Source organism: Thunnus maccoyii, chromosome 2 (genome assembly GCF_910596095.1).
Source record: "Thunnus maccoyii chromosome 2, fThuMac1.1, whole genome shotgun sequence".
Taxonomy (NCBI): domain Eukaryota; kingdom Metazoa; phylum Chordata; class Actinopteri; order Scombriformes; family Scombridae; genus Thunnus; species Thunnus maccoyii.
In genome coordinates, this window is record NC_056534.1 from 8477789 (window position 1) to 8549877 (window position 72089).

General features: G+C 39.2%; 1 protein-coding gene and 1 long non-coding RNA gene across 2 annotated transcripts; both read left to right on the forward strand.

The window, feature by feature from the left end:
* The first annotated feature begins 23900 nt into the window (after window positions 1–23900).
* On the forward strand, window positions 23901–30904 carry LOC121912182 (dnaJ homolog subfamily A member 3, mitochondrial-like). The gene is made up of 12 exons (XM_042434316.1): window positions 23901–24138; window positions 25905–26023; window positions 26278–26361; window positions 27246–27455; window positions 27678–27830; window positions 27973–28120; window positions 28361–28425; window positions 28550–28678; window positions 28970–29085; window positions 29573–29667; window positions 29802–29931; window positions 30487–30904. The coding sequence occupies exons 1-11, from the start codon at window positions 23934–23936 to the stop codon at window positions 29915–29917; spliced, it is 1440 nt and encodes a 479-aa protein (XP_042290250.1). The 5' UTR covers window positions 23901–23933; the 3' UTR covers window positions 29918–29931; window positions 30487–30904.
* An 11481-nt stretch (window positions 30905–42385) lies between these two features.
* Window positions 42386–44396, forward strand: LOC121885488. The gene is made up of 3 exons (XR_006092568.1): window positions 42386–42729; window positions 42887–43027; window positions 43352–44396. It is a non-coding gene; the product is annotated as an uncharacterized LOC121885488 (long non-coding RNA).
* The last annotated feature ends 27693 nt before the right edge of the window (window positions 44397–72089 follow it).

The following is a 72089-nucleotide window of genomic DNA, read 5'->3' on the forward strand; positions in this document are numbered from 1 at the left end:
ACTGAGAAAATAAAATAGACAAGCACACACCTCAAATCAACCAATCCTGACGTACATTTAGGTGGTGTATTGCATCACTTTCAGCTGTATTTAAAACTGCATGATTATAACTTTGAGTTTGTTCCCACATGAAACACGAAGCAAGCACTGAAACTGCATCACACTGTTCCCTCGGGGGAAACAGCTGCTGATCACTATCAAATATTCCTGGAAACACCCTCCACCACTCAACCACACATCTCCTGCTCTGCTATTCACTATTTGTTAGCTTTTAAAAGTCATAAGCCTCTTCCACACACAAAACACAACAAAAAAAAAAAAGCCGTCCTGCTGTCAGCCACTTCAAATCACTCGACAAAGTGACCCCCTCCTCTATCGTCGTCGGCGTCTCCATCTCCTGCAGCCTCGCCATTGTCTTTGGCCGGGCTGAGCAAAAGGCCTGCTGCTGCCACTGAGTGTTTGTAGAGACACAAAGAGAAAAGCTGCAGTGTGAAAACAGACGGGAATGAGCTTGGAAGGGGGGTTAAGTGCTTTTCGATGGACTCACTGGAGGAAGGAGTTGGATTGTTAAAGGATAAAGGTGTGTGTGTGTGTTTGAGTGCGTACACAGTAAACCCAAGCTGATTTAAACACTGTAATATGACACAACATTAAGTCACATAACATAAAACATCTTTGGCTCCCAAACAAACCTTCCAGAGCTGTGACTTTCCACTAACCTATTTTGCAGGAGTGCGGCTGTGCGTGGAGATTAAGCCCGATGTCACATGTAGCGGTAAGCAAAGTCTGTCTATCGTAGTTATTTTTATGTCAGTCTAGCATGTTCTCTCTCTTTAATCCCTCTGTGGTTGCGTTCTCATTTACCACAAAGCCATTAAGAGCCATTGTGATGCCAAAGGAGAGCAACAGCATCCATGGAGCATAATATTTAGATCCTTTGGAATATTTTGTGGATGAATACTGTACATGTGAGACTCTGAGCTCTCTTTATCCCTTTCATATGCAATACATTTATACAGGCTGCATATTTAGCCGTTACTGTGGGCACTCCATTAAGAAGGCCATAGCATTTTTTCTTTTAATTCCCGTGACCTTTGCAATGTATTAGCATAGTATTTGTCTAATTAAGGTTTATTTTTGCACTTTTATTTAGGGAAAAGGATCATTAAGTCAAAGGTTTTCCCCTCTCATCTAAACATTTATGTTCACTGCAGAACTAAGAGGTTTTATTAATCCCCACATTTATAGGAGAGCCAAACTTTGCAAGATTGACTCCCCCCCCCCCCCCGTGTTTGCTTGTGTATCCCGACTCCAAAGAGAGCTTTAATTTGCAGGAAATACTACTAATTAAGCAATTTACTGTATACTCTTTAATACAATTTGAAAAAAGAAAAAGAAAAAAAAAAAGAACCAGATGTAATCCATTCCCTGCTGAGGATTAGCTGGTGTTTGCATGCAGGAATGAGGTCAGTTTATGAACTCTGTGTGGCTCAAGAGATTATAATCTTGGGAATTATGGTGAGCCGAAGACACAAAGTTGACAGGAAGTTTAACGAATTAAAGCTGTTCCGCAGCAGGTGCCACGGTTACAGTTGATCAATCATCTCCGCACAAGGAATCTAGTGTTTATTTCTAAAAAAAATAAATCTAATTATTTTATTAACTAGATGCTAAATTATTCATCCTTAATATATTTGAGGTTAAGTGTGAAAGTTTATTCTTAATACCACTTTTAATTTCCATACTTACTGAGCCTTTTCATGATGAATGAACAAACCTCTTTCAATGGAGTTCCCACGCACTAGGGATCATTACACTACGCTACACAGAACTACTCTCCAGAGACTGAAAACGTGATCGCTGGTAATGGTTTTTGGAACCATTTCTAAACAAACTACCATGACAGTAAACTATGTGGTGGAGGAAGATGTCACCCAGTGCAACGATGTGGCCCATTGACGTGTCTTTAATAGTTTTTGGACAACAGAGGAATAAGATATATCAGGCTTTGGATACACACACAATACGTGTAAGTAGGATCAGTTCATTGTTGGTTTGGATCTGCACATATAAGAATGAAGAAGACAATTAGAAAAATATTGAAAATCTCCAGCCTTATTCTTTAACCTGAGAACAATGAAATGATGAACAAAACAGAATAAGAAAAGTTGTAATAAATCAGTATTTTCCTCAGTTGTTAACAACTATCTATTATTGAGATAAAACTGTTGCGCTGTATGGTAAAACCTGTTTTTTTCACTTCACTTTCAATTGATCTCAATTGAATTATGGAGCTCCCGGAGTAGATACTAAAACTCATGTCAGCAGTGGAAAAATAGAGAAAGACATCAATAGGCTGAAAGAGGGAGAGGGGGGGAGAGGGGGGGCTCATGGAGAGGTGGATATAGAAGCGGGGTGGATGGGGGCCAGATAGTAAATCTGGTTTTATTACTGAATGGACATTTAGAGAGCAGGCACATGCTTCAGTGAATAGACCAGCGGGGTTTTTCAGAAGATTGAGCTTAAAATCATTCTGCAGTCTGACAGCTTGATGATTTGCCACACCACTAACAGGCAAGTTAATCATTTTTCTTTTTTTTTTTTTTTTTTTTTTTAGTCCCACTTAGATCAAGAATCTCATCTTCAAAGGAAACCAGGACAGCAGCAGGACTTTAGATCTCGCTCATGAATTCATTCACGTTTAAAATAAACACATATCAATATTTCAAGACAGCAAAGAACTCTCCAGCACAGGAGGAAGAGCGAGATCCTGCGACTACAGCGGCTTGTTTTTTGTTGACTCTGGAAGACATGCACCCGACATAAAAGAAATAGATGACCATCACATGGCCAAAGCCAGTAAATGTGCCTCATTCATGTCTGCATAAAGGGGGTCTGACTTCAGAGAAGAAGCCGCGCAGTGACTCATTAAAGGACTACAATGACTTCCCTTTTTATTACCCATAAACCATCCTTTTCAATCCTCTGAATGTGGGGACGGAAGAACTTTAACTACACTTGTAAAATCATCTGTCACTTATAATGTTTGTGTTTGCATCATGTGTTACTTTTCAACTTAGCATCTATACTGTAGTTCATTTTTGCTCATATGTTCATATATATTCTTTAAAAATGAGACAAGTTCTCACAGAAAAGAAACACTCAAGTTTGAAAAATGCTCCAAACATGTTTTTTAGAGTGAATCATAGGAGTTCTGACTCCTTCTTGCAAAATAAGATTTGGTTCCATGGAGAGGAAGGGGAAGTCAGAAAGTACTGCGTAACAGACAAGCAAAATGCTGGTTTTGGTCTTTTCATGGGATTTGTTGACTAAAAGAAAAACACTTCCTTTAAACCAACAACTTTCTACACTGATCTTTCACCATTTGGGCTCCAACACCAACCAACTGTCTCGCTTTTTTCAGGCCTGGTTTCCTTGCAGGACTTAAAAAAGTGACATTTGACGAATAGAAATAGAAAAAAAAAAATGAAACAGGAAACAAGAAAAAAGAAACAAGACAGCTTCTTTTGAAATCTTTTCTGTCTGCATAGTGGTTGAAGTTTCAGGAAACTTCACTTAGAGTGACGCTGAGAATACATGTATCTGTGGGAGGAATGGGTATTTGTAGCTGCATTGGGCAAGATTTCTCAGTAGTACATTTATACCATCAGTACAAATGACTAAGTATAACTTCCTGCTGAGATCACCACTCCCCTATGAGAATCTGTAGATTTCAGCTGAAGAGATATTTGTGTGTCAGTTAAGGATGTTTTTCTGGAAATGGGCAGTAGCAAATTTCTTGAGAAAGAGTTACATGACAAGACCGATTACACTGTTATGTCTGTCCGTTAAATATGAAGCTACAGGCAGCAGACGATGAGCCTAGCATAAAGGCTTGCTGTTTCTTTAGGGCGATGAGCTATTTTGGGTGCTCTTGGTTCCAAAAGTAAAATTCCCATTCATTTTTCCCACAGACAGTATTACATGACTCACAGTTGGAGCAATTTATGGCTTGGATCGGCATGAAATTCTCCCAGTTAAGTCATCGGTACGCAAATGATGAACAACTGTGTTAGAAAATATCTGGTTCTTTAAAAAGTTGAAGTCACAGTACAAGACTGTTTACATAAAAACTTTGAGGCAGGCGTTAACTCCCAACGTGCTTTTCAGCAAGATACATACAACGACCAAGCACATATTCTGACCCTTCACGGTATCCCCTTTACCAAACTTCTGAACCACAAATCCATTTTTCATTCATTCAACAGTCATCAGTCATTAATAAATAGGTGATGAATCCTTAATGAAGCTTTCAGAGAGCAGAGAGAGTACTCTTTACACTGTTTATGGAGAAAAAACATTCACAATCACACTATATTATGGTTCAATGAATATTATTGAATGTGAAGAATACAATAAATATTTTGGAAAGTTGATTCATGATTATTTTTTTTAAAAATAAATATGTCAAATTTAACCAGGAAAACCGACATATACTGAATATTTCAATTTTTGTATATTTGTTTAGGGTGGTTTTAGTGCTCTCAAATGTAAAAATGGGTCAAATTCAACCTGAACAGTATATTAGGGTCAAATTCTGTCATATTGGCTAACAGCAAGTGGAACTTTTTTTTTTTATTTTTATTTTGGGCGAACTGTGGATGACTTCAGCAACTATGCCGATGTATTTCCCTCACAGTCCTGACTGGCTTCCTCTCTATAGCAATTGCACCTGAGGCACATGGGTATTGTAGTATTTTTAGCCGTCTGATATGCCAAAATGATAGACAAAACTTAATTTCTCCGAAATTAAATTAAATTTAAAAATAATTGAAGCTAGTGTCCATGACATAAACCTATGGGATTGTTACATTAGTCAGATGAGTCTGTGTTTCTATGCTCAGTTAAATTGAGGATATCTTTAGAAGAAGAAATGGGAATACAGAGTAGAGAAAAACACTTCCAGAATCAGCAAGCAAATAAAAATATTTCCCAAAATGTCCAACTATTTTTTCAAGACTAAAAAACAAATAAAGGAAAGAAATATGGACTTTACTCTTTACTAGATTGTTTTAATCTTTATAGTTATAAAATATCCACCTGTTTCAGTAAATTTGAGTGCTGTGTGCAGACGTTATGGAGATCATTCAAAAAGTTTTGGTCAAGTCCTGCTTGTGATTTGTAGGCACTGATATGTGCAGCAGCTCACAATTTGAAAAACATATTGAATGGAGATAGATTTAAACTGACAACAAAGGAAAAAAATGTCCCAAACAGAGCGAGAGGAAAAATACAGAAAATGCAACATAAAACTGAATTCTCTCCACGGTGAAAGCCAAAGGCCGCTGCATCAATCAGCAAAATTTGTCCCACCAAAAAAGAAAGAAACAGCTGCTCTCTTGCCTCCCAAAAAGCTAGACAGTTAATCTGAGGTGATTCACCGGTCTTTCTTCTGCGTCCACATCGGGGCTCCTTCCCCGACCTTTGACTCGCAACCTCTTGACCTCGGCTTTGTCCAGCCATCAGGTGCCAGCTTGCTTTCCACAGGGATCGAGATTCCTTCAAGATGCTCACACCCGTGGGGGTCTGGTATTGTCTTTCCTGGACAAAGAAAGAAAAATCACACTCCCATGTCCATACCCTATGAAGAAAACTTCACACACAAAGATGCCGCACACACAATACTTTCTTTTCTCCCATCAGATTTCACATTTCTCTCCTGGCATGATGAGGTGATTTCCAGAGAATTTCAGATATGCTTCAGACAAAAACATCAAAACATTCTGAGGAAAATATGAAATATTTCCGCCTCCCTCTTCCCCTCCTCTTTGATTTGTAACATCTTGTGGGCATCTTGTCAGCCACTCCTGACTGAGATCAAAGTGGTACCTCTCTCATGCAGAGATATCATTCTTTATGAATATCTTGCAAGGTTCCACCACAAATCATGTTTGCCCACTGGCTTTGATATGACTGTCCTCCTCAACAGGAATTCATATCATACATCCCTCCTCCTCCTCCTCCTCCTCCCCTCCTTCTGTTCTTCATCCTTCTCTCAACGCGATACATAATAACAGCATCAAAACTTCAATCCAGGGATTGAGTTGAATCATCCCTGACTTCAAAAACAAAAGATATCCATCTTGGCAATGGTGAATTTACGTCTTGTTTTCATATTGGCAAAGTCGCAGCACACTTTCTCTCTCCTCTGCTTTGTTCTTTGTCCCCCTCCGCCTTGCATCTACTTCTTTCTCCACCTTGCTCTCTCACCCGGCCCTGCCCTTTTCTTCCCTGCTGTCCAGAAGAGCACAATATGTGGGATCAAACGGTGGGGAAGTAAGGAGCAAAGTGTCTCTCTGTCTCCTAAGCCGGGGAGGATTAAGGCCAGGAGACTTCTGAGGAACAGTCATAAAGTGTGTTCATGCCTGCAGGACATAAAGAGAGGAGGAGAGGGACGATCGGGACAGTGGTGAAGAAAAAAAGAAAAAGGGAGAAGAAGAAGGGCATCATCAGATTCAAGATTTAGAGTTGAGAAGTGCTTTAACAGCTCGTAGAACTGATGTGTCTTTAGAGCAGCATCTCAAAATAAAAACTCAACATCAGACTGAATGTGAAGCACATTTTCCAATTACATGCAGTTTATTTTTTGATTTTTTGATCCCAAACAGGAACTATATTGACTGTACAGACATTAGCTAGCTAGCAAAATGCTACACCGACCCAAGCAGCAATTATGACAGCTTGAGGCTGAAACCAGTGTGGAAGTACCTTAAAGTGCAATGTCACCGAAGGCCGCTATATGCTGGCTCCAATTTACTCCCATTCAAAAAGTGTCAACTTCTCTCTACATATACTAAGTAAATAATATTTTTCAATGAATCATTATGGTCTCACTTGCTAAATTTCGGCCCTCTAATAAGTGTGCGGGTGGTCATTTTGGAAATTATCACTACGTTAATAAGATTTGAAGACTTATAGTAGCTTTGATGACTGCTGTGTGGATGTTGATTGACAGTTTGCTCCGGGACTAACACTGAGTTGGACTATTGTCACAATATTTAAGTAAGTTTAATCTTACCTGATTATGATACCTGTTAGCACGTGTTTCCAGAGCGTGGAAGGCAACACCCCCTGGCACGTTTTTTGCCTCAATTTGTGCTGCCAGGAGTGAATTTGTGTGTATTTGTGTCTTTCCATTGACTTTGTATGCAACTGTGTGGCCCCTAAAATTGATTTTGCGTAAATTCTCAACACAGCTTAACAGTTGATTTAACACTAATATCTTGTAGCATTCACACCCTGCTGCTAAAAGTTTCAGATTACGTATGTCTGCAATAAAAATGTTTGATAAAACCCAAAAAGCTATTCTTTAATTATAATAATTATATTTTTATCATCATCAATAACTGATCTGACCTGCTGTAATGTATAGCATCTTATTCTAAAGTTTATCAGATGCATGAATGACAACAAGCATGAACATGAAACCACATTCACATTTCTTTTGTAGAAATATGTAGCGTGTGAAGTGGATTATTCCTGAAAATGATTGTGACAGAACATACAAAAGAAACACGTGATATAAATGAAGAAAAACAGATACCAGATAAATGAACATGGAGGGGGTTTAGCCAAATACATAGAAAGCAGATGATGTTATGTGAAGATGTCATTTTATGGAAGGCTTTGCAGGGATTTCCAGTGGTCTGTGTCAGTGAAAGATGATGATGCCGGGTTATGACTTGTCATGCATGCAGATGCTACCGTGCCTGGCACAGTAAGTCCTCAACAGATGTGAAGCTGGGATCTGAGCCATACTAAAGACTCCCTATCTGTACTTGACTACCCATTCTTCTTCTTTCTCTGCAGTGGCAGAATGGCCTACAGGTGCAGAGGTACACTGATAAGTGGAGGGTCACGGACAGGAAATTTTATTCCAGCTGTGAGTTGGAGGGTGGCTGGTGTTACATCTATCATGATCGCCAAAGTATCCAGCTGCAGGGGCCCGGTGGTGTGGGGAATCCTTTGCTCTGACCTTTTTGAAAAGAAGCATATGTGCAAGGTGCGTGCATGGCCTTATCTTAAGTAACTGTTTTGCTGTTGGATAAAAATGAGTCTCCAACAGGTTCCAACTTTTCATTCAGGAAAACGTTTTTTGGTTGCCTGGTGTGTGAATTTGTATCTTTATCAATCAGTGGACTAATACAGAAACATGTTATCATCCAGCTGAAAAAAAATCTTGACGTATACACTGACAATTCATATGTTGATGATTACAATCCTCTTTAGTCTTCATCTTCACCTCTCCATGATGTTACCTTTCTCACCCACTGATCTCCTCTCATCTCTGACATTCATTGAACTCTTGATCCTCACATCTTCCTCACCTCCTTCCACAATTACTCTTTATCTTTTTTATCATCACCACGATTCCTATCTCATCTCCGCTCTACCTCTCCACTTTCAAACATCTGTTGCCATTTTGGGGGTGCCTTGACAATTTGAATTTATTAAGGCTATATTTCTGTAAAGCATTTTAAATTAGAGGACAATTTCTACGTAATTCATCTTGTAAGCAGATTGAGGCCAGGGGCCCACAAGTTCAAATGCTATAGCCAAAGACGAGCATCATCACCTCACTTTACTTTCAAAATGTGAAAAAAACCTCTATAAATCTGCTTACAGTGTGTTACTAAAAAACCTTATGTTGTAACATCAAAAAACAATTCATACTCTTATACACAGTAAGTAATAACTAGTAGGGAGCACAGATCGTAAAGCAGAGGTCATAATTTCAGACTTAACACATTTCTCTTTCCAACGTTTGAGCCATGGTGTACTCTATCATGTACTCGTCTGCTTTGACTGCATTTGTACTTTATTTTAATCTCATCCTAAAAGAAAGTTACTTATAAACTAATATCTTCCTCTAATGTTGTATTTGGACAAAATGTGAAGCAAATTTTCCCCTTGCGTCATTTGCATGTATTTGACTGATGGAACGTTTGTGTTCATTTGCCCCGAACAGCCAAAATATAAACTGTACATTAGCTGTAAACTAGCTAGCAACGGACGTGCTGACCGCATCTGTGGGAGCGTGTCTGTAATTGAGTTCACTCATTGTGTTCTCTCTCCATTTTCCTCTCGTCTCTGTGTGTTTACAAAGCAGATTCCTAAAGCACCAGGATACACAAAAATGTTTTGCTCAAATTGAAACATTTTTAATTTCCACAGCCCCGAACGAATTTGTGTCTACTTGTGTTTCCATTGACTTTGTATTGGATCACATATGCAAATATGCAAAGAAAAAACTATTAAGGCACTGAGTCATAAATCTCTTAGAGGAATATAGAGCAAGCAGAGGACTTGATGACATTCACCCTCAAATGAGAGAGAAACTGTTTTAGATTTTTAACATCTTTAAGCTTATGTTTGATTTTACGACCAGAAACTTTAGTGTTTTGGTTAACGCTCACTGCTCTCAAATGTGTCATTTCCAGACCCATCTGGCAGTTGTTTTCAGTGTAAAAGCTCCAATAAATCAACTGTACACTACCTGCCATCACCAAACTACAGAAAAAAATTAGCAACTTAGCAAGAAAGTTAGCTAACATATTGAGCTAAAGGGCCAGGGATTTCCCAATATGGGGTGGAGACGAAAACTAAAAGAAGGATGAATATTTGAATTACATTCTCCAGGTGGCCAGAAATATGACCTCAAATGAATGTTCATGTTGCTCTGTGCTAGATGTGTAAAAAAAGGCAACTGTTTGCTAACATATTCAGCAATTTACTCTATGTCTTTGTCAATGCAGGTTTATAAACAGCAAAAAATTGTGCAATGCTTTGCTCTTGCAACTGATACCAAAGGGCTTCATTACCAAAGCAGAAGAGAAAGATGAATCTGCTACAACAGTTTCAAAATGGAACTTTTCTAAAAATGAAGAAGACTTTGTGAAATTGTGTTTCAGTGTGTTTTATTAAAAGCCTCCAGTTGCTCTGTGACTCTGGAAATGGAAATAAGTCTCTGTTTCTCATTTACACACTTGGCCAAACAGGAGGAATTAAGGGTATAACTTTTGTTTGACCCATGTCAGAAAAACAATTCAAATTGACAGGGGGGAAAGTGTTGTCACGTCAACACACAATCGGCTGGCTTGACAACCTCTTTTTCTTTTCTCTTTAAATTTCCGCTCCTCACAGTGGCTGTGGAGCAATGAGAAGACTTCAACAAGAGCCATACAAGTCAAGTGTGCAATTACATCTTCACCTGTTGACAAAACAGCTCAGAGAAAGTAACATCCTGCCAAGTTCTGTGTTTTCAGCCGTGTTTGCTCCCCCCAGCTTCCTCCCCTCAGCACACATCTTTCATCCCACTCAAACTCCCTCCCTAATGGAGCCTTGCTCGATTCGTATGAGACTTAAGTGAACTTGTCAAAGTCAGATGCCTTTCCCAGAGATAAAAAGAAGCCTTGGTGGTCCCTGTTGAGAGGTGAAGGGGGCAGAATAAAAGAAAGGGAAGAGAAGACACCACACTAATACCCTGAGAGCACTTGCATACGTGGACCCGGGATTTGTTGCAATTTGTCTCTTTGTTTTTAATTTTTTTCCTAAAACTTTTTTGCTCTGTTCTTTGTAATAAGGTATAACAAATCTGACATGACCTGAGTGAGGTCCTCCTCAACAATGAGGTGGTCATTGACCTATAGCCAGAGGCTGCACTCAGGTCGGCCACCGCCTGCATGGTTCAACTGTCACCTGAGGGAAGGGTAGGTCAGAAGCGATGGGCAGTGCGAGCTGATGAACAGCCACACAGCCCCCGGGCCTCTGCCAGGCCTTTGGTGTGAACAACTAGCAAGACTCTTTGTTAGAGAGCTGATCTGGCAGATAGAGACTGGAAATAGCTGGTTAGAAGTATGGGAGAGGTCTTCTTGAGCAAACAGTTGTACAAATTAGAGAGCGTGGTGGTAGTTGACTCTCAGATAACACTGATGGCTGCAGTGACTCAGAAGGAAGTGGGTCAAGCCAACACTGGGGCCTCATAAAGAAAACTATCGACAACCATGAAAGTCAGATTTAGGCTTTATGATATTTTTGTCTTTTGAAATGATCACTGTGTCAGATTAGGAAATCATAGAGTCATTAAACCTTGACATGACTCAGCTGAGAGATATTGGCAGATTACATGTTAGATGCTGACCAATCATAGCTCACCGTCTCTCTGCCAGGGACTGACTTCTCTACACTGGGAGCGTGTACACCAGTTTTATGAATTAAAGTGAACCTGGAACCATTCATTCAGTGCATTTACATGCACACTAGTATCCCAGTTTCGAACCTTATCCTGCTTTTACTCATATTTGGGATATGGCGTTTACATGGAACATGAGAAACCTGGTTATTCATCTTCCTGTATACATGATCCCAACAGCATCCAGGTTCCTGATCATCTGTGTGCAGTTGTATCTTGATTTCTTACCATCTCACTTGCTATATTTTGAACTAACAAAGAATATTCAGAAACCTGTTTAACCTGTTTACATGCAACAGTATCCTGGTTTCTATTGGAGTACTCCAGGTAGCATATCTAGGTTTCTCAAAACCGAGATAAGACTTTATCCAGGTTTCTGAAACTAGGACGTGGTGTTTAAATACATAAAAGATAACCAGAATACTAGTCCACATGTAAATGCACTCAATCACTAGACAGTTAGTCTTTTTTCTTTCCAGTCAGTAAGAAGGTGAGTGAAGTTGGTATAATGCTCCTGACCTGAAGGTGATGAAATAAAACATCATTCATCATCATCACAGAACATGTATTAGAAGTCTTCCACTATGGCACACTACACTGGAGACCCATGTCTGTGGGTTCAGGCCATTATTGAGCTGATTATCATGTAGATTGATCTCGGGATTGCGTTTCCTGAATGACCACAGAGGCGCACAGAAAAACCTCTGTTCTAAAATATGTTTGATGTTTCTTTGCTGATACTTTAATCATTTTATTATTATTTTTTTAACTGAATTCCTTGATTCTCCAGCTGTTTAATGACACTATTTGTTGCCAAAATTTCAGACAATTAAATAAAGTCTCTTGCAGCTCTTGCAAAATACATACTGCATTTTAAGCAGTCACAAGTCTATATTCCCTTTAAGTCTCCATCACAACCGGAGGCCAGGGGTAGGTTAGCAATGATCCTAGTAATTACTTTTATGTGAACAAAATAATAGATTCAATAAGAGCTTACCTTTCATTCCAAATGAAGGAAATGTACTTTGTTAGGGTTCATTTTGCAGGTAGAAATCTCAGTGAGGAAAGGAGAGACGAACAGCAACCACAAATGAGTTGAGTGACTGTTCTGTAGCTCCATGATGTGAAAATGTATGAATGTGAAGCTGAAAACAAACATGGTGCCAACATGATTTGATGAAGTCCATAACTAACTAGCATTGGGAGTTCTTAAAAAACAGCTTGAGAAAACACATTAATGTTCATTAGTGCAGGTACAGCATGTTCCCAGGATCAGGATGGAGTCTTCCAAATTGGCCGGGATAAGTCTGGCCTGGGTAGGAGTCCTGGGAACAGCCCAGTCCACAGTTTCTGAGTGGGTGGCCTCTTCCAAATCCGCACATGGTTTCATATGCCATGCATCTACTTTACACATGAACATACACTGGCAGGCAACACAGACAAAAAAAATACAGTGTGTTCCACGTATTGAGAGCTTTTATCAGTTAATATGAAAATGTTTTCCCTGTGGAAACCACCAATTGGCTAACCGCAAAAATTCTCCTCAAACTGGGAGCCCAACTGGCAAACGTTTTGAACAATCAACCATAAGACGTCACAGCGCCATTTAAAAGGCTTTAGAGCTGAGATTGAGAGAGGGATAAGGGTTGGTGGAGTGATAGAGGGATAAAAACAGAAACAAGAGTAAAGGGATTTTCAGCAGAAAGATAATGATTTAACAAAAATGTCACAAGGATTCTCATTTATTGTAGCTTTGAACTATTTTTATTTAGGATATTCAATGATCGTACAGTATTTCTCTATGAGAACAGCTGGAGCTGGTTTTCTAATCAGTCATGTTAGATGGTTACGGTTTCATTCTCTATCAGACGTACTGTATGATGTAATCAGGTATGACATATATTGGAGTTATATTGCCGTATTGGATGCAATTCTGACCTCACAGTGGAGTTTATTTTTAATCACTAATCTATCAATTTCACTCAAGAAATAAGCTGATGTCCAAAAGCGACATTGCACATAAGTTTCAGTCTCTTTCTCTCTCACACACAATACTGCCTCAGTATATTGGTGGCAATAATTTGCTCTGGGCCAAAACCTCAAAGTTCTACCAGTCGAGAGACCCTTTCATTTGGAGCAGAAGATAGCCATCAGACACACACACACACACACGCACACACACGCAGTCACCCTGGCCTGGGCTTGGGAAGAAGAGAATTAAAGGTAACCACAAAGACATTTACGAGCAGTCCCATGGCAGCCATCACCCCAACAGGGCCGCTGCCACAGAACCACAGGGACAGAGAAACCCTCCGTCTGTTGACTCTGCAGATTAGTGCCTTAATATAACCACACAAAGGCTGCCTTTCTCTCTTCTGCACTCAGGGAATATGCTGAAGAAGGAGCAGCACAGCAACCACAGTGGTTATATAATCTATTTTCTTTTACTCCCACTCTCACTGTAGTAGCTCCACTGCACAGTTTGTTCAACTTAAACAAAGGACATAAAAGAGTATAATGAAATAAATATGCAGAGCCCATTCAAAAGCAAGTGTGAAAATCAGTCCCTCATGATGACGTAATCTGAAAGAGATGCCAGATAGGACACGAGCCTGTTTTCACTGTTTTCCACATAGTAAAGTTGTGCTGCTATTATCCCAGTCTTCATCATACAGCCTGTTCAGATAATTAAGTGGCAAAACAGATTGTGGTGTAGAGCAAATCTGCCAAACTGTTGATGGCAGGGCTTTTAAGACACTTTGCAGCCTCAAGGCAAAGAGTTTCTTTATGTTGTCTTAAAATCACACACAAATTTTAAATTTGTTTTTTCTGAAAATGTATATATATAAACTACAATGTCTTTTCTCATAGCAGCGGCAGATAAACACATACAAGCTCAAACATCCATACAACTGGTAAAGGACAGCTCAGCACTTTTGAGACACCATAACTATCAATACATATGATATAAAATAAATGTGCCAGAAACATGCTCCATTCAAGTATGTGTACATGCACGCTTCGAGCTATGCAAGATCAATTTTACATGTCTTTGTGTGCTGGAGTGGGTCACCTGAAAATTCTTAATGCGATGTAAGCACGAGCTACAGTCTGAGCGGTGCAGCTGGTTGCTTTAGCATGAAATAACAATAGAAAACAGACCCCTTTTGTTTGGGTTCAGTTACGCTCAAAACAATCGTGCTGACCAGCTTGACGAAGCTGTAGCCGAACTTTGTCACCTCTTCATTCAGACAGTAATTCTCCGTCTTTCCTCTGTGAGCGATTTAAAGATCCCACATCAACATAAGACTCCATGTTTTTTTTTGTTTTTTTTTATGGCTGCATATAAAATGAAAATATTCTCTATGACGTGGATCATTTTATAGACGTTTTCCCCCAAAATTCAGCCTTTGATATTTTTGGAAACTTTGAGATCACATAGATTTTAAAATGTTGGTTTGAAAAATGTTTGGCTGAACAGCATGAGTTTGTAATGACTGGCCCGCAGGCAAGCTACTTCTTGTTTAGGTTAGTTCATTTGCTGTTATTAGTATTGTGTTTTAAAAACCTGCCCAAAATTCAGGGCATCCCTCTGCCTTGCTTCAGACAACATGCATACAAAGACCAGTTTCACTTCAGTGACACTGAATTACAAACTGCAGGTCTTGACCAGCTACTGGAAAAAACCAGTAGCTGGTTGAGACATCATAAAAGTAGTGGGAGCTTTGATTTTGTGTGAAGTAGGTATTGCTTGTATTGCAGTTTGATTTATTTTTGTGTCCAGCAACTATCCCACTGAGGTTTTGTAGCAAGACTACTCTGACTTATTCCACTGAATTACAAAACCATATAGACATGTCTTGATTAAATGTTTTAATCACATGTCTAACGTTTTTTTTTCAGTGTCAGAGTTACACTGTAATTTGACTTTAACTTGTCACTTATTATCTCATGTTTTCAGCCATATGTTGCAAGCAAAAATCCTTGACCAGACCATGGCTGACAACTGTTGCACCAAAAACAAATGGAACAACATTTGGAGCAACCATACTGGTGAAGGACAAAACATCAACCCCAAGCCATGTATATAAGCCCCAATTTTTCACAGTGTGTGCTTTCACATACTTGGGTTCAGCACATCCTGCAAGTTGATGTTATGATTCATCACATGAGGTCATCACTGTTTGATTGGCATTTTATTCTCGGCTTAGGCAGCTGGATGAAAATTAAGAGAAAGACAGAGGGCCAGAAAATGACAATTTAATGCAAGTATTCCTCAAGGGACCTGGACTTATATCGATGTAGTTATGAAGGAGTGGGCCACCCGCATGCAGCTGGGAGTTACAATATCTCATCCAACTGTCAGCATGTAACAGCTTTCAATCGGTCAGAGAAAAGTGTTGGCACATGATGAGACAGAAATCATGATTTTAGACTTTAAAGTAATATTCCACCCAATATCTGTATTTCAAGCGCCGAACACTCCCTCTGTAGATAGATAAGAAGGAGGAGGAGGAGGGAAAAGTTTGAACAGAATCACTTCAAGCTGCAGTCGTTAAAGCAACAGAACTTAGTTTTTCACAATTGTTAACACACTAAAACTGGATCCTGAAATGCAATAAATGAAACCTGAAACTCATGTACTAAATCCCTAAACCGAGTCTGCCAAATTGCAACACAATTTCTGCTTTAAATCACACTTTTTTGCACAGTTCTCTACATTACACACAACATTCAAATAAAAATCTCTCATGTTCCTTTGGTAATCGACGCCAACGCCAACGGCAACACCCACTCCTAACAGGTGAAAATGTTAGTTGCTCACATTAAAGGAATAGGTTGACATTTAGTGCTTATTTGCTTTCTTGCAGAGACGAGTAGATTTATGCTACTCTCATGTTTATCTGTTAAATATGTATTTGGAGCTAGCAGCCAGTTATTTTTAGCATAGCACATGATAGCCTAGCTTTGCCAGCACCTCTTACAGTAAACTCTCTACTACTTACTGTAACACATTATATGTTGAGTGTTAAATTCCTGCAAAAACTGTCAAAATATGCCTTTAGAAAATACAGTAGATGATGTTCCCATGCAGTAGTCTAGAAATTCTTTGCAGGAGTAAATGCTGCAGAGAGGGGTTACACAGAGTAGCAGATTGAAAGCTGAAATGAAAAGAAGTGTTTTAACCCTTGAGAGAAAGGGCAAAGTGCATCAGTGCAAAAAGACGAGGAGACAAGTGGAGAATTGTTGAAAAAAATCTGAACAATGTGTTACTGCATTGACCGGCAAAACTTCACAAAGGAAGACATTGAGCTTTCAAAAGTGAGTCTGTCACTGCTTTAAAGAGAAAAAGTTACAATGACCACAGTTAAACATAAGTTTTAAAAAATTCACACACAATCTCTGTTACGTCCATCTCTGTAGAGAAGGAGATAACAATTTGACTCATTTTTCTCACGTTCAATACTAAAACAGACACTGCTCTCTTACACACACACACACACACACACATATAGATGCTGTGACACCACTCAGTAGCACAGCTGTAACCATAACAGCCGCATCATCTCCACAACAGAGAGGAGTGTGGAGTGTCATCCTGGACATGGTTTGACTTCTGCTCTTCTCTCTCTCTCTTGCTGTTGATACGTGATCTGCCCTCAAGCGATATCAGCAGCTGTGTGTGTCTGAAAGATGAATGTGAAATGTTCGGTTTCCTCTGGCTGTGAGATCGCTTTGTTGTCACGATCTGGACACGCACGCCCTCGAGTAGCAGAGCATAAATTAATTATGTTCAAAAGGTTATGAAATCAACCTCTCCCTTTAAAAAAAAAAAAAAAAAAAAAAGAAAACCTCTCTTCCTGCTTCACTCTCTGATGTTTATTTGTGGCATGAGAATGTCACAGTGGCTGTGGGGGAGAGGATGAAACATCACTGGGGGGCAATCTCATGATTCCCACCTCTTTAGTCAAAACAACCAGTAGGAGGAAGAACGGGCGGAGGGTGGTAGAGGCAAAAAACTGCAGAGAACATTCTTGAATTTGTTACATGGACTTTAAATAAATTTAGTTAACAGGGTATATTTTTTGGTCCCAAGAAGAAAATTATTTACAGTGTATGCCCATTGAAAAAGATGACAATGATACCAAACAACACAATAACACACACGTATATGTATAGACATACTGCACTAGAGATATAGAAAAATAGAACCAATTTGAGGGTGCACAGATCCAGCTTCCTTTATCGTGAGATCCTGTGCATTAAATACACATAGGATCATAACAATGGCTGGCTCCCTGTTAAAGCTACTGGCAGGAAGAAAATCTTAATAGATTGCTCCAGGATGCAGGACTCACAAGATACAGATTTGGAAAAAAAAAAAAAAAAAGAATGGTCAAATCTTGTGTAGCAGAGGTTGAGATATGTTGACTTTTAGTCTATAGCAAGCTCCAAAAGTGCTGGATCCTGCATTTCCTATTACACAACATGACAGTTTCATTTGTTAGATCCTCCCTCTACCCATGTTATTAAATTCAACACACACAGTTCATAACACAGACTTTTTTGTCTGTTAGTTTTGTCAAAATTTTACTCTTGAAGCCTAAAGGCCCCTTTGTACTGTGCGATTTTGAGCTGCCTGTGATGAAAGTTGACAATCGAAAGAGAAATGTGTGGAAATCTCTGGTTGTCTGCTCAAAACGGTGGTCGTAGATCACACTGTGAGACACAACAACCAAAATGGAAAGCCTGAGGCAAAATTCTGACAGTGTCAGAAATTTAGGACTAAAGTCTCACAATGTGACTGCTGCTACGGCCCACATCTACGAATAAACCAATCAGAATACGAAATGAAATGACGCAGAATACACTGGCCGGCGTGACATTTCGTAAGTGTCGGTTGAATAAAGTTTAGGGGGAAAAACACGCTTGTCACATCCACCGCAGATGGAAAATGATAAAGATGAAACGTAAAGAAGTTTGTGCGACTTCGCTGCTTTTATGTATTTTATTCTATTTACATCGTAGTGCTACGATTTACCATGCATTCCAAATTGATATTGTGCAGTCTGACACAGACGGAGATTTTATTACAGGCGTCTCGCACATTGTGACATGCAATAAACTCACAAAAAAACTCGTCACTGCACAGTCTAAAGGCGCCTCAGCCCTGGTGACATCATCAGGGTTATTTTCTCGTTCTTGAACTGTTTGACCAAGACCAAAGTTATACGTCCAGTATCAGTGTCAGCATGTAAACTTCCATCAGCAGAGTGCATCAGATTTTAGGCCTCACTTTACTTTGTGGTGGTCAACATTTGCTCAAGATCTGGGTCAGTCCGTGTGTCTGTTTTGGCCTGAGGTATGAAGTATAGCTGTCCCGGTGTCAGACAGCGAGGCTGATATATGGAGCTCTATTACCATCATTCATAACCCCAACCCACTAATTACAACCACAGACTTGCAATGAGCACTTGGGAGTTCTTCTGTTGCTTTGAACTTTATAACAGCATGATGGGGTTTTGTGTGTGTGTGTGTGCGTGTGTGTGTGTGTATGTGTGTGTATAGAGGTGGAGGGGTAGGGGCGTATAGGAGTTGGGTGAAGATTGACACCCCTGCCGCACCTCCCACTGATCTGATGACTTGACCTCAGACCCTCCATCTCCATAGCTGGAGAAATTAAAAAGCAAAGAATGACCAGAGAATAAGCAGTAACGGCTCAGACAATTCAGTCACACGTGATGAGTCAAATAACCCCAAAATTTTGAACAAAATCCGATGATTTAGCATATTTGGCCTGTCAAGATTGCATGTACACACCAATATAGTCTATCTGGATATTAACCAGCTGAGATGCTGGGCGTCAGATAATCTTTATTGAGATAAGGATTGTTGCTCATAGGGATATTTACATTACTGAGTGGCAAATGTCAGCCTCCACTGGTAATACATTCCAAACAGACACACACAGCTGGGATGCTGTTTTGCAGGTCGCCTTGGAGACGGCGGGGAATGAGCGAGAGATGGCAGGGAAGAAGGAGGGGAAAGTGAAAGGGAGCGTGAGCGTCTCTTTCATCAGGTCACACACACTGACATCCATTCAACATGTCCTCCTCATAAAAACCCTGACATAACCCCAGACATGAAAGTCTTGATCTTCTCCTCGGCTTTTGTCTGCCTTGTTAAGTATATGAGGAATAGTTATGGGTTTCTAGTATTATATAGCTATATAACTTAAAGAAATTAAACTTCATGACTGTGTTGGGAAGCAAGACAGCATCTGTCTTCTGCATTTCTTACAAGAGCCACTGGAATCTGCATTTTGTATGATATTTTTATTTTACTCTATTGTGTTTATCATGGAAATTGTCATGTGACTTTTTGTTTGATGTGTAAGTGCTTAAAAATATAACTTTAATTGTAGAGAAAATGAATGAATGTGTAGGAGGTGATGATTTTTGCGGACAAAAAAGTTATATTTTGTCATTTTCTATGGTTAAGCTGTTCAAAATATGTGTGACCCGGTCTTGACATCTGACTGAAACAGAGGAACATTGTTCTCACCCCACCACCCCTTCAGTGACCTTTGAATCCTCACCCGGGGACTCAAAGGTCAATGTCCCATCTCAATCTTGAGATCATTAGATTAGAATCTGTTTGGCTGCTGCTGCGCCAGAGAACCAGTAACCCCTGGAATATGTCATTATTATTATTATTATTTTACAGATTAAAAAAAAACAAATACTACCATCATCTATTGTATAAGCACTTATGAATACAAGTAAATTGTAGAAGAATTAGATCTAGTTAGTACATTTAACTGCAGTGTGAGTCTGTCATTCACAGCTCAGGGACGCCATCTACTGTATGACATACGAGTAATGGTCTTTTAAAAAATAGTCTCTATAGCAGCAGTGGCATACAATTGTATTGTGGTCTATTAAATCAAATCAAATTTTTGTTCAAATAAATACAGATCAGATGTCATACAGATCAGAATCCATCTCATATTGCACAAATATGTCTGCAACTTATTTCTGTATCTACATTTTATGAAATGGTGAGAAACAACAATTTACTCTTTATAAGTAAAAGAAATATCCACTACTATGTTGTTCTGGTTAACCTCCATGGAGGAATGCCGAAGAGATTTTTATTGTGCTCGAGAGAAAGATGTGTTGCCTTGTTTTATTTAAAGTTAGTTATTACATCTTATACCCACAGTATATTTGTTTTGCACCATTAACCAGTGTTGAAAGAAGTATTCACATGCTTTACTAAAGTAAAAATAACAATGTCATGGTGTAAAAATACTCTGTTACAAGAAAAAGTCCTGTATTCAATATAGTAAGTGGTAGTAGTTTGTATTATCAGAAAAATGTACCTTAAATAAAAATTGAAATAGGTTTTTCATGCTGTAATCATTCCTCCTGTTCATACTGACCATTAGAAGATCCCTTCATAATGCACTTACAATGTAAGTGTAAGGCACAAAATCCACAGTCCTCTCTCTGTGCAAAAATGTATTTAAAAGTTTATCTGAAGCTAATATGAAGCTTCTGCTGTCCAGATTATTTAAATCAAGTAGATATCTTTCAATGTTACAGTGTTGTTACTATACTTCCACCACAGCTCAACAGGGAAACACTGTCCCAGGAAACACAAAGAGGGAATTTAATGCTAAAAAGACAAATAATTGTAAATGTGGCAGATATCCACTTGATATGACTAACTCAGACTGCTGAAGCCTCATATAAGCTTCAAATAAACTTAAATGTGGACATGAGATTTTGGCCCTGATCACTTGTAAGCACATTCGAAGGGGATCTTTTAATAGCCAGTATGAACAGGAGGAACGATTAAAGTGAGGAAACCCTCTTTATGTGTTCATTTGGGCACCTGACTTGTTTTAAGACAGACTTGAAAAAGTATGAACTTATCCTTTAAATATCAAAAGCAAAAGTACTTTTGATTTTGCAGATTGGACTCTGTCAGTGTTAATTTTTTTTTAGAAATATATATTATTGATTTGTTACAGCCAATGCATTAAAGTAACCAGCATTTGTCAAGGTTGGGATTATTCTGCTGCTGTTGGTTTTGTTGTACCTGTTAGGGCAGGACAACTTACACTTTTATCATTCTTATTAGCAGCCCACATACTGGCTGTGCTCAGCTGCAGCTGCAGCACATGAGGCCTTAGGTTGAATCTCTATCAGATGATAGAGGCCAGTGTATATAGGCCTAGGTAGTTTGCTTACATGCTGCACAGCTGTCAATTTAAGCTAACATTATGTCAAAGACTGTTTCCCATTCAAAGTATGTTTCCCCTTACCTTTACCTGAACCCAACTTATCTCCCCAACCACTCATCTTCTGTGATGTTTAACCTGACCCCAACCAAACCTTAAAACCAAACAGTTATCTCTATTACACCTAACCATAACTTACCTTAGTCCGAACCTCAGCCACGGAGATACAGTACTGTAGGTGCTACAGGAAACATAGTTTTAACGAGAGGGAAACACAAATAGGCATGTGCCCTTTTGGTGCAAATTCAAATGGAGTGGAAACTGCTCAAACTGCACAAACTGTACTGTGCTGGTTGGTTCTGGAATACATCTATAGAATTTGGTGACATCATGTAATTCCAAGCATAGCTCCACCCAATTTATACCTATAACTAGAGGTCTAATCAGTCAAATGAATTGAAAACACCTGTGCGGGTGTGCAAGGTACATATATTGTGTGTTAGCAAGTTATGTTATGTTATGTTATGTTATGTTATGTTATGTTATGTTATGTTATGTTATGTTATGTTATGTTATGAAATGTTGGACCCACAAGTCAAATCATTGACTTCCCTGTGGACTATAAACAAACAAAAATAAGCTGACTGACCTCAAGGGTGATTTAGATTAGTCTATGTTATTGGCTCTGAAAGTGGGGTCTGGAGAGTAATGTTACATAATTAACACATAATATATATCCCTTATTTTTAGAGTGCATGGAGAAACTAGGAATGCATTTCCTGCTGAAAATGCGTGTGAATGCTGACGGCTGAAATAACTTGCAAAGCATTGCTGCAAATACAACACATTTGTTCAGCATCTCCATCTGTACACCTTTGCAGAATTTGGTTAACATGATAGATTACATTTAGGAGATATGGCAGTTAATAAGTAGCATGGTGGTGTTTTCCTCATGACCACAGGTTGGGGCTATTGGTGCCATGATTCAGTATGTCTTGCAGATTCTCATGGAGAACTTATGTACGAAGTTTCATTTTATTAAAGACAACAGAATTGCAGAAATATCACATTTTAATGTTACTTTACTGTGTATAGAATGATATCAAATGTTACACATTTGTACAGTGTGGCTTTATGTACAACATTCCCAAATTTGGTTGCAACCAATTGCAGACAAAACCTATGTGATACCCAGAAATGAACTCATAAGTTTTGTCCGGGGTCATCTAAGATGAAATATGTGCCAACAGAAGCAAAAACTCCTAAATGGCGGAAAATTTTTCCAGGCACAAATGGGTGTGGCCTATATCAGTTGAATCAGCATTTTTGAAGAATGGTGTTCCTCAGCCTTGGCATTGATTCTACAGTCTCTGAACTCTACTGGAGGGATGAACACCATTGTTCCCAAAGATATTCCCTCATTTGGTGTTTTGATGATGGTGGTGGAGAGCACTAACACATCAGTCCAAAATCTCCCACAGCTCTTAAAGTGGGTTGAGATCTGGTGACTGTGAAGGCCATAGCATGTGATTCATTCATTTTCATACTCATCAAACCATTCAGTGACCCCTTGTGTCATGTGAATTGGGGCATTGTCATTCTGGAGGAGACCACTCCCATCAGGATAGAAATGTTTCATCATAGGATAAAGGTGATGACTCAGAACAACTTTGTATTGATTTTTAGTGACCCTTCCCACTAAGGAGACAAGTGGACCCAAATCATGCCAGTAAAATGCCCCCCTCAGCATAAGAGAGCCACCGGATCCCCTCACTGTAGGGGTCAAGCATTCAGACCTGTACCAGTTTTTCCTTTAATTTGTACCCATCTGTGTGTATCTTAAAAAATATAAAAGTTACAAAAATAAAAAGTAATAGCATATATGTCCTTAAAGAGCTGAACATATTGATATATGAATGGATTCTGTAAATGAAAGTAGTTAGAAAATGTATGGAAGAAAAAGAATAATAAAGATTTGAATAACAATACTTATATTGTTACTAATTGTTATTAATAGTTATATTGTTACTAAAAAATAATAAAAACTAAAAATATAAATTTTAAAAATTAAAAATTAAAAAAAGAATCATCTGGCAAAACTTCCCCCCCCCCCCCCCACTTGTTTCACAGTTGAAAAAAAAAAATAAGGAAAGATCCTGGCAAAACCTTTTTTTTTCACATGTTATTAAGTCATAAACGCGAGAGAAAACAATTTAAACACCAGATTTCTTTTCTCACTTGTAACTACTTTGTTTGACAGAGCAGTAAAAGTATATTTCCCTCTGAAAAGTAAGTATAAAGTAGCATGGGAATACTTAATTGCTAAATGTACACATTTTATCACTGCCGTTTACTACTTTTGATCTGGTCAATTTTATAAACTGCACATGCGCAGACCGCTGCTGACCCAAAGCCACCGGTAGTGACGTGAAAATGGCGTCCTCCGCTGGCCGGTTTACTACACGCTTGTTAGCAGCATCGTTTTCTTCTGTACACCGTCATGGTCGTTTTCTGGTTATCTCCGTCAGACATGCAGGAGTTTGTTCAGCGACGATATCGCAGACTCACCGGGCAGGGATAGCGGTTAACCCGAGCTCCCGGAGACACGGACATGGCGTGACATTGAAAGGACCGACAGGTGAGATAGCTAACAGTTAGCATACAACTCCAGAGTTTGTTATTACAGCGGTATACTATAATTTTCTGTAACGCCAGCTGTCTGTTTAAATGTCCAGAGCCCAGTTCAGGTTTTGTGATTTGCAGTGTTAACGTCAGAGAGTACAGCTAGCTAAAAATGCTGCTAAAGCGAACTAACGTTAGCCTTGGTGAAAGTATGATGTAACTGCTGTCTGATGGTGTTTTGTTGTGTGATTATATCAGTAACAGTCGGCACACACTGACCTTATTGTGTGTCAGCATCAGTGGTGGAAAGTAACTAAGTATATTTACTTAAGTACAATTTTGAGGTACTTGTACTTTACTGAAGTATGTCCATTTGATGCTACTTTATACTTCCCATTCATTACATTTTAGAGGGATATATTGTACTTTCTACTCCACTACATTCATGACAGCTTTAGTTACTTTACAGATGAAGATCAGACACATTAGATAATATAGGCTAACTAGTTTTTAAAATACATTTTTAAAGATGATGTCTTACAAAAAGCAGTGTGTAGTCTGGGTCACGTTTCAGATGTCTATGAGTTATTAACAGCTCCAACAAATAGTCCAGTATCCAATACTTCACCAAAAATCAAAGGTAAGAGAAAACTGAAAAAAGATTTGTGTATCAGAACTTTGTTTTTTCTTTTTTCTTCTCCCATTAATCATCTCACGACCCTTTAGATATATCTGGTGACCCTTTTAAGGGGCCCGACCCCTAGGTTGGGAACCACTAGACTGAACTAGCTAACTGTAGGCTATATAAAGTAGTTGAAACTAGCTCCACCTCCAGCAGCTACAACAGTAACATGCTGCTCCAACACTGATGCTTCAGTATTAATAATCTAATGATGTCATATATAATAATATATCAGTAAGAGGCACCAAACCACTACTTTTACTGTAATACTTCAACTACATTTTGCTGCTAATACTTTTGTACTTTTACTTAAGTAGATTTTTTCATGCAGGACTTCAACTTGTAATGGAGTATTTTTACATTTCAGGTTTGGTACTTCTACTTAAGCAAAGGATTTGAATACTTCCTCCATAACTGCTCAGCATCATGTGATTTTTCATGGCCACGTTCAGAATGTTATTACTGTAGAGTAGTGCATAATTTAAAGACAAATTTCTTGTAGGACTTCTGTGTTAAGTTTAGTGGTATTCAATTGTGGTAAAGTAAATGATTGAGTAATTTATCCATTTTAATGTGCTGTGAATACACCCCATCGATGCCATACAGGTTAAACAGTATGATACACTTGTACAGTGCAAAAGCCTGATTAATGAGTATTTTATTGGGTAATATCTACAGTGTTTGCTGTCAGGAGTACAGTCAGGAACTTGGATGTAATTTTATTTTGTATAACTTGCTGACATATTATAGCCATTCATGGGTTGATGATTAACTCATAGATTCTTTATGCTTCTTCTCTTGGTGCTGTGCACAAAAACAGACCCTTCATTATTTACTTCGTCAGATATCTCACCAGTCCCTGATTGCAGACCTCCTGATAAAAAAACATCGTATTAATATTTGTTTCTGACCCCTGGTGGTTTAATTGATCACCTTGCTGCAGTGATGTACAAGTGTATTCCAGGACGTATTGATATTCCGGTGGTTATAGGTCCAACAAAGCACACTTTAAACTGCACTCATGTGATTTTAGGTGTTGTCAGAGGTGAAACCGTTGAGTTACTCTTCAAAATGTCCTATTTGTATCCTTTTCTCTGCAGGCGTGACCTGCCACTCGTTCCACACCAGCAGTAGATTTGCAAACAAGCTAGACTTGTATGAAATCTTGGGTGTCTCCCGCACTGCCACACAGAAGGACATCAAAAAGGCATATTACCAGGTCAGAGTAACACTTTCAATGAGACGTAGCACTACACTAACTACACTTTTTTTTGCTAGTTTCTCATTATTAAATGTGAAAAGAAATAGAAAGTGGTTAAAAAGATTGTTATTGCGCAAGATGTGAAAATATCTCCAGGATTGTGAGACTCAATACTTTGAATCTTAGGATTTAGTTTGGACGCCTTTTGAAAGAGTTTTAAATTTTTAAACTTTTTGGTCTGTCTTCATTTATCTTTTATTGTCCCTATACAGTTGGCAAAAAAGTACCACCCAGACACCAACCCAGATGATCCAGAGGCCAAAGAGAAGTTTGCCAAACTGGCTGAAGCCTATGAGGTACAATACAAATGCAGACCTGCCAACCTGTATGCATTTTGCGTAACAAGTACGCATTTTGAAATCAAAGTACGCCTGTTAAATTTGTCACTCTAAACTATGCAAAAAGCTGGTGACGCTTTTGAGTTCAATTGTGTACATGCAGTACTCAACTCTAACAGCAAGAGGCAGCAGCGTCTAGCCTGCCGAAAAGAAAAAGATGAGTTTGGCCAATCATAACACCGGATTCATTCCTCCTGCCTTCACCCAAATATGAAGCAGGGATGATCATGATCGATAAATGTGTAACATTATTCAAGAGACTGCAAATCGACAGCAACATGACATCGATTTTATTCCTCTCGTTCCCCCTCCTCACTCTGGCTGGCTGGTTCCTCAAGTGAGGACGGTTCTTTTTACTCCTTCGCAAAGGTAAACGTACTAGGGTGGATGTGGAAAGTTGAAATTGTGAATTGACTTGTCACATTACTGTATTCATAGTTATTATTGCAGCCAAACCCATGACCGTAATGAGAGGGGCAGTTTATGGCACTATGAAAAAAAAAAGAAAGCATGTGCACGTGAGACACGTGTGTGTGTGTGTGTGTGTGTGTCTTTTCATATCAGTGTTTCCCTCACTTTTTCATCTGTTTGATTGCTGCATGTATACAAATGAAGTACTGTTATGTGTATGTATGCAAATTATGTACAATAATTCATTGTGTGAACAGCAGTGATTCGCATTTGATTCATCTAAGAAGTGGTACTCAAATAATTTGTGGCAGCGTTGGCAGGTCTGCAAATGACATAATTCTGTCAAGGATATTTGAATACCCTCCTCAGCTATGTAAAAGTGTATTGGACCTGCACAATAAACCCCAAATTCCTGTTGTTTTGATGTGTAGGTGCTGAGTGACGAGGTGAAGAGGAAACAATATGACACGTACGGAGCAGCAGGCTTCGACCCAAACCGTGCTGGAGCAGGCCAGCAGCAGTACTACAGAGCTGGTGGAGCCACTTTAGACCCTGAGGAGCTCTTCAGGAAGATCTTTGGAGATTTTACTGGAGGCATGGGCTTCGGAGACCTCAACAGCATGTTTGAACAAAGGCCTGAGGTGAGAACTCCCAAGACTGTAGCATCAACATGTTTCAGTGTTTAACTTTAAGATGTACTTTTGCATCTAGGTTGTGTAGTTTTTTTGTTATGTACACCTTGTTAAGTTGTTTAAGTTACTGTGTAAAGCATGTAGTACATGTAGTACCTGGAACAGGTAGGAATTCAGCAAGTGTCAATGTTAGTTTAATTGCACTGAAGTATTTTTTCTGTCTTTCTACAGTTTGTGATGGAGCTTACGTTTGCTGAGGCAGCGAAGGGCGCAAATAAGGAATTGTCTGTAAATATGGACGACGCCTGTCCGAGGTGTGATGGCAAGGGCAGTGAGCCCGGCACCAAGGTGTCGCACTGTCACTACTGCAACGGCACTGGCATGGTGAGCATCACATCGCTTTAACTTGGGGAGTGTCTTCAGGCTCCAAGTTTTCCTTTAGTAGGATTTCATCTCAGGACTTTACCACACTGTGCTATTAGTCCGCCACTATACAGTATTTTATTGTCTGCGTCGCCCCCTGCAGGAGTCGATCAACACGGGTCCCTTCCTGATGCGCAGCACATGTCGGCGCTGCGGGGGGAAGGGCTCCATTATAACCACACCCTGCGCGCTTTGCCGAGGTTCAGGTCAGACCAAGAAGAGGCAGACGGTCACTGTGCCTGTACCTGCTGGTAGGTTTCCATCCTGTAATCTCATAAGTGAAAGATGGAACAAATGTGGAAACAAATTTACATCTGTTTTTTTTATGTGTTTATCAGCTGCTGCCGAACCTAATGATCCTCAGATTCTCAGCATATTTAATCTTATGCTAAATTGTGAATGAATGTAAACCTGCTTTGACTGCTGTTGACTCTGATTTGGAAGATTTTATATAATGACAAATGCTAACATTCTGTGATATTTTCTCACAGGAGTGGAAAACGGTCAGACAGTGCGCATGCAAGTTGGAAAAAGGGAAATCCTCATTACATTTAGGGTGAGTTTTGTTAGTTTATGAAGCATTTTGGAGTACATTTCACATTCTATCAATGTATTGGAGTAGCACTGGAGTTTGATGGTAAATGTATTTGATGTGTTGCTTTTGAAATGTCTCTGTACAGGTCCAGAGTAGCCCTGTGTTCAGGCGTAGCGGGATAGACATCCACTCAGACGTGTTGATCTCTGTGGCTCAAGCCATCCTTGGGGGCACAGCCACAACACAGGGCCTCTACGAAACCATCAGTATAGTGGTGAGCAAATGGCAGGGTTGTAGCTTATAGACAATATACAGCATGACTCCCCAAGTTTTCCCTTAGAATAATAAAATATTTGTCTTTAGATAGATTAGTGGACCTGATTTTACCTGAAACTTTCAGTTTTTCCTTAAATATTACACTGTATATTATCATATTAAAGCCAATAACATGGTGGTCCATCCCTCTCCTGAATGAGGACCACATTCCTTGTACCATTTAGTATTTCAGTACAGCAGAACTCTCTTGTCTCTTTTCTGTTATTAAGTTTATCATCTATGTTTTCAGATTCCTTCCAGTTGCCAAGCTGATCAGGTGATCCGGCTGCAGGGTAAAGGCATTCGGAGGATGAACAGCTACAGCTATGGAGATCACTATGTTCACATCAAGATCAGAGTGCCCAAGTAAGAGCCACACAGACATATTCTGATTGTTTGTTTGTTTTCATACCGCTAGGTAAGCCTGGTTGTACTAAATTAGTATGAGAGCCTGCTTATGACACTATTTTTAGTCTGTTATTACAGTCAAAACATTATTTGACTACAGTATTTGTATTTTAGATCAAAAAATGATTAATTGCAGATTTTGCTATTTTACCTCACAAACTCATTATTACAACAGCATGTTGCTCAGTAAAGCATTGTTCAGATCAACAGAGCTCTGATGAAACTTTATTGCAAATGATGAAGAAAAAATAGAAAAATAATTAGTGGTAAATTACCAGGAAGTTTGTATTCAAATACATGCAAAATATCTAGAATCTTGCATGTAACGCAATGATGCAGTTATACAAAAAATGGTTAGACAGTATAGGGCATCAACACTGTGAACAGTCGTACATTGTTTGGTTTTGTGTCATTTCATTGTATTTCTGGTCTCTTGTTTTTGCAGGAAGTTGACGCGAAAGCAGCGCTCTCTGATGCTTAGTTATGCCGAAGACGAGACGGATGTTCAGGGGTCTGTCAACGGTGTCACACCTTCCGCAGGTCAGAGTTAGACTTTAATTCAACCATTCAATCAAAGCATCAGTCCACCCTAGTATGCAGAGAGACCCACAGACACAGATAGTCAAGTCAGTCTCAGCAGTAGTTGAGCTGATGCAGTATGTGTTTGTGTCCAGGAGGGGGCAGCAGCACTTCAGGTGCGAAGTCGACCAGCTCAGAGGGGGGACAAGACAAACAGCAGCAGAAGGAAGAGGGAGGCTTCTTCTCTAAACTAAAGAAAATGTTTAGCTGACACTAAAGCTGCAGGTGGGAGCTTCAACAGTAACAAAACTGACTTCATCCCTGACACACACATTTGAATCAAATAATCTTCTGAATAAACTTAAAGGTGCAGTGTGCAGAATTTAGTGGCATCTAGTGGAACGGACTGGGTAGAAATGGAATACAATATTCATGAGTATGTTTTAATTAGTGTATAATCCCATGAAACGAAGAATCACTGTGTTTTCATTGGATTAGAATGAGCCCTTTATATCTACATAGGGAGCGAGTCCTCTTCCACGGAGGCTGCCATGTTGCAACACCATGTTTGTACAGTATCCCTTTCGTGTTTTTGGTGGCTGCCGTAGTTCTGTCCCTTTCTGTTTGGATGGGGAGGGGGAGGGGAGGGTTTATCATTGAGTTGCAATCTGCAACCTCACCACTAGATGCCACTAAATCTTACACACTGATCCTTTAAACAGTACACTAAGTCATTATCTGTAGGGTTGCTGTAAACTTTTTCTAGCACACCTGTAGTCATATCTCTCTAGTCGAAACAGCTTCACTTATTCTATTTTAACCCTGTTCTTTTCCCTTCAGGTAGAAAAACACAACATGGTAAAGGAAGAAAAGACATCCACTGACTGGGCCTCCATGCTGTCTCTTCCTGCTTTGGGAATTGAGCAAGGAGACTGAAGAGAGAGGCAGAGTGGTATTTGTGTTGACACAGTCGCACATTGTTGAAGCTGCGGTTGGCAAACAGGCCATGTAGACGCCATGTCCACCCACACACCCACTGGCCCCTCACCATAGACAGGTGCTGGACCGAGAAACTCAAGAACTGCTGGAAGAGAAACAAGATGGTAACTAACTGAGGACTATTGTGGTTTAACTCTCCTCCCTACTTACTATTTGAAACTGCACTATTTATTGAGTCACAAAGTGCTGTACAGACAAGGTCAACTTCAAATTGTACTACCATTGACTACATACAATAGGACACTGTTGTGACCCGCACCAGAATGTTGGTGTTCATTCACCAAACAACTTGCCGAAAAGAATAAAAGGTACAAATAGATAAAATAGATTTGTTTTTCTCCACATAAAGCTTACTAAACATAGTCATATTCTGTGAAATGTGCTGAGATGGAAAGATTTTGGAAAGAAAGAAAGTGGAAAACGTGAACCGTTAAATATTTGTCATCTGGTATAATTGGTTGTACCTGTATGTGTGTTGCAACACAACTGTGCAGATAAATATTTAAATAAAATGTAGAATAATTAAAAGTTATTGTTTAAGCTTTCATTTATTCATTAGTGAGTTGTTGTTTTTTAGCTTATTTAGATTGTAATACTGAAACTCAACAATAGATGGTGGTGTTGAGTCAATAATGCCATGATTGCCTGTGTTCAGTCCAACACTATACAACTTTCATTAACACACACTCAAACTCCAGCTGTTTGACTGTTTCATACGTTCAACCACCCACCTCATCACCGCGTGCAGCGTCTGAACAGAAGCTTTTGTGAGGGTCATCGAGAGCATTCGCTTCAGACCGGGGTTTTCCAACTTAACTGAGGCTCAAAGTGGTCAGCCTTCACAAACAGAACTTGCGGTGCCTCCCAAGGGAGTTTTATGATTTAATATGAAGTCACAGTTACATGAAGAACAAGCCGGTGGCTGTGCTTTTACATATATCGCCACAGAATATTTTCTGTTCTTAACATGTGGTTCATAAATTCTAAAAAGGGATATAGTTACAACTGTGTACTTTCTCAAAAAAGAAAACACAAAGCACTGCGTTTCTAAGTATAACACTGGTGTAAAAGGCTAAGTATATCTGAACACTTCTTATGTTTGTCTCAGGAAAAACAAGATGTTTGAAGACATTTCTCACGAATCTCACAGCCTCATTCATTTACTTCTTCTCTGTTTACCCATTTGCTCCATCCTCCCCAAAATTTCTGGACACAAATGTAATGGATTAATAAGACAAATGCATGTTTATATAAATACTACTGACAGTAGCTTCCTTTGCTAGGCTTGTATAGTACTTGCCAAATCAGGACCAGCTACTAAGACTGTATGGACAGTATGTAAAACCATGGAAGTGAGCGAAACAGGTTTCTTAGTGACATGAAAAATCTCTTAATTTGTCAAGTAAGTGCACAAGGGTTTGTATTTGTTGCACTGGCGCCAGGATAAACACATTAAACACTATAATGTGCAATGTATTGTAAGTATTTCATGGGTAACAAGTGCTCACAAATAATGGAATGACTGGGCCATACAGGACTTGCAACAGGAAATAGATCCCACAATTTCAAGTCCAGTTTTGTGTGATTACATGCTGGTATACACTGTTAATCAGCAGATAACATTAAAAGAGCCCAAGCTGATAATGGCTGATGTTTGGACTTCACTTTTTCCTCTACTTAAGTGGGCATTTTCTACATGGAAAGTGAGGTCTAATCTACATCAAACTCTAGATAAACTATCCATGGATAACAGGTATACCATATGAAGGCAGCTTGTGACCAAAAGGGTAAAAGCTTTAGATGGTCTGGAAAAATACTGAAAGTGAAATTGAATGAGTAACTCTTCCTCTGCTCCCCTACAATGGAAACCCTGCATGAAGACACCGTTCAGTGGCTCATAGATAGTGGAGATAGGCAGCCGAGTGTTTAAAAAAAAAAAAAAAAAAAAAAACCTGAATACATAAAGCTTTTAAAAAACACTTACTTCATGAGTCTTGATGACATGTTCAATGTAAAGTTCGTATGAGGTAGCCTGCACTTCCCTTTCTAGGATTTTGAGATGCTATAAATCACCACCGTTCCCAGTCATTATGATATCATCATATATTTGTAAATCACCCTTGCTTACTCATTATGTCATGATGAGTGGGTTGCAAATTCCATCCTCCTCAGTCCTCTAAGTACTTTGAGGGTGCTTGGTTTGTAGGGGCGGCCAAAACTGATGTTCCCCTTTATTCATCATCCTGTGGTTGCAGGAAAATGAGAGAAAGAAGGAGGAGAGCAAATGAACAATGAAAAGGCTGTTGTATATTCAAAATAAGATTGTGAAACTAAAGCGAGTGTCTGCCAAGAACATATACTGAGCACCCTATATGTGTGTTTATGAGGCTGTGAAAACATGTATATTACACCATTATGTATGAAAAAAAACTTTTATTCAGTGTCTTTCATCAAAAGATGCCCAGAAGCCACTTTCGAAAAGAGACAGAAAATACATGTATCCATAAAAATCAGTAATAACACCCATAATATCACAACATGTCATATGTAGCATACCAAACATAAATAAAAAATACAACACTGTCATGGACCTTTAACAAAAACTCAATTAAGTGACACATTTTTACACCTGCAGTCACTGGTCATGTAAAAAACCCACTACAAACAAATTTTAGGAAACATTTTACTCCATGATCATGTTTAAATGGACTGTAGAATATAAAATGTAACAGGAACAGGTGGTATTTCCTACCCGCCTCTGGAACTTAAAGGACCTATGTACAAGATTTAGTGGCATCTATTGGTGAGGCTGCAGATTGCATCCAAATGAATTCCCTTCCTCCTCATCGTCCCCTTCCAAGCATGTAGAAACTCACTAAAGTCCCTCTAAGGTGACGAAAACACAACAATTTTTATTTTCATGTGATTATACACTAATTAAAACATACTTATGAATATTATATCTATTTCTGCCAAGTCCATTCCGCTAGATGCCTCTAAATTCTACACACTACACCTTTAATGGAGCCGTCCAGTTTCTGCAGCCAGAGGTTGGATGCAGTATTAAGGGTGACATAATGCTCTGGATGCTAAATTTGATTAATAAGACTTCACATTCTCAGTTTAAGTATATGTAAGGTTCCTTCTAACCATTTCTCTGTATAATTTTCCTGATAGTTATTTAAACAGTAGACAATAGTGTTGCCAATTTCTACTTTTATGTAATTGGTTGTGTCTTTGGGCAGATTGTGATAATTTTGGCTACTTTGTACCATTTTTGCATTATTCCAATAAATCAGCCCCTCATCTCATGTGAGTAACACAACCTTGTAAAAAAAAGTACACCTATGTTGTAGAATCACCATCATTTCACATTATTTTTAAAAGACTTGCCACTTTTGTGGGATTATTTATAAGGATTTTCTTGTAAAATTAATTTTTTAAAGTATTTTTACGAACACAACCTTGTAAGAATACATTCATGTTGTATGAGCACAAGTGTTGACCGAATATATAACAGAAAGCCTTGCTTTTTTCATTATGAAATTTGAATGTAAAATTAATTTCTTGGTGTGTTTTCACAAACAAAACCTTGTAACAATACAGTCATGGTGTAGTATAACAAGTGTTTACCTTTTTAAAAAGAAATATTGACTGTTTTGGAAAATCATTGAGTTTAATTGTAAATTGATTGCAGAAAATGTTAAAACAGCCAATAACCGTACATTTACTGACACAATATTATTCAAACGTGAAATGTGTGTAAAATTATGTGAAATTGTATGTAAATTTAATATTTTTTCCACTGCCCTTATGCCGTATTTCACATGGCGCCCATCCTATGTCACCATATACTGCAGGTTTGGGACCATTTAATGCACATCCACAAAACAACACATGCTAGTTTTATTTTGCAAGTGTATCACTTTGTGTTCAACCTGAACACAGAACACTGAGACTTGGCAAAGAGCTTTCAAAGCATTAGGCAATAATTTTTGCAATAACACCAGGTTTTAGCCTGAAACTGAGAAGACTGTGGTTTATACAATCAAAAGCTTTCTTGAATTTTATTAAAGAAACTAAAATATATCCATTGTCCACCCATCCAGACTTTCTTGGACTGCTTACATTTTCCACACCCTGTGCTGCCTGTTAGTTATTAAGGTTTTTAGGTTGATTCTGCATTTTGATAGCGACATCCATATGTTATGTATCAAAGTAGAAGAATGGAAGACATTCAGTGAGCACTCCTCCTGTGTGCTTGAGTTAAATACTCTATAATCTTAACATCTATTAGGTTCATAATAATGTAAAATGAGTTCCATATGCTCAGAATTTGCTTACTGTTTATAATTACACCAGTGATATACAGTTACAGCTTTTTGCATATATTAAGTTATTTTTTTCCACGAAATAATGGAAAATAAACTTTCAATTCCTCACACAAGCTAGATATTCTGCTGTGTGAATTTTGATTGGTGTGGTGTTCACATTTTTTTCCATAGAAATTATACAAGCTTGAAGCTTTTTATAAAGCTGTTGTCGTGGGAAAAGGCTGTAACCCTAATTTTAATTATTTCCTTATCTTAACCTTTAGTTTCCTTTAATTGAGTACACGTTCCTCTAAAAGGTACACTTATTCTTTGGGCTTTTTTTGGGGCTTATGAAACCCAAATGAAACCCTTTCAAAACCAAATTGAACCGTGTCAAAGATTGGTGCCAAGCTAAAAACAAGTTCCTGCATTCAGCAGAGCAATATGCAAATGCACAGCTATACATTATGGTAAATGCTGAGTGGGAAGCGCCGGACAACAAAGACATTTACAACATCATTATGTGAGTTTTTTCCCAGACAGGCAGACTTTAACCAAAGTCAATGTAAGGCAATTAAATGTAGGACGGAACTACCAACTCAAAGACATTATTTGACTTCGTCTAGCCATAAAGGCAGAAAGCTATATAGACCTTCAGCTATACAAACAGATAAAAGTGTTTGTCTGCCAATCATGTGTGGACTGACAGGTGGTTGCTGTGAGTAACTGGGAAACGTAAGAAGGCATCATGGGGAGTGATAATAGAGTTTTCCCTTTAGCAATACAGTACTCATGGTCTCACAGGGCAGCACAAAAAGGTCAAAAGCAGAGTGAGGAGGGTAATTGGAGTCGTAGGGTGCTTTTATGTTGTACTGGATAATTATATTTTGTGCTTAAGAATGCAAACAAAAAGCCAGTGATTGACTGAAACTTTGAGTGCACATTATAGTTTCCTCTTTGTGAGGAAACACTGTCTGCCTCAGAGAGCATGAATGTATCACAGCTGGTGACAGTGTGTGAGATTTAGTGCCCTCCATGCCTGGAAGGAACCCATCCTGAGCCTGGTTTACCAGGATTATTCACTGGTGCTGCTGGTCTGGTCCACTGGGGAAAAGGGGTTTGTTTTATGTGAAGAGCACTAAGCCTGGGATTTGTCTGCTTTGTTCCCAGTGGGCTCACTGGGTCTTGAGGAGGACACTCCAAGTTATAGATGGAGCCTAAAGCTTTCCATCCTTGGAAGGAATTGAGGCAGGGGAGGAGACTTGGATGGTGAATAATCCTGTTAACCATTTAATCACCCTCAAATTAGAAACACACAGGAACTTTGAAAGCCCAGCAGTTTTATGTGGATGTACAGATCACATACACAAGTCAGGAGGATTTTATTTTATCTCTTTCCGTGCAGGTGTGATGTGTGCTTCCATCCAGCTGCACAATTCATGACCAGAGTTAAAGGTCTGATATCCTCTGGGGCAACCCACATTAACAAATAACTTACATGTGGACTTGGAAGTGGTCTTAGTCTTTATCAGATATTTGTTTTGTTTATCAAAATCAAAATATAGTAGTTTAGTTGGATGTAACTCAGAAATTATGTTTTTCTCTTCTCATAACAACAAGCTTGGTGCTAAAGGCATTAATATGTGTTAAACATAGTGTGTACTTTGCACGCTTTATCTGACATTGGAATTGGGACTGCCATGTCCAACAGTTCCAATACTGACAAACCACTTGCCCACTTCCTGCAGCGATTTGCCAGATGTGCAGATGTGAGACAGGAAGAAAAGATTTGAACTGCTCTCTCAAGTTCTTTTAAATTTCTTAACACGATGTGCCACTGTTCCTATTTGATTCATCACATCTTGCTCCTCTCTGTAACAGCAGGGTTTTCACTCCAACTTCAGGTGTGGACACACTTTTGCCTTTGGACAAGTTTGAAAGAAACTTTCCACAAGCATCATTTGAAGCATATCGAACCCTTAAAGAAACATTAATAAAAAATCTAGTGCTGAAAACTTCCCTGAGTCTTGTCATCACTATGAGTATAAGTCATTGCAACATCTGTAAAAGCACAACATGTTGTTTTTACTCTTTGTTTTTTGTGCAAATTAAACAGATAGAATGTGTTCATTAGTGAATTTCAGATGGATTTGTTGAGCAGAGCTTGTCCCCCCCCCTTCCAGTCTTGATAAGCTAAACCAACCAGCTGCTGACTGTAGCCTTATATTTACAGACATGAGAGTGGTATCGATCTTCTCATCTAACACTCAGCAAGACAAGCATACTTCTCAAAACGTCAAAATACTCCTTTAGGTTCAATCCCTACAACCATGTGATGCATTATTGTCTTTTATTCTGTTATTATTTAGCTACACAGTATGCTTTATATTTCTGATCCAGTTTTATGCATTGATGAGCTAAAGTTAAAGTTCAACTCTATTCTATTCTCTTGATTTTAAACCTTAATAACAATTCTGTAAAAATGCATGACAGGCTGCAGAACAGCATCCCTGGAGCTGGTAGCCTTCACTGAAATGCTTAAGGACACTTCAGTAAGGCAGATCCTTGCTTACATTGGGTTTAAACATGGTTATTCTCATCCACCTAACCACAAGGCTGCCTCTTGGTCTGACCTCTACCTCCATTTTTGTTGTAATTTATCTAGATAAAAGTGTCAGCACCTATATTCTATAAAAGGCTTAGAATTTGTCTTATTAAGTTAGTCATCTGAGTGCTTTGACACTGCACAACACAGAAAGAAAGGCAAGAGTGAGTAATCCAAATCAGATTAGTCGGTGATTCATTCTGTAATCACAGCCTCCAAACTCACATTTTTTCGGACCAACGGATATTGGCATCCAGGGACTAGAGGCCATAATCACAGGGGATAGATCTGCACCAAGCAGTGGGCCAACTCAGAGATATTTCATTACTGATCCAGTAAACATCATTCACTGGGAGTGTGTGTATGTGTGTATGTGTGTGTACGAATGTGTGTGTGTGTGTGTGTGCGGCTGATGGGTAACATTGGTTCCAGCCTGTTTCCCATTTCCCCTCAATCAGAGAAACCTCTCGTCCAATTTCACCCTCCCTGTCCTTCCACCCCCATTCTCAGCTAATTAGGGTTCCAGATCACTGCCACATGCATTTGGGCCAACAGCACTGTGTGTGTGTGAGTGTGTGTGTTTGTAAGAGTGTGTGCACATATGTATATTTATGTCCATCTCAAGGGGTCAAGGAGATGTTCCTTGCCTCACCAACTATTAAAAGACTGACCCCAGATTTCGTATCAGATTACCAGATTGCCAAATGTTTTCCATATGGTCTCTCCATATCAATCCAGGCAGCCTGGGCTGATGTTTTGGCCTGGCCCCAGTCCTCCTGCTCTCACCCAACTCCAGAAACACAATGATATATAGCACACAAGCAGATGCCTGGTAATGTTTTTCAGACATTTCCCTTAGATTTGTAACGCTGACTGTAGCTTGTTCGCCTTCAGCCTAGCTACCAATTTGCTTGCCTCAAAAATATTTTGAGGTTCTTGGTTGATTTATCGTTCTGCTATACAAGAAGAAATATCAGGGTGAAATCACGGGTTCCAGTGGTTGGATGCTTATTATATAAAACCAGTGGCCCATATGCAAATAACCTCTTGGCGACCATCAGTTTAGCCAAAAACAAAATGTGCTGAAATTATTTGGAATTGGACTGGGGAAGCTGCGTGTGTCGAAATGTTCTGTATGTCCATTACATCAGAGTTTTATACCTGTAATTTATTCTAAATAAAAAAAATGATGTAACCGTCTTTGTTACTTAAACGATTATACCAGTGTGTGAGCAAGTTTGTGCTATATAACTACAAATTATATAAAGTTTACATTTTAGTTGACTATTTTAAAATGCATGCTACAGTATATATTTATCATTTATTCCACCCATCCAGGCAACCACTGGATTCCAGGAATTTCTGTACGGTTTGAGTTGCATAATTCATCACAGTGAACTTCTTTGCTTTTTGTCAGTTTTACATTATCATTGCAGTGCAGATTAGGTTGAAAATCTGCACTACAAAAAAAAAAAAAGTTTGCTGTGATGCATTACTCAATTCAAGCAAGTTTTAAAAGTCTGCTAATACATGTTCATACTATGTAGTAAATGGAAATCATTGGATGCTTGGAACAGACACCAAATAAATTCAAATTTTTAATTTGATTTTTTAATTAATTTAACACAACGGCATGGTTTGCAAAAATCTCAAGTCAGTTGTGATGGAAAGTGCCTATACAGCAGGCACTTTGTAGTAAATTAGTAAATAAACTAAAACATGCAAAAGCACTGGTCCTGTAATAATACATTATGATAACAGATACTTTAAATTAGTTGAGTGACATGGAGAAAGGACATTTAAACAAGACTACTGTAAGTCTACAGCCATGCAAGTGGCTCTGTGAAGCTATAGGCACAGTGGTGATCTGAGCTAAATGCTAACATCAGCATGCTAACGTGCCCACATTGACAATGCTAACAGGCTGATGTTCAGCAGGTAGGATGTTGACCATGTTTACCGTCTTAGTTTAGTATGTTAGCATGCTAACATTTGCTAATTAGCACTAAACACAAAACCGAGGCTGGTGGGAATGTCACTGTTTTTAAAGCTTTTGGTCATAAAGCAAAGTATTGGAAAAATGAAATTTTAACCTGGCAATGGCACTAGAGGAAATGTTAAGGGTCCACCAAAGTGGTTACAATTCATCTTGAGGTGGACGTGAATGTGTGTACCAAATTTCATGGCAATCCGTCTAATAGTTATTGAGACCTTTCACACAAAACCTCAAATGTCAACCTTGTGATGACGTTAGAGGAAAAACCAAGGGATTGCCAAAGTCAGCAGGCTTCATCCACTGAGAATGATGTGTGTCTGTGCCAAATTTCATGGCAATCAATCCACAGCAGTAGATGTTGAAATATTTCAAAAGACTACTGAGCAATTTGACCAGTGGACGGCACTACTGGAAACATCTAAGCTTCACCAAAGTCAGTAGGATTTATCCTCTGAGGACCATGAATGTCTGTATAAATGTCATGGCAATCCATCAGATAGATGTAGAGATATTTAAGTCTGGAACCAGTAGGGGTGCACTGACCAACAGGCCAGAGGTTTTAAAGTTCTGTATACTTTTGTGCAAAATTACATGTGGATTTATTAGGTGTTTGCTTATTTAAATGCATACCCATGTACATCGATGATCCTATCTGTACCTCTGCATGTGTCAGGCTTACTGTCCTTGAAAGAAACTGAACAGACTGCACTGCACACACTAATCATTCAGTAAAGGAAAATCTCCCCTGCCGTCTCTCCCACCCACTCGGTCCCCCAGCCAGTCTCCTCTGTGGGTTTTGTCGGCCTCACGGCAAACAACCCCCGCTATAAATCACACAGTGTTAGCAGCATGGTCAGCAACAAGCACAGCGTGGAGCATTATTACTAACTGTGCAGCCACTTATGGTAAATTTCACTGCTATTTAAAGGTGGGATGCGGGTATTTAGGAGGATGAAGTGTGTGCATACTGTATATGTGTGTATGTGAAACCGTGTGAAAAGGTGAGGGGTTCAAATTTTAGTGTTGCTCCACATAGATGTAGTTTTAGACAACTGGAAAAGTACAGTAAGTACAGATTGAAATGTAGTGTCTACTGTCTACAAAATGTTGTTATTTTACAACACATAATGGGCTGCAGTAAAACATAATCTATGATGAGACTAATAACATTTTGCATCTGTGAAGCACATTATTTTATATTATTATACATTTTGTGGTGAATTATCCTGCTTGGTAGCTCACGCACAGGAAAAGTTCGCCATTCTGGAAAATGCCCTTCACTTTCTTGCCAAGAGTTCCCCGCTGTTTCCAGTCTTTTTGTGCTAAGCAAACTAAGCGAGAGCTGGCTCCAGCTTCATATTTACCGTACAGACACTGGTCATGAACGGGCCCAGAGTCAGTGACAAGAAACGGAATCACACATGAATAAAGTTTCTAAAAGTGACATTTATGTTAACTTAAGCTAAAATAAAATAATTGTGGGTTGTATTAGTAGTAGATTATCTACTGATAAAGATCATGTGATGTGATCAAAAGCACCAGAGCAGCTACTAAATGAACCTTAAAATAAAAGTCTTTTGTCAACAACTTATGCATTGTTTATTCATTTTGTAGGGAAATACCCTTTTTAAATGGTTTTAGATGTGTTGAAAAAATGATGACGCAGTTACGCCAACTGTTCAAAAATAAATGCACATTGTATAGCCAATCTGGACTGCACATCTCCCATGACCATTATTGCGTCTTTTAACTATTATTTATGCTGTATGAAACTCTGGAAGCTGTCAGTATGCTGCAACAGGAATACAAGATAATCTTTTTTTTATTGCTCTGGTTGCATTAAAAATATCTTCTTTCTAGCAGATAGACACTGTAATCACAGATTTCCAAAACTGAGTGGCCTGGATGTCTTCTGGCAGCTCTCTCTGCCAGACAAAGGGGAAGACAAAGTGCAAAAAAACTTGTAGCTCACTGATTGGGTGGGGTCTGTCTGATTTATCATCCCTGCAACAAGCCAGAACTGTTCTGTTGGGTCAGGAACGCAACCCAACCCCGTCTGATTGTTCCCAAACTGCAGGTGTGGTTCTGGTCCAATCCCACTGGTCTGTTTTTTAAAATAATTGTTTAACCTTTATTTAACCAGGACATTAAATTAAGAACTAATTACATATAATGGTAGTCTAACAAGAAGAAAAATTACTCCTGCTGGAGGATTTAGGAAAAGGGGACAACAAAAATAGTTAAAAGAATAACAGTTTGTAGAGAAAGTCTGAAACTGAGCAGACACATTTGGACATTCAGACAGAAAAAGAATAACACCATCCACAAAGATACTGTGAAATGAAATGAAAGACATGACAGTACAACACATGTGTGCATGGAAATGTCTTCAATAGACTGTTTCAAAGATGGGAACGGGGCGAAATCGTCCATTTTGGTCTTTATGATATTTTTGAAACTCACTGCAGTCACTGAAAGCAGCGAACTGGAATGAAAAGTGACCAAAGGGAGTTTTTAACTCTGTGGAACTTTGGCAGGATGGGACAGAAAAACCTATTACCATTTGTTCTGTATTTTAGTGCTTTGGGACACAGATATTAATGACAAAATGCCTTTTTGTTTCATCCGTATTCCGTGTTCCTGCTGCTTTTTCCACTGAGGCAGAAAGACCTTCAGTTAAATGAGCCATCACGTTATTATCATAAGTGCAGTTATAGTTACTTGAAAAATGTCAATTACTCATTTAAAAATGTCATTACTTTAGTAATTACTCAACAGTGACATTAATTTGTTTTGTTTAAAATTCATTTTAGTAGTTACATCACTTGTTACATTACTTTCCTCACTCTTTCTAGCTCTAACAAAGGTGCCTTTAAACAACTCCAAATCCTCCACACAACATGTCACATCTACTGTATTTAACACATGTAGAAATAGAAAACATGTGTAGAAAATGAGGCTAGCGATAGCAGGCTAGCTAAACAGACACAATAGGAAAACTTTGGAAATAGCAGGAGGGACATTTCTTCTCAGGCTCACAGGCTAACCTCCCACCCACAAGCTAACACGTCTCAGATCAGACTATTAACTGAGTACAAAAAGACCAAACTGATATTAACCCTCCATCAAAATCTCAGTAAGACAAACAAGTCAACAACCAAATTACTGAGGTAACAATATGTTATTGGAAATAGTAACTGTTATGCAATTGCTGAATTTCAGGTTGTTATCCCTTGGACTACTCATTTCTGAAAAACTAGTGCCATTATTGCATAATCAAGTTATGTATCACTGCCCAACACTGATTATTATTATTGTCTCCAGCAGATAAGAGTCATCCAGCTGCATCTGTACCTTTCCTGTGTAAACTATAACGTGTAGCCAAATGTCATCTGAAGGATCATTTGACAAACAGATTGTTGGCTGAACTCCACGGAGAGCCTGGAAAACTTTGGCCAAAGAAAATGAGTGAGTAAAAAGATGTACTGTTGAGTAAGTCTTGAGCTGGGATTTGGATATTAATGTGAAGCCTGCAAATTCTCAAAAACAGAATTGGTCCTGGAAAAAAACTCTCACGCCCCCAAAAAAGTTATTATCATGTTTTTCAAAAAAAGAAAGAAGTTTCTATCTATTTTAGTAACTCCATCGTTGTGTTTTGGGCTTCCCTCCATTTTCTAGTGATAATTACTGGACTCATAATGAATGTGCCAGTCTAACCAACGGTTTGCGGCAACGCATTCAGAACGGATGGGAATCTTCCTGATTTTGCCCCTGCTTTGTCTTTAATTACAGGAACAGAGAGAGACGAGGGTCTATAATTACTTGGAATGGAAATAGAGTCACTTTGTGTTATTCCGAATGGATTATTTAAAACAAATGTGTCAGAATGCCCAGTAAAAATACGGTCCTCTTAGTTTCTCATTTTGGTATCTGAACTCTGTTATTTGGCGGTCAGACATGTATAAATGTTTAAGTTGCAGGGCCACAAAACTTGTCAACACAGTTTAGAGAATTGTCCATCTTCTAGCTTGTAATGTGACCAAATGTCCTCTTGTTCGCCACCTTTCAGGATTCTTAAAATGCTCACAATTCATTCCTGTTTCTCCAATTAATTAACTACCTATAAGAGTTTTTATTTTATTGATTCCTGTAGATCAACTGTCTTCTTTTTCTGTTGGCCACCAGGAGATTAGAGGTATAGACTGCCTATAGAAAAGTGTCTACTTTCTCAGGGACACTTCAGTATGCAGATTTTGGCTGGAATGGAGGCTTGTATCAGTTGAATGATTATAATCTGTCTGTCATGGTTCTGTAACAGTCTGGCTCTGTGTTCTTAGCTGCCATTATCCACCAGTCCACCAGATGCCCTCAGACTTTTCTTCCACGGTTTGCTGGCACTAAGGGGACAAGTTAAGAAGCTGGGTTGCTACATGATGTAAACTATTTGTGCACTGACAGTTGTAGGTTACTACACACACAAGTGTTTTTGCATTTGTTATTTGGTTTTGGTCTGTTTTTCAGAGCAGTGTAGGTGAGAGTGAATGCTTATGTATGGCTACTCTGACTGTGCTTAGAGCCTTGTTACACATATATCACTACAAGCACCGTTATCTGTCTCACTGTGTTTTCAGGGTTTTTGGTTTTCTGTTTGCTCTGTTTGTTTCCTCCTGTGTCACTGTGCTGCTTTTCCCTCCACACCTGCCCTGCATCAGCTTCATTAGCCTTGCCCTGTTCCCAGGAATCCTTGCCAGTCTTCTGCCAAGTCACCTGTTCCCTATTCCCTCATTAGTTCTGTCTGTATTTAAGTCCTGTTTTCAGTTCAGTCTTTGTTGGATCCTTTGTTCAGTCTGCTCTGTGTTGTTCAGTTCAGTTCAGTTCAGTTCAGTTCAGTTCAGTTCAGTTCAGTTCAGTTCAGTTCAGTTCAGTTCTGCTATGACTGATTTACTGTGAATAAAGAGTTATTCTTCACTTCCTGTGTCCTGCATTTGTGTCCATGTCCTGCTACTCTTCTTGACACTGTCTCACCACACTACTATGCTGCCTCTTCATGTACTGTAGAAAAAACTGGTTGTGTTGATGTTTTGAATTTAAGTTATTTTTCCTCACCAAAGTTACATTTTGGGTCATTTTGAATAAACACAGTGTCTCTGGGCGTGGGAAATACACTAGCTGTACAGAAAAGTGTGGCCTTGAACAACCTTGTAACCCTACAAATGACTCTTCACCTCCGACTTGCTGTGTCCTGAACGATCATACATCACATTCCCAGTTACTGGGAAAAACCGAACCCACCAACACACATTAGTCACTTTGAGGGGCGCCAGTGATTTCAGTTTTATCATTAAACTAATGTGTGCATGAACTCTAAAACAATATTTTAACTGAAGCCAACTGAAATTCACACGCAGCAAAGACTCAGACTTTAAGTCTGTGTCAGCAAAACTACTGTGGATGGTTGAGGTTGTGTTACTGGTTACAATTTACATCATCAAAATATTAACATCATTGTTGTGCTTGGTTATCGCCATTAATGGCACAGTAATGTGTGAGATTGTGTATTTGATATAGCTACAAAAATGTTGCTTGGATGGATTTTGATTCCAAAATATTCCATAATCAAATAATCAATTTGTTTTTTTTTAATTGATTTAGAACCTACAGTACCTCAACTTACAAAAAGGGTAAGTAATGGTAAGAATGTAAGTAACGAGGGATTACTTAGTTACTTCTCAGTGTCGCTTTACCTGAGGATGCACAAAAAGAGTAACAAATGTTGAAGTAATTAGTAATTAATGAGTAGTAACTAGATTTGTGCTGCTTAACAGTTGATTCTGAGTTAATCAGGAAACCATTCATGAAGAAATCAAATATCTATGAACTAATAAGTAGATGATGATTCATTAATATAGCAACTTAAAGTCTGCTCTATAATCACTCATCATTATCTACTTTATAGTCCTCAATTCAGAGTACTTCAGGATCTACTTATTAGTGAGCCATCAATGATCAGATTGTTACTGATTGATTCCTCACTCATTCCTGTGTGCTGTATTGTGTAAGTGTTACCTACTTCTCAAGCCAAAAAAAGCAAACAAAACAAAAAAGCAGTATTGTTATGTATTGTGACATGTTGCCTCTTCATTACATTTCTTTTAAAACTCTGCTGCTCCCTTGATGAGCAGTTGAAATGAGATTTTGAGTGCTCAAAATTCTGCACACTTATCAAAATAATGTTTGACTCATTGGTATTCATCCACAACCATATCTTCTCTCTCTCTTTATATATGTTATTGTTTTCTAAAAGTGTAGGAGAGTCAAATCTCAGACAACTTAATAAATCTTAAAGAAGATCCCGTCCCTATTCCCATTGTTTTGATCCAATATAATTAGCTGTTTTAGCCTGGTTTGTCCATTATTAACTGAAGTTAACTTAAATGATCAGTGTGTAGGATTTAGTGGCATCTAGCAGTGAAGTTGCAGATTACAACAAACTGAATACTCCTCCCCTCATCCTCCCCTTCCAAGCATGTAGGAGAACCTACAGTGGCCACAAAACTTATGAAAAAGGGCGACCCCCTCCCTATGTAGATATAAAGGGCTCATTCCAAAGTAACAAAAACACAATGATTCTTAGTTTATGAGTATTATATTGCATTTCTGCCAATATGTCCCCCTAAATCCTACACACCGTTGATATACTTTAAGTTGATATTTAATACAACTTTACTTAAGTTTGAATACTTTAAAAAAGTAAATATATTTTAAAAACCTACTTGACACACTCATATCAAAGTATAAATATACAGTACATACTTTTTAAACTTGAGAATTGGCTTACTTACCTACCTCCCTTTGCTATACAACACTTAAGAGTACAGAATGTCAGTAACATTTAAAACAATTTCAATTCCAAGGCATCTTGGAGGCATAATGACTGAGCGGGCATCCTCGTCTGCCTTCCATGACCATAATGTTTAGACTGTGGTGTGACTACCAGTCCACTATGGCCTCTTTAGTAACTACGGCACAGAAAACATAAACACTCCAAGCACTTGTGGTTTTATTGTTTACCATTCAGTGTGTGCATGCCTGTGTGGGCATTGTGTGTATGTGTGTTGGTTTCTTCCTCTAGACCAATCTAAATGTCACTGGTGCAAATGGAGGGTGTGAGTGTTCCAAGCTTGCAGGCTTCCCACTGTTGACGTGATCAAAGTGTATTTGTGTGTGTGTGAGTATGCGAGTGTCTATAGAAGCTGTATGAGTTGAGGTTAAGAGGGTCCTGCTCTCTCTCTCCTCTGCTGTCACTTTTACAGCAGACGCCTGCCTTCATCTCGGCTCTGCGGAGCGCTCGGCGCAGTGTTTGTTTAAGTGAAATGTACACAGATGTTGACACCGCAGTGTAAACACAACTGGACTAGGGGTCCAGAGGTGGTCGTGTCAGGGAGGTGCAATATGCAAGACAACAGGCGGTCTGATTCAAGCTGACTGAGCACAGATGCTGACTTTCTTTGCTGCATTCACATTTACAGCATCACATACAGTATTACACCTGGGAGCTACTTTACTACTGTCAGTTTACTACTGAGCTGCTCCACTGGACCAGTTTAGTGTTGAGTGCATTTTAAGGGCAACCTGATTGTAGCTGTTGAGACAATGGAGAGTTTGGAAGTTAATCCTGCATTAATACATTTCTTGGCAACTTGGGGGCAGCACGACAAGCTGTAAAAACAACACTGACATATTATCACCTTATAAAGTTGATATGGTATTTGCAAACAGTAAGTCCAATATTCACTCTCAGCTCATTAGCAAAACAGTAAAATTGTGCTGCAAAAGCAAAACAAAGCTGAAAGACGCTAAAATGCCTCATAAAGCTGAGAACTGCTTAATTTTCACAAGGTTTTTCACTATGAACGACCCCTTCCACATTACATATTTGATCCATTGTTAATGTAAAAATATCGAGGTGCAACTTTAAATGATCAATTAGACTTGATCTTTATCCTTTATATTCATATTCTTCTAATTCTCCCTATCACCACCTTTTTTTTCCTCCTTCTTTCACCACCATCACCATCACTTCAACACTTTTACTTCTACTTAAATGTCCTTGTCTCTTTCTGTCTCACCAGCATGATGTAATTTCTCTCTCTATAAAACTAACTTTTTTTTTTTACAAAGTCTCAAAAAACAACAATTGCAGAACAGAAAGATCATAGCAATGAACAGAGAGCAATGCTTTTTCTCTCACTCCCTACTCTTTCCTCCTTGTGGCCACTTTACAGCCGTGGAAAGTCAAGTGAAAGCACTAAAAACCCAGAGAGTAATGAGTGTGGTACTGATGATGTGGAAATGGGCAACCAAGTGCCTACTAGCCTTTTCCAAATGGATGAAATAAGCAGTCAATTATGGAACACCTTGAAGGGGAAAAGTTTACATTTTCTTGGCTCTACTTGACATTTGTGTTATTGTGTTAGAGGTGTTATTACATTGGAGGACAGAACCGTTTCATCAATTTTTATTGTTGTATTGTTGTGTCATAGATAATGTGGAAATGTTGGAATCATCATCGCTGTATGTAAACAAACATCATGCTACAAGTAGCACATTAAAAGACCACTCTGAAGACAAGTAGTTGATTTTATCTGACACAAGTGGTACTGTTAAGTGTCTCTTTGAATTAGAACCAAGCTTTTCATAAATCATTGCTTCTTGTCACATAGATGATGCTTTCCTTTCCCATCTTCTTCCTTGATGATGTTTACATTTGACAATGTTTATCCTCTGAAGTGGAATAAGTTATTTTTCCTCTGGCCTCACATCCATCCCACCATCTGTCACTACAAGAAATTAAAACCCTCACTCCCTGGAAGAACAGCAGTCTCTTACATTACTATAATTACATATAGTAATAATAATGAACCCACTTCTTCTTGTAATCCCTTGATTACGTGTTACATGTCTAGTTGTGGGCAGTTTAATCAAAGATTGTTTAATTTGCAATTTTTTAGAGGTTGAAGATGTAAAAATATACAGTATTTCACAAGTTAGAGAAAATAATGTGACAACCGTTAATATTTTCCTATTTCCTAACCCAGTAACCATTTCAAAACCTCTTAGATTCTTAGGCCCATTGTGGGTGTCTTGACCCTCAGGTTGAAAGTCAGTGCCATAAAGCAACACAACAGATCTTACGAAATGCAGCGGACAAGATGGCAGAGGCAGTAGTTAAATTTGTTTATAGAAAAGAGAAATGTCTCAGAAATATTGTGGTATGGACTTGTTTTCAGTTTTCCTCTTTATCCACAACAGCAGCTCTTAGTCACGAGATATTGAAGTTCAGGTATCTGCAAGTTTTCATTTTCAGCAAATATTAGCAGCTGATTTCATTACTTACTTCACTCTCTTATGTCTGAATTTTCTAATGGATGAAAGTAGCTGCTGTAGTGTTTGGTTTTGGTGAAAACCAGTCAGCTTCTGATCTGTGACATTATATGGTTGAGAACAATTTGTATAAAATGTTTTTGTCTCGCTTCTCCACTGGACGCCCACGGTCTGTGCTCTCTCTCCCCAGGCTTTGGTCTGTCCTGTTGGGCTGTGAAGTTCCAGACGTGCAGCCGGTCTTGGCCGGAAAAGGTGAACTCAGAGCACTGCTATTTCAGCGGGGGGAGGAAGAAGGCTCGCGTCTGTCGTGTGTGTGCTTGAGTGCCTCTTTTACATGAGCATGTGTGTGCTTTTGTGTGTATTGTCAACACATCAAATGACCACAAATTAGTCTTTACATGCATGGCCGTATCACCGAGAACTTAATTAGCTGCAGTGTGTGCGTACGTGGTTAAATTACACTGGCTGGAAACACTGTTCAGAGCTGTGTGTTGGCAGGAGAGACAGGGCCTGTGGTGGAGGACAGAGGGTGGGAGGAGGGAGGCAGCCGGGGAATAAGTTCTGAAACCTGGCCCAAGATTTCGACATTTCTCCACCGCCTCTGCCGCTCTGCTTTGGGGCTTGTTAAGTGAAATACAAGAAGGTGGAGGTGGGGGTAAGGAAAGACAAAGAGGCAGAAACAGTGAGTGGGAATGCATGAGTGACTGATTGAGTAACTGAGTGAGATGAGTAAGTGAGTGAGTAAGAATGAGAGAAAAATCAGGCAAGTGTTGTGGTGTTTGGAGAGAGCAGTGGTACTGATTACAACATCCATCTCTATTTCCTTCACAGAACAGAGTTGAGAGAAAAAACTTAGGCATCAGAACAAGAGTTCATGTTGCAGGCATATGTGTATATATGTATTCTTGCACCGAGTTGGATAGTAACTCGGTTTCATTTATTTCATTTTTTGTAAATTTGTGTGTTCTGGTAGGTTACAAAAATAATGTGTTCCGAAAAAGGTTTCTTATAGACTTATTTCTTCAAATACTTCTGAAGTTAAAGGGGTATTTCAGCTATTTAGCATTGCTCTCCCATAAAGTTGAGGGACTCACAAGAAACAGAGTCAAAATCAAAGCGGCAAACGGCCAAGATATCCTAACTCTCAGTCCTTGCTAAAAAGTCTCTTAGTAATACACGCTATGGAGTTAATGCAACTCAATAGCGTGTTCCATTAGTCTGCTAAATGCCCACTTCTTTCAAACCCCCTCACTTCCAGATTGTAACACAGGCCTTCTGTTTAAAATATGAAATCTCAAACCCAAGCTGAGACTACCCTGATTACATCAACAGGCATATTTTTTTTTTTTACTTCTAACTTTAACAAGCACTGAAGCCATTATAGTCAACAGTTCAGTGGATTGGCCCTGTAAAACCAAAACTTCACATGGATGTTAAAGCAACAGTTCAACATTCTGGGAAACAAGCTTATTCACTTTCTGGGTGAGAGTTTGATGATATGATGTGAGATGATATATCTGTCTGTAAATATGAAACCAACCCCAGCTTAGCTTGGCACAAAGACCGGAAACAGGGGGCTATGGCTAACCTGGCTGTGTCCAAAGATAATAAAATCCACCTACGAGCACATCTAAAGTTCACTAATTAACACTTTTTTGTAGCTTGTTTGTCTCCTTTGTAGAAAAATCAAGCATACATATGACATATCGTGGTTTTATGGGAAATTATGTGTGGGACTATTTCTTGGCTAGCTAAATTGAGGTAAGCAGCTGCGGGCGTTAGCTTAATATTTACTGAACAGAAATGACAGAGGTATCGACCTTCTCATCTAACTTTTGGCAAGAAAGCGAATAGTCATATTTTCCAAAATGTCTAACAATTCCATCTGAGGAAGTGTTTTCCTTAGTAAACTAGGCTATTGTTCTCTTTGCTAACACAACATGACAGAAACTTGCGAGTCATGCTGTTGACAATGTGAATTTTGGATTTGACACCATAAATGGAAAAACAAAGGTAATAAAGTTATTTGCTGATGTTGTAATGCAACTGTAACTAACAGTGACATTAGGTTGTCACTTGTGAGGCAGCGGAGGCACGGTGAATGAACAGAATGTCAATTCTACAACATAGTTTAGGATTATATGTGGGTTGTGTTTGAATTAAGATAGATAGATAGATAGATAGATAGATAGATAGATAGATAGATAGAAAATGTGTAAATGCACGCCTCTATGCACATATTGCCTGTACCTGTTATGTAAGACACAACAACACAACTGAATGCATGTCTTGAACAAAAAGCGTACACAAAAGTAAATAACAGATGTAGATGTAGAGATTTACAGAAAGAAAGAAAGGAAAACATGAGGATGAGAGAGGAGAAAAATATGCATTGCATACTGGACACAGAGTGGGTTTATTTTCCTCTTTTGTTGTAACAGCTGTGGCCATGCAGAGAGAAAGTCATCACTAAGTATTATATCACTGCACTGGGCCTTTATGTGATAGAAGTGCTGATTATCATGATTGCATATAGGGAGGGAGGGGAAACACATATACACACACAGACACAGACAGAAACACACACACACACACACACACACACACACACACAGTGTAATTTGATGTTTATACGGTGCACATTCCACCAACTCCCAGCAGTGGATGATTTTGGCTCTCTAAATGGAGTGTGCAAAGGCTACATGTTAATTACTCACCAAGATCCAGGAAAGGCTGAAAGAAAGAAACAAATAAAAGAAAGAAAGAAAGAAAGTAAGAATCAAACAAACCCAGAATCAACTCCCCAAACTACATCTGCACACTCAAACGCTGACCCTTAAGAAAAAGCTGACAAGGCTTTTTTACTTCTCTGTCCTGAGGGCTGAACAACCTTTACATTCGGTTCAGTTCCAGCTCAGACTGCAGGGACTGTTGCCAAGTTCTGCCTTGAATCAACTTGGATAAAAGTTTGTTACTGTAATCAAGAGATGTGAATGTGAGATTTGGTTGGACTCTTGTCTCTCTGAAGTCACAACACAGATCTTTGGACTTTCAAGGCTTTCTTACTTCTCCGTCCTGAGGGCTGCACAACCTTTACACTCGGTACAGTTCCAGCTCAGACTGCAGGAACTGTTGCCAAGTTCTGCCTTGAATCAACTTGGATAAAGGTTTGTTGCTGCAATCAAGAGATGTGAATGTGAGATTCAGTTGGACTCTTGTCTCCCTGAAGTCATAACACAGATCTTTGGACACGCAGTACCTTTCCACTTTTGGAAAGCAACAGGAGATTTGGCCCATGATGGACATTTTTTTCTTCTACTATAGTTAACGCTGACTCTAGTATATTTTGCCGTTCCAAATCTCCTGCTGCTTCATGCATCATCGTGCTTACAAGACCCAGTTCATCTTCTATAATGAGAAACATTTGTGTGTTATAAAGGTTGTAAAAATAGTCCCTGTTCTTACACTTCTACCTCGTCTCAGTTGAGAAATGTAAAGCTTCAACCACAAGTACCTATAATTCTGCTTTGACAGCACCAAGTGATGGATTAGTGTGAACCAGCACTCACACAACTTAGCTAGATGGGGTTTTTTTTTAACAAGTTGGGACTAAGCTGTTTTTCTTTTTACTCATATGCTTTTTAAAAATAACATCTGTTTTTAATGTGACCAATTTTGGGCATTCTACTAAAAAAAGAAGGCTGCACAATGTCTTCCACAGACATAGCTCAGCAGTCCTTGTTGCTATAGTGACTGTAACAAACAGATTTACAGCTCACCTTGTCCTCCTGTTTGTGACATGAACGTCTGTCCTTCCTCTTTCCAGCCAGCTATAAACACCAGGAAACAACAGTTCTCACAGATTTAACGAGAGATGAGCGTACCCAAGAGTTTACAACACCTCCGTCTACTGTTTACCAAGCCATCGTTTTGTTTGCTTTGCCCAAATAATCCTGGTTTCATTTGATGCCAGACCACACGCAAAGTAGGATGAATGACGTTGCCTTAACAGTGCCTATCTCAAGTGTCTGTGTTTGCCGATGACATTTTATGATTCCCTTCAGAGGATTTGCAGGTGTTTTGTCTGGGGATTGTAAAGCTTTGCATGGATTTACAGGTACATATGAATGGAAAGACTGAGGCAGGCTGATGGTCCATTAACAGGTGGGATTGTCTGTGTCTGAAAGAGGAACTAGTTAAAAGAAACTTTGAAATGAAATGAGCCGAACGTGTTCAGAGCTGTGGGGGATCTTTATGTTGGCACTGAGGGAATGTCTGGTTCAGTGCTTCAAAGTAGGTGGAGGATCATATTTTTGTTTTTCTAACATGTATCCATTTTATCATTTTTTTAAAGTCTCAATGGTTTCTCACATTGCTACAGCAGGTCATTCTCTAGTCAATACCATTACTTCTGTATATAGCCAAACGTATAGTAAGTTTTTATCTCTTAGAGTTTTAGCCAAACTTGCTGCATCATGGACTGTTTGATCAGTCCACATTTATTTAGACACTCATGGTACCCAGAGAATGAATCCCAATGACTTTGATGATCTTCTGACTTTACCTGTAGCACCACTGTGCATTTGTATTTAAATGAAATGTTTCACGTCATGAGGATTGTGATTAAATATGGTTCAGAAATTCTCCACAGTATGAATTGTAATAAACTCGGTGATTCTTTTCCTCTAGTGCCATCATCACGCCAAATTAAGATAATGAACATGGTAAACGTTGTACCTGCCTAACACAAGCATGTTAGCATTTTCTTTGTGAGCATGTTGCCATGCTAGCATTAGCATTTAGCTCAAGGCACACTCAGCCACAGAGCTGCTAGCGTGTCTGTAGACATTCATTCACACTCTCATTCATTTGAATGGGGGCGGTCCAGCGGCAACTTTTACCACAAGGTGACATCATCCAGCGAATAAATATCCAGGTTTTTGACATTTTATTGTTTGTTCAACCAAAAATTTGGCTACTATATTATAAAGTATTATACATAGCTTGAAATTTGTTCTATTAATTAGTGTTGATGGTACTCCCTGATGTTTTATTGTGCATAAGAGCACCCTTGAGTTCCCAAACCTCAGCTCACTCTTGATTTAATTTAACTTGAAGTTCAAAACATCATGAGTATCGGGGAAGAAATTTGGGGATCTGGAAGCTGCTTTTGGGCTCTTAAAAATCACTCAGTGTAGCTTTAACCTCTCAAAACTCACTTGCCCAACCAGTGAGTCATTACAAACTTGTGTTGTGCTGTCAAGCATTGTTCAAACACACATAATTTTATTCTAAACCCTGGTGGGGATCCTGGAAATTCCAAAGATACCAAATGTGTTACACTGAAATTTGGTGGAGAGGGTTATGAAATATTGTGCATTTAGAATATTTTACATTTGATTGAATGGTATGGCCATAAAAACACAGTGGACACATGGATTTTAAGTATTTCCCTCAGTGTATACATCATTGAGCTTCAAGGAAGAGCTGCAATAAGATGATACAGGAATTATATTGTATTAACCCAAAGATAGATCTTTGGGTTAAAGGGAGTGCAAGAACTTCCTTAATAAAACCTTTCACGTGGCTTCAGATCTTTACACACCAATGAAAATCAAAACAGGACCTATGCAACAACAATGAACGAATGAATGACTGGTGTGAAGAGCTCAAAAAATAAGTGGCAACTTATTTGGGGGTCGGTTTTAACGTATCGTGGAATATACAAAGACTTGACCCTGATCTCTCTCTGAACTCCTGCTGAACCAAAAAATCCTCTGTGAATCTCTTTAAGAATACTGGACCAAATGATGAGGGTATTACAGTTACAGCATGCTCATTTCCATCACTCACTGCAATAGAGTTTGGATTGAATGCTGAATATAGTGTTTTTCAGGATATATTGTATATGACAAGGCTGAATGTCAACATATGTGTGTGCCCATCAGAATATTTTGGAAAAGAAAGAACCTTTATGCAAGAACTGTAATAAAAACGTGTCTTTGAGTATGTGTGTGTGTGTGTGTGTGTGAGATCTCCTGTTGGTCCATCCATTCCACTCTTAAACACTAACTCTGGCCAGATGTGACCGTTGCCCCTCTCCGCTGTTCGTCTCTCTCTCAGCCCATCTTTCTTCCCTTCTTTGGTAAACCTTCTTCGACTTTCACTCTTTCATCACCTTTTCCTCATGTTAAACTTTCCTGCCAAGTTCAATCATTCTCATATGGTTCATGACAGACACATGAATATATAAGATTATATGAGCGTGTGCACATACACACATTTGCAGGCACAAACCACACAAAAATATGCATATCATGGTTCAGTAATGGGTAATGAGGAGAGTGTGTCAGTGACCCACGTTTAGAACTTCTGGCATCAGATTTTGATTACAGACTTGGAGTATGTGTTGTGTGTCTGCATATATGTGTGCATGTGTGTGTGTGTGTGTGTGTGTGCATGGTGCTGGTGTGTTTACACTGGGCGTTCACGTGGTAACAGGCCTGTTGCTACGACTGATCCAGCTCATTTCCTCTCCACAAAGACTCATCATCTGTCATCTGACGGGTGTGGGCTTATCGTGTGTGTGTCTACTTTAAACATGCGGTCTGTGCATATGTGTGTGTGTGTGTGTGTTTATACATTATGTCACATCCCTATCCATACACTTACAGAATATACACATCCTTATCATGATAATTGCATGGGGTCACTGCTTCCACATCGGCAAAGATGAAGTTACACTTAATAAGAAAGGGATGGCTTTTGTTTAGAAATGAATTCTAAATGCATTACATCGTTCTTTCATGGTTACGTACCAAATGAAAGCATTTATAAACAAAAGAATAATACTACTTTAAATATGGCAGGGTCTTATATAACAGTTTTAAACTGGGAAAAAAATGGAGGCAGCTCTAGAAATGTTTATGTTGTCAAATGTATCTGCTTAAATCAGTTTCTGAATAAACTGAAGTAGTTCTGCAGATGTTTTCCAGACTAAAACCTGTGAAGGCTCAGTCTTGCTCGTGTGTGTACACTAACTGTTGGTGTGTGTATTCTGTGGAAGAGCCTTGATTGGATGGAGGTGGCAAACTAAATACCTAGCGCTTTTTGGGATATATAAAATAAGCCTTAGCAATCAGCTTAGATGTTGCCCTTACCTGCCTTGGGAACTCCCCTTCTGATTTTTATTTGGCTTTTGGTTTCCATGCTTTAAAACATCCAACGCTACACTATTCACATACACACAAGCACACACATTTACACAGTTGAGGTGTAAGTGTGTGCAAGCTAGACTATTGGTGCTACTGACTAGCACACAGCACAATTTAGTTATTGTTCCTAAACTACATATAAACTTTAAAATGGCACTAAAATGTCATATAACATATGCTGTATGGACTGGGTAGTGAAAATTTGAGCTCATCAGATTCTACAGTCCACACAGAACATCAATATTGGACAATTCTGCAAACATTTATTAACTTCCAATATCAGCGCACTTTTTGAAAAGATTAAAATGATTTATTTCTAACTATCATATCCAGTCATGAACACTCCAGAATAGTTAAGGTATGATTTAGGCTGAGGAAATACTGTTGTAATTTTTGTTCTCCTGTTTAACCTATTTTATACTTTTTTACTTTATTTTATCTTCTATTTTATTTTACTGCTTTTAAATACCATTTTTATGTCTTTTATGTTGTTTCTTTTCATAATGCCTTTATGTTTTATTTGAAGCTCTTTGAATTGCCTCGTTATTGAAAGGTGTTATAGAAATAAACTTAATAAGAAATATATGGTTAACTATGGTTAAGATATGACTTGGGTAAGGAGACTGAAACACTTGAGGTTGAAGAAAGATCTGTTATGGTTAATTACAGGATTGATTGCTGGTCTCTCTGGATGTGCCACGCACCCATTCACCACTTTGACGCCCAATTTTCCACTTTTCTACATCGAGAGCACTCTGATGCATTGTCTTGGCAATGTACTTTGCCACTTGACATAAATTGTGTGGTGCAGAATTGTCCATTATAATCATAACTCCTAAAGACAGTGAACTGGAAGCTAACCATCACCCCCAACACAGAATGTAACTGCTCTCAAATCATTGTTTTGTGGCTTCTTACTCATGTAGACTATAAAATACACTGTAAATCATAAATGAAGCTTGGAGATACTGTAATCCATATCTCATGTAGAGAGAGTGTTAATGAAACACACTGACATTGGGAAAAAAAGTCTTTAAATCTAAATGACTCCTAATGACGACATGACTTGTCTCTGTCCACACATGGGACAAGTTTCCCAGGTTGCTCACTGGAGGAAATGAATGGAGCTCCAGTGACTTGTTGATCATCTTGTTCACAGTATAGGGGACTTCTGCCTCCGCGATGACAACTGTGGGAATGTGAGATAAATAAGTCCTGCTGCTGCACAGCTCCCAGGAGCGAATGTGTGCAACTGTTCAAGTGACATATGAACTGTACACACATAAAGTATGATGTTGCTGGGAAAGTTTTCTCAAAAAAAAAAAAAAGAAAAAGAAAAATCTGCTTGATAAATTAAGGCTAAATGCAACAAGCTTGCATGGTTCAATTAGTGGTTTCACCAAAAAAGTATCTACAAATCATTGAGTCTTGTTTGTATGCCATTTAATCACATAATGAACAGCATGCCAGCAGCGCTGTTTATATCCCCAGTGGTGGTCAGTGGTCTCCTTTACAAAGAGCTGTAAGACCTCTAATGACTTTTATACGTTTTAATGCCCATTTGGATCTTGCTGAGGTCATGTTTAGTGGTTTCAAACTTTAGATCACCCTTCCTCTCACTTCAACTCCTAATTGCTTTAATTCTCTTTAGTGCTTTCTTTCTGTTCCTTTTCTCTCTCCTTCCTCCATGTGTTTTCTCTCAATGTTACCTGTTTCTTCCTCACTGGTCTGATCTGATGTTGCTATGGAAATGTGAGATTTGGTGACGTGTAACTTATTCAATTACAGAGGAGCTATAAATGACAAAATTGTACCCCTAACCCTTACCTTAACTCACCCTAACACATTCTTGAGCTTCATTCTTACACAAACCAACCTTCAATCTTAGCTCAGAAGTTTGGTTTATGGTTGATATAACATTTTCTCAAAACTTACAGTAAATAATTACATTTTTTAAAAAGTAAAAACAAAACTGAAAAAATAAATCCTCGTTCCAAAAGTGTAAAGTTCAAACCGGGTCTCACCAGGACAGAAGCAAAAGAACACACAAATACAGATATATCCACGGTCTCTCATTTCAATCCCTCATTCAATCCCCCCCCACCCCCCTTTCTGCCTGCTCTCAGGGAGGTTAATAGATATTTCTCCCACACTTTTCCTCACAAGAGTCCTCCCTCAGTCCCTCTTCATGTGGCTCCACACATCCCACAGTTCTCATGCTCCTCTGTGGTGCGGTGTAGAGGAGTAATCAGTCTGTGGGACTGTAAATGCACCAAGATTCTGGTTTGATATATGCTAGTTAGAAATCAACGCCTTTTGGCTCATCTTGTTGCCTTCAAATCTCTTCTTGACACCCTCAATCTGGAGCTCTTACTGTGTGTTATCATAGCGAGCTATGATTGCCATTTAATTTCACTTCAGTCATTCAGCCTGGCATGATGTTTATATTAGGGTAGTTATTTCCCTTTGTTTTGCCCTAACTAGTCAGTTTTGCCCTAACTAGTCTAGGTTGGGAGGCTGAGTTGCTGCCCTAAATGGAGGAATTCAGATATCTCGGGGTCTTATTCACTAGATCACTGGAGCATAAGATTGACAGGCAGATCGGTGCAGCATCAGCGGTAATGCGGACGTTGTACCGGACCATTGTGATGAAGAAAGAGTTGAGCCAGAAGGCAAAGCTCTCAATTTACCAGTTGGTCTACATCCCATCCCTCACCTATGGTCACGAGCTTTGGGTAGTGACTGGAAGAATGAGATCGCAGATAAGAAGTGGCCGAAATGAGATTCCTTTGGAGAGCTCAGCCTTAGAGATAGGGTGAGGTGCTTGGACATCCGGGAGGAACTCGGAGTGGAGCCGCTGCTCATTCGGGGCAGACCCAGAACACGCTGGAGGGACCACATCTCTCTTCTGGCCTGGGAAAGCCTCGGGATCCCCCAGGAGGATGCTGGGGTGAAGGATGTCTGGGTTTCCTTTACACAGTCTGATGCCTACGCAAACCGGTACCGGATAAGCGGTAGAACATGGATGGGTTGGATAGATGGATAGTCAGTGGCGAGCGATCTATCCAGCCCATCCATTTAATTTTCCATCCTCATGGAAGCTGTGGTAGCACTGGCTAGGAGCAGTTAATTTAAAGGTTTTCAGTCCTTCATTCTTCATGTCCTGGATCAGATTCTGTGGTGGTGGTGGAAGTCGTTTGTTTGCCACAGTCAAATCACATAGAGACTTAAATCTGCTGTAATTTCCCTCCCGAATGTTTTGTGATAAGTCAACAGTCTGCATTTTCTCATTTCTGTAGCGATCTGATTTACCAAGGAATAACAAAGTCGGGTATTCTGACGTCCTTAATATCAGTATATTTTCTTAACTATATTTAAAAAGGTTCAAATTTGAATCTTAATCAAAATTAATCTGTGGAAACACTTGTGATCAAATAAATCAATTAATTTTATCTTCTGTTGCTTATTTAAATGTCATGAATCACAGTCTATGTATATCTTCTTATGACTCACAAAGTGGGATGACGAACTGGCCAATTTTATGAGTTTGTTGCTCTCACCATGTCCCACAAACACGCACTCACACTTACAAAGAAGGGATAAGTGAAGTTGTTTTCACCGGTGTTTTCATCTGTCATTAAGATGTTCCACACAGATCTCGACACACTCACACGTCTCCAGTGAGATCAGTGCTGTGACGAGGAAAAAGGAGGCATTTGACAGCGCTGCAGTGACTCAGCAGTATGAGATCGGGGGGTCAACTCCGGGGCTCTGTGCCAACTGTTGAAAAACAACACCGGTGAGAAAGCAGTTCTGGCACGGCCGCCGTATCAGCAGCACAGACCACCCGCCTCCGCTAGACCGCCCGCTCTCATACGAACAGGTATTTTTAGCAGCTTAGGAAGAAATACGGCCTGGATCTTACCTCAGCTCCCTTGATTGCTCAACGTTGTTCCCTGGCTTCCCTCTCTTCCGTCTCTCTCTCTCTCTCTCTCTCACACACACACACACACACACACACACACACACACACACACACTTGGAATTTATTAAACTGCTTTTTTCTCTCTTTACTTTTTTTTTTTTTTACATAAAACATTTGAAATAATGCTTGTTTTATATTCAAGCAGTATCACACAAGAGTACTATAGTGATTCGAGTTTAACACCACGAGTCTTTCAAAGCCAAGTCAAACTAAAGTGTAATAGTCAGTTACATCTGACACCTGTGAATTTGTAGTTTGGAAACATAAAGACCACATTTTCCATAAACTCTCTCATCACCTCTAACTTCCTGCAACAAAGAGTATTTTGTTACCAGCCTTTTCTCTTTGCATCACAAAATTAGTTTGTTTTGGAGAACAAATACAGCTGAAATCAGCTTATACTAAAAACAAAAATGCATTGAAGTAGACTAGAATTAACATACCTGAAGAATAAAAACCCCTTTGTTGTGGCATGAATGAGTCCTTCTCTGTAGTGAAAATGAATACAGCATTTTTCCTCCGAAGTCCATCATGATGTCACATAATTTATGCAGAGTAGAAGCTGGTAGGCTACAGACTTTTAAGCGATAGTCTTGTTTGTTTATTGTAAATATACAGTTGTGCTCATAAGTTTACATACCCTGGTAGAATTTGTGAAATATTGGCCATTTTTTTGAAAATATGACTGATCATGCTGAAAACTTTTGTTTTATTTAGGGATAGTGGTCAGGTGAAGCCATTTATTGTCACATAATTGCATGTGCCCTTTTTAAATCATAATGATAACTCACCAAAATGGTCCTGATCAAGTTTACATACCCTTGAATGTTTGGCCTGATAATAAACACACAAGTTGATACAAACAGGTTTAAATGGCTATGAAGGGTAAGTTTCCACACCTGTGACTTGTTTGATTGTAATTAGTGTCTGTGTATAAATAGTCAATGAGTTTCTTAGCTCTTGAGAGACCCTGAGCATTTCATCCAGGGCTGCTCTGACTTTACTGGATACTGAGCCATGGAGAAAGCAAAAGAACTGCCAAAGGGCCTGTGAGAAAATGTAGTTGGACTTTATAAATCAGGAAAAGGATATAAAAAGATATCCAAAGATTTGAAAATGCCAATCAGTAGTGTTCAAGCCCTGATGAAGAAATGGAAAATTAAGGGTTCTGTTGATACCAAGCCATGGTCAGGTAGACAAACAAAGATTTTAGCCACAATTGCCAGGAAAATTGCTCAGATTGCAAAGAAAAAACCTGCATGTGGTTGTTTCAAGATGCACAATAAGGAGCTACTTGAAGAAAAATGGGCTGCGCGGTCAAGTCGCCAGAAAATGCCGTTACTGTGCCAATGCCACAAAACAGCCCGTTTACAATACGCCAAACAGCACCTAGACAAGCCTCAAAACTTCTGGAACAAAGTTATTTGGAGTGATGAGACCAAAATTGTGTATTATGGTTTCATGAGCACAACTGCATGTATGTCTAACGCTGGGCAATCTTGTGTGTTAGGTTAATTCACACTACATAATCACCCTTTCTGCATGCCCAAAATATATGATTAGTATGGTCACACATTACGGATCGGTCCATTTACAATTCCAATGTTGACAAAAAGAAAGAGGCAGCATTACTTTGTGTGATTACTGCGAATGAAACAGACCCACAGATGGTCGCAGGCTGGGAAGAGGTGTTTTATATAGTCGTTTTTATTTTCTCAGTGCAGTCTAGTAATAAGAGTAGGTAAAATATATCTTTAATAATATTAAAACAAGCTCACTGCAGTTTATAATGGCTCTTTTAACAGCAGCCATGTGTGAAATTGGAACTGGTCAAACAGCAACATTGCCAATCAAAATGTCTGACATGCCAGCTATATCTTTGCCAAAAGATTATTCCATGGTGGTGTCATGAACTTGTGAGAGGGAGCACGCAGAAGGTTAGAGGTCAATGAAATAAGGTGTGACAAAATCGGCAAAATCAGTGATCTACGTGGGTGCATGGGTGAGTGGAAAATAATGCAGGAAAGTTGGATGCTGAAAGAAATGACAAATCAAATAAAACAAAACCAGGAGACCATGTGGGAGCTGAGAGAGAGGATAGTAGACTGAACTAGCCAGCTATTTAAGCTCTCCCAACCAGCAACCCAGGTGAACTTCCTCCCACTGACGACCTCCATATCCTGTGCTGGCTACTTCCTGACGGGAGGAGAGAAGACAACCAGACCAGGCAGAGTAGGAGCAGAAGTGATTGTCACAGAGGAAACGATCCAAAGTGATAATTCCACTGATTATTCTCTGTTTCTCTTCCAGTGTTTGGTGTCTAATTGCAGATGTTTTCTTGCTTCCAGCTTGAAGTAGATGTCTGGGAATTACACCACCAGGAAAGTGTAGATTGTATCAGGTAAATTGGCAGTCAGTTAGACAGCATACAGATGCATGAACACACACACAGTCTGAAACACAAACTTTGCTCATAGTCTCTCCCTCGTCTCCTTCTCAAACTTCTCATTTTCCAACAATAACAAGGCCAGGCCTTGACTCACTCCTTCCTGCCTGCCTCTCTTTCTTCATCTCCACCTTTCGGGACTTTTCCTCATCCTCCTTCGTTCCAAACGCCATCCTGGTTTATGATAAATCTCCCTCTGGAAATCTCCCTCCTTTCACCAACACAACCCTCTCCACCCATCTTCTCCCCTTTTAACATTATTTTTCCCTTACAGGTCATGTATTATCTGGGGTTAACTCTATGAACAATAGATGTACAGCCTGACTCGCCCAAAGGCGTAATAGATGTCTGGTAAACAAGTGGTTCCAGTATACGCTATCAAATATAGTTCATGCTTCCCACTAAATATTAATAGTTGTCATTTTAATTTCAGGCTTGGACAGTAAGGTCAGCAGAGTAAAATTTCAAGACAATTTCTCTCCGTGCGTCTCTGCCCAACATGTGTTTGAAAGGGTTTCATTCACACTTAAAATATCTCCAGTTTGAAAAAAGAAAATGTCAGCTCCTCCTGTTTTGTGACTACTGATGAAATCATCAACTTCCCTCTGAACTATAACTAACTTACTAACTTAAATATGAAATATTCTTCACTCCTGCACTTCAGCCCACAAGCTGTGGGTTCTTCCAAAAGCAACAATTTACAGGGAAAGTTAGTTTCCAGTGGTTTTGCGTCTCAGCCCTCTCAATCAGTTCCACTTTAGCTACTGGACAGCAAGAAGCACTTAACCTGTCTGACTCAGTAAATATCCAAGTGTTTCCTCTATGGACTCTAGCACAACAGTAAGAAGCTGAAAGTCGCCCTGAGGTCTGCTGCAAGGCAAATAAACTCTGGCTTAACTTATATTGTGCAGCAGAATTGTATGGCACCCAATAGACAGCTGTCATGTTATTGTACTGTATCTGAAAATAGTACAGAAGTGATCAGGAATCTTCACACATTTTAATGAAATCAGTGGTGGTGATGAGCAAGTCGACGGCTTAGACCTTATTCACTTTTGCAGCACACTTAATTCCATATGAACTGAACATACTGTAAGCAATCAAGTGGTTGCAGCTTCATGGTTTGATCCCTTTATACAGTAATCAACTTTCCTTTTGGTTGATAAAGATGCTCCTGCCATCAACCGTTGCTTAGACACTGTCTAATCAAGGGTTAACATTGTCTGATTATTGAGGTTAAATGAGTATTGTCTTACAAAATGTTTTGCCTAATTTCTAGTTTTGAAGGATTAGGGTACACAAATCTCATGTGCAGAGCCAAACCAACAATGAACCTACTTACAAGTATTGTGTATGTATCCAAAGCCTGATATCGCTTATTCCTCTGTGCGGGAGACCTCCATTGATGTCCAAAAACTTAACGCACTCTAACTTACATATCACAACCTCTTGACTTTGTATTTAAGTTCTTTGAGAAATTTAAAATGTAGTATAAAGTCAAGACATTGTGATATGTATACGGAACCACTGAACTATACTCCAGAGACTGAAAACGTGATCACTGTTATTATTCTTTGGAGCTGTTTCTAAACAACCTAATGTACCCAAACTCTTCATGGCAAAGGAACATGTCATCCAGTGCAGCAGTGTGACTGATTTTTAATAGTTTTAATAGTAGACAGAGGTCTACGGCACAGAGGAATCAGATATATCAGGCTTTGGATAGACACACAATACTTTTAAGTGGGTCAGATCATTGTTGATTTGGATCTGCACATGAGATTTGTTGACAATAAGAAAAATATAGAAAAGTGAAATGTGACCAGATCAAGTGAAATGTACATACTATTCCTTTAAAGTAAAATCCTACTTACTCCTGTACTTACCTACATCTGCATACTGTATGGATGGAAGACAGATAGATAGATAGATCGATCGATCATTCGGCAAAGCACAAATAGTGGGTTTTATACGAATATTTGTTTCATACAAATATTTTAAAAATGATTTGTTTTCGGGATATAAAAAAAAAACATGCCAAATGAACACTTTAATTTTTATAAAATTAGAGACGTAATAAAAACAAAAACAGGATTTTTAAGCCTCATTCCACTTTTATTCGAATACAAATACAAATAATTTTGCTGTCTCAACAAATAGAGATACAAATACAAATACTAGGCCCTCTGCACATCCCTAGTCCTTGTTGCAGTGGATCTGAAGGAGCCTCCAACTGAAGACACTCTGTTGTCTGACCAGAAGGTTGTCTAGGGTGTGTGTAGAAGATATGCAACATCTTACTGCACATATTTAAGTACCTTTAAGCTTCCTCAAGAAGTAACGTCTTCTCTGTCCTTTCCTGTAGTCAGCCTCGGGGTTACATTCCCAGTCCAGTCTGTTGTCAAGGTGAACGCCCAGGTATCTGTAGACCTTCACCACCTCAACCTCTTCTCCCAGGATGAAAATAATGTTAAGCGTAGTCCTGGTTCTCCTAAAATCCCCAACCATCTCCTTTGTCTTGGTCACATTTAAAAAGAGGTGGTCGTTCCCACGCCATACCACAAAGCGGTCCACCACTTCCCTGTTCTCAGTCTCCTGTCCACCACACCACACAACTGCAGACTCATCTGAAAATTTCTGCAGATGACAGGACTCCGAGTTGTATTGGAAATCTGAGACGTAGAAGTCTGAGAAATAGACGTTTTATTCAAAATTATTACATCATATCATATCACCATCATGTCATCACTGTGTTTGCTGTTGAGCAGCTGCACAGGGGTATGTCATATATCATGTCATGTGTTATATGAAATATGATGTGTAGACCAGTATTTTTTTATACAGTTGAAATGTTATTGGTCGTAAGTGGAGGAATGATGAGTTGGAGCCAGCGTGTGTGTGTGTGTGTGTGTGTGTGTGTGTGTGTGTGTGTGTGTGTGTGTGTGTGGGATTAGGGGTGAAAGGAGGCGAGTATTAGTGACACTCGTCCTCCTGTCTCCTCCCCTCTGACAGCCGTGGCTCTCCGTCTCTCTGGCTCCATTCCAGCCAGATCGTGGGAAGATACTCCTGCCTGAAAACAAAAACAAATAGATAAAAAAAGTAAGATAAGATAAATAAACCAATTCAAGATATAACAGAACAAAATGCTCAAGTCACCATCAATGCTATATTTAGATACAGTTAAGGAGGGAGACCCTCACTCTCATTGTGTCTTTATTGTCATTCGTGTGAATTGTCTTTTCATATGTATGTGTGTATATATGCTGCATATCTGTTTTATACTGACTGCATATTAACCACTTTTAATACAAAATACAAACATACTTACATAAAATTCTCAGCACCTAAATGAGGAAAAGTAAGTAAGTAAGTTAGCTACTGTACTACTTGTACAAGTTATATAACCAACTTTTTCTTTCTAGAAATGACTCTGTTAAAGTAATTTTCATAGTACCAGCTCGTTGTCAGCCACCAGATGTGTGTTGTACATTTAAAATGCTAAAACAGAAACAACATGAAAGAAGAAAAACTAATTAGATTCAATACTTTAACATGTTTCTCCCCAAACACTGCAGGGAGTCAGGAGGAAAGGCAGGAAGACGGCTTTCTTTAACTGCTCAGCCGTGACCTTGCTGAAGTTCATCAGTCAGTTTCCACTCACATACTGTTACTCTCCAGTGTGTTCCTCTACAAGAGGCAGCTCAGCACTGCGGAGGGTAAACTTAATAGTATCGTATTTTAGGGGGTAAGGTATTGGCTCCAGGGTGGCTTATTGAGTAAGGAGACCTTCTACAATTAAACAGAGCTATCCAGCAGCCTTGACAACAACACACCACCCTGCTGAAGGTATTGGATCCATCTCTCCTGTTGACCCAAAGGTTTGACCGCCCTGTGCGAGGTGTGCGAACAAAAAAGGGAATTTTTTCTTGCAGGGAGAAGGAGCTTTCATCAAAAGTAACCTATGATGCTTGGCAACAGGGATTTGAGCAGGAAACTCTGGGCAGAGGTGTAGAGGTGAGAACTGAGACAGAGATTGAAATAATGAGGAGAGGAATGAGGGATAAATGAGACGGAGAGAGTGGAGCGCTGTTTCCAATTAAAGGGAGACCGAGAGAGGAAATGAATGACTGAAGCGTACGGTGTGCATATAGATTCCTATCTACACAGGGTTTCCAAGTTAGAGAACTCAATCTATAACATGCTTTTATTGTTCACATGCTGAAAAATGTAGTTGGCTGTCAACTATATTAGATATTGCATTATACACTTGAATCCTTAGCACTTGATTTTAGGCATTTTGCATCAAAGATCACACCCCATTATCTGAGTCAAAATACTTGAACATATGTACTGCTTGAATAAATGCAATCTTTCTAATAAGAGCAGATTCTCCAATGTCCATTGAGGATAAATATGCACACATTTACTTACAAGTATAAAAGAAAATTGCTCTTTATGTCTCATAATCATGATGTTTTTCTTCAGTATCAAAAGTAAGTTGATTGTTTGCACATCCAATTACAGTGCAAACAGCAACACTACTGCCTAATTCAGCTTTACTTTTTAATAATAAGATATACAGCATAAAAAAGGCCTACAGCTACAACAAGGCAACATTTTTTAACTCACTCATTACATACCAACATTTCATTTCCTTCAGCATGAAATTCATTGTTGAGCTTGGAAATAGTAAGTGGACATTGTGTTAGGATTATTTTTGTCAAATTACAAATTTCAAATTTTCACCCAAGGCATGCACGCTGGGAATTGTAGTGTCAAAACCCAACACATTAATTTTGAGATATGATTTTTGATGATCAAAAATGATAGACCAGTAAATACTGTCCCTTGCTGAAATCTACATGATTAGACTATGGAAAAGGCACACAAGATCCTTAATGACTCTTCTCATCCTACTATCTATCTTTTTTACTTCCTCCCCTCTTTTAAAAGAACCAAGACAACCAGGTTCTACAACAGCACTTACCCAGAGGCCATCCGTGCCCTCAAGTCCTAATTCATCAATGTACTGTTTATATTTTGTCTATAAGACACTTTAAGGGTATGTATTCAATGATATACATCTTAGCTGGTTTGTGGTACTGATTGTATCCATATGGGAACCCTTGTTTGAATGATTTTGTTTGTTTGCTTGTTTGTTTGTTTTGTATGAGCTCACCAAACCAACTTCTTATCAACTATGCTGACATGGCAATAAAGTAATGAATCTAAAATAAGGAAAACAATAGAGTGGGGGGGGGGGAATGGTAATGGCACACAAGAAAAAATCTAAACAATTTTTGCTGTCCTATACATGTGTAGTACCATTGATATGGCAAATAAAGACATTCATGGATAAACTAACTTTTCTCTGAAAATAATAGTGTCAAACTAAGACATTCCTATGACTGAGATTGTAAATGGATGGAGAAACATTGAGCAAGAAGATCATAGGGTTCAAAGGGTTTTAAAACATTGTGCATTAAAAAAATAAACTATTAATCCACAATATTTTCACACAGCTGTTCATTTTGAATAATATACATGTCCACTGTGCGAGTGGGTTAAGTACACAAAAAGACAGACATTCGAACTTGTCCCATTACCACCCACACTGTTTGATTGACTGGTGGATGACTGATGGGAAGTGCAGTGCCAAAGCAAAGCGACTCTGGCACCAAAGATGGGGATGAAATAACAAAAAAAAACAAGGCTATAATGGATTGCCACTTTAAAGACAGATTTGAATTTGAAAGACGACATCCTATAGAAACCCTTAATTTTATCTGTCCTTTTCACAGTCACTCTCCACCATTCACTCACTTGTTTGAATCAGAGAGAGAGAGAGAGAGAGAGGTGGTCGAGAGGAGCAAAAAACACAGCAGAGACAAACGGTGTTTGTCATGTGTGTTGGAGAGTTTCTGTGTGAACGAGCAGTGGGGAAAGCGTGGGCGTCGCAGCTCGAGGGGAGTGCAACAACTTTCCAGGGGAGTGTATGGAAGTTTAGGAGGAGAAGAGAAAACAAGGGCAAAAGTGAAGGAATAGGAGGTTGCAGAAAGAGGGAGTGCAGCGGGGAGAGTGATTAGGAGGTGAGAGAGAGAGAAAGAGAGGGAAATCTGGCTCTGTAAACATTAAGCCAGTGTATGAAAGTGTGCGGGGGCGCCAGGGCGAAATCGAGAACGACAAGGATGATGGAGGGAAGCAGAAAAAATAAGTAAGGAAAGTTTATTATGCAAACAGGCCTTGTCCTCATTTTCTCTCTCTCTGTCTACTCCTCTCTCTCTCTCTCTCTCTCTCTCTCTCTCTCTATCTCACACATACACACACAGGAGGTAGAAAAAGATAACACAGTTATGAAAGTTAACACAAGCTGGCTTTGTACTCTTTCGATCCAATTTCTCTCTCTCTTTCTATCTTTCTAACGCACACAAACACACACTCACAGTGCCACACGCCTCCTCTCAGTAGGCCACACACAACCACATGCTGGGCCCACATGTGCAGCAAGAATCCAGAATTCAAACCATCCACCCACACACACAAACATGCTGACACACACACACACACACACACAGTCTCACAAACACACAAAATGAAACACTTACAAAATCCCTTATCTACAAATACAAAAAGCCTGCACCTAAATACACACACCGGCAGCCAAGCTCAACAGGGACAGCCGGCCTCACACACACACACACACACACACACACACACACACACACACACACACACACATACACACATATACTGCTCCCCAGATTCTGTATGCTCATGTTCATATGTACACACATTTGGAGGCCCAGGACTGAAGATGAGGGGATTTCCAGCTTGATGCTCCACAGCTGCAGGACGGCACCCAGCGCGCCGCCAACCTGACGCAGAGTGATGACCTCATCAGATGGGAGTAGCTGGGAAAACAAACCGCACACGATCAGAAGCAGAACTTTGACTTTGTGCTTTATCCTGAACAGACAATAAGAAGATATAGATGTAGTGGCATTTCCATATGAAAGTACTGAAAGTTTTAAAAAGTTTAGCCATTTACTCTTGTACATCTAGTTTCCATTTCTACAATCCCAAAAGATTTAGAAATAGCTCAAAAGAAACTGCTAGAAGGCAACAGGTTTCCTTTTTTAAAAGGTTTATAGTAATCATAACATCCAAAAATGGTGATGTCAGGTGTTTAACAGTTCAAGAGTGTAAGGATAAATAGTCTGTAATGGTTATCATACCCTGTGGGATTTGTTTTATTGTGCTTTTCATGCTTCTTTTGAAGGGAAAAACAAGTCCAAATATCTCAAACTCTAATAAAACTTAAGGATAAATTCTCTGACATTTAACAAGAACTATTACAGTCGTGGGACATTGTATTTTCTCACATTCATTCCCTGAAGGTTTACCCTAACCTAACCATAAATGCTAGATGCCCAACCCCAATCCTCAAGTGGGAGGTGACCATGAGTAGATGCCAGAACATGCTGGAGGGTACACACGTCCTATATGGCCTGAGAAAGCCTTGGGATTCCCCAGGAAGCACTGGGGGATGCGGCGAGGGAGAAGTACATCTGGGAGACTTTGTTAAGCCTGCTGCAAGGTTGCGGATTGACCGCAACCGCACACTTTGATAGCCCTAACCCTAACCCTAACCCTTAGAAATTGATGGATGGATGGATAGATAGATAGATGGATGGATGGATGGATGGACGGACAAAATAAGCCTTTTTACCACAAAATGCACATTTAAATGCAAGTCTTTTCCTGTTATGTGGCTGAGGAGAAGGGAGGGTAAAATACATACCACTTCCCAGCCTCTAGATACTCATTCCTATCATCGTTTCCTCTTGAATATTCTGAGTGTTAGAGGACTGGTAGATAGAGAGCATAACACATACAAACTGGATGTAGTATTTTCAAGCAGGATGCAGGAGAGATGTGGAGAAAAAGAGCGTACCATGAAGACAAAGCCTCTGCATCACTTCTCTGCTTCACTGGTGCTATTAAAACAAATAATCCACAAAGACCCAAATGAATTCCAGTATAAATAAAACATTTCTCACTTGTCAGTTTGCACTTGGCTATCCAATCCCCCTTTCATTTCTCATCTTTTACAACCCACTGCTCCTTGGGCTTACTCAGCACTTTTTTATGAAGTCTCTCGCTTGCAGCTCTGCTGTTTTGTTTTCAGTCACTGCACTCAAAGAGCTGCCAAAAGCAATTTAAGCACTCACATATGTCCACTGCTGGCTCAAGATGTCCACTTCTCACTGAGGGTAACAATTTCACATTGCATGCGATCTGAAGCTGATCAACATCTGTCTGTGCTGCATTCATTGGGCTAATCCAAGAAATACACATTTCTTTTCAGCTTTCAGGTTAGCTGAAAGGTAAATAGGGAGGGAGGGTTTGTTAATGGAAGGTTACTGCACCACTGGGTGTCAACTGAGTAAAACACTCAAAGCTACAGCACATGTAGCAATATTTTTATATGAACATTGGATACAGTGATTACATGCAATGTCTCAGGTGTCGCTCATAGTGAGGATTTTTCCACTGAACCTAGCTCCCCTTGGATCTATCAAGCATTTTAGCAAATTTTTAACTCATTGCTTTAGTTTTCCGTCCCGCGGCTTTACTGTTTTGGTTCACTCTCACCACTCTCATTAACCTCAGGAAAGCAGATGTTTTCAGAAAAAACTCACTATACGCTACCTGCCCTGGACTACACAGCAGATAAAGTTAGCAACTAGCTGGTGAACATAGTGGATCATTTGGCAGCTAACAGATAGACAGATATTTTTCTTGATGGAGACCAAAAGAGAGCTAAAAGGAGAGTGAATGCTGGACTTAACATTTGTCAGGTGGACATAAACATGACTCCAAACACCACTGTCTGCCTGATGAGTAGACAGGCCATTAACACATTTACCACAACTTTATGTCAGTGTTGTGTTTACATGTTGTTGCACTGGCCACAAGTGGCCAAAATCAATTAATGCATGTTTAAATGAAAAAGAAGCATCATAGAAATAAAAAAAACTGTTATTAGCAAAGCCCTGCAATTGTGTTGCATTTTCAACATAGCAATGAGACGAAAATGGGTTAAAATCATCATCAGTAAACATTAGTTTGTGGTTTCAGCCACTCAGAACCAACAAGCAAAGGTATCTTTGTACACCCACCAGTTTCACAACAACAATCCATTGTAGGAGAAGCTGTTACAACAATTTCTTTGGTGTAGAAGTAAAAGTTTCTGCATGAAGTGTACAGCATGTTTCATGTCTTGCTTTTTAGGTTTGTTCATCAAGTGAACTTGCATCTCATGTGCCATACACATACTGGTATTCTACAGTTGTAGTAGAATTGTACTCTTTATACAAATGTATTTGCCAAAAGTAGCTTTAATGGCCCAGAATGCAATGCAGGCATAAGACTCTTGGTTTGAGTACATGGCATCAACTGGGAAAACACCCACTGCCCTTTCCACTTACAGGTAATCAA

Bases quoted from the DNA above. Each gene is read 5' to 3' on its own strand.
- LOC121912182 (XM_042434316.1), top strand. From the start codon at position 23,934: ATGGCGTCCTCCGCTGGCCGGTTTACTACACGCTTGTTAGCAGCATCG. The intron at 26,362-27,245 runs GTACAATACAAA...TTTGATGTGTAG, and splicing joins AACTGGCTGAAGCCTATGAG to GTGCTGAGTGACGAGGTGAA. The intron at 28,679-28,969 runs GTGAGCAAATGG...CTATGTTTTCAG, and splicing joins ACGAAACCATCAGTATAGTG to ATTCCTTCCAGTTGCCAAGC.